The sequence below is a fragment of the Triticum urartu genome, chromosome 6, assembly GCF_003073215.2.
Source record: "Triticum urartu cultivar G1812 chromosome 6, Tu2.1, whole genome shotgun sequence".
NCBI classification, from domain to species: Eukaryota; Viridiplantae; Streptophyta; class Magnoliopsida; order Poales; family Poaceae; genus Triticum; species Triticum urartu.
This window is the reverse complement of record NC_053027.1, coordinates 493,514,599-493,586,687: the sequence shown is the minus strand read 5'-3', so window position 1 is coordinate 493,586,687 and position 72,089 is coordinate 493,514,599. Positions and strand designations below refer to the sequence as shown.

At 45.4% G+C, this 72,089-nt stretch overlaps 2 protein-coding genes across 2 annotated transcripts; one reads left to right on the top strand and one right to left on the bottom strand.

The window, feature by feature from the left end:
- Positions 1 to 28,424: 28,424 nt before the first annotated feature.
- LOC125512498 (GDSL esterase/lipase At5g37690-like) lies at positions 28,425 to 30,264 on the top strand. Its single transcript, XM_048677595.1, has 6 exons — positions 28,425 to 28,735; positions 28,813 to 28,940; positions 29,040 to 29,166; positions 29,266 to 29,378; positions 29,492 to 29,741; positions 29,839 to 30,264. Exons 1-6 carry the CDS (start codon positions 28,483 to 28,485, stop codon positions 30,093 to 30,095), a joined length of 1,128 nt encoding a protein of 375 aa, XP_048533552.1. The 5' UTR covers positions 28,425 to 28,482; the 3' UTR covers positions 30,096 to 30,264.
- Positions 30,265 to 33,205: 2,941 nt separating this feature from the next.
- Positions 33,206 to 39,417, bottom strand: LOC125514517 (probable potassium transporter 16). Its single transcript, XM_048679855.1, has 10 exons — positions 39,143 to 39,417; positions 37,691 to 37,913; positions 37,320 to 37,562; positions 37,171 to 37,221; positions 36,321 to 36,581; positions 36,071 to 36,123; positions 35,343 to 35,463; positions 34,992 to 35,246; positions 33,928 to 34,745; positions 33,206 to 33,804 (listed from the first exon to the last, which is right to left on the bottom strand). The coding sequence occupies exons 1-10, from the start codon at positions 39,281 to 39,283 to the stop codon at positions 33,550 to 33,552; spliced, it is 2,421 nt and encodes an 806-aa protein (XP_048535812.1). The 5' UTR covers positions 39,284 to 39,417; the 3' UTR covers positions 33,206 to 33,549.
- Between the last annotated feature and the right edge of the window lie 32,672 nt (positions 39,418 to 72,089).

The following is a 72,089-nucleotide window of genomic DNA, read 5'->3' as shown; positions in this document are numbered from 1 at the left end:
CTATAATGCTTTAACACTTTCACTTAGCCATAGGAGTTTGACAGTGGGGCTACTAGATAGCCCCTGGTGGCTTCGCACTCTCCCGATCGCGGGGTGCGTATATGCCTGGCCGGAAAACGGCCCTTCATTAAGGCGGAGGAATTCTAACATTCCGATATGTCATCAAGTGGTTGACCAATCTCATGCTATATGATGACAGTCAGTTTTCGGCTTTGTCTACTGAGGTGCTCGTCCTGATGAACCAGGGCACAATCGCAGTAGTTCTCCTGGTGCTACCTTAGCCGGTAAAGGGGAACGTAAGGCACCAAAACACAGGAGCCGGGCAAACCCAACATTTGACCAAAGACAATGATTCGGAGCTGATGCATATAAGGCCAAACTCGCGACGCCGAACACTCCCTAAGGTATTCAGTCTTTATGGTATAAACTGGGCCGAAATAGTGCCGCTTGTAAGAAGCCCCTTGTGTCCAGGTACATGCATTATTATGACGTGGCCACATGCCAAGACATCAGCATCCTTCTCAACTGTGCTGAGAATTCGGTGGATATGTATCAACAAGAGACAGTAAAAAAAGGTTTACGCAGGGTCTTAATCTAAAAAGAATCCTTGCAGCGGGTCCCTGCTGCACATCTGCGCCTGTGTCTCCGTTGTGCCGTATCCTATACGGGTGTAGCACGATGATTATCTATAAAAGAGAGGAGCTTAGGTGAAAAAGCTGTCGTGCAAAAAGATAGTTTTTAAAGAAACCATGTATAATTCAAGGTGAGTAAGAATTGCCACTTATTTGCGCACGTTGAGCCCCTTGTGTTTGTAATAGGGGTGTGATCATTGATCCGGTATAAATTGCATATAGCTGCGCCGGACTCGTCTAACCGTGTCCGAGGTCGTGACGACCTGCTAAATGCTTTAGTTGGTGAGGCCGTTTTTAGTGTGCGGCTGCCAGGGCAGCTGCACGCTCTTCGGCGCGCAAAGATCGCTTAATACTTCCGTTCACTATAATGATGCCATGTGGACCGGGCATCCTGAGTGTGAGGGAAGCGTAGTGTGGTATTGCATTAAAGCGAGCGAAAGCTTCGTGTCCGAGTAGTGCTTGATAGCCACTTTGGAACGGAGCGATGTGGAAGGTTAAATGTTTGCTACAGAAGGTACCGGGGAAGCCGAATATAACTTTTAGTAGCAGGGAGCCCGTGCAATGAGCCCCTGGGCCTGGCGTTACTCCTTTAAAGGTAATATTGCTATGGCAAATTTTTGTTGGGTCTATCCCCATTTTGCGGATTGTATCCTGGTATATCAGGTTTAGACTGCTGCCACCGTCCATCAGGACTCGTGTGAAGTGGTATCCGTCAATTATTGGGTCTAATACCAGGGCAGCCCATCCTACACGCCGGATACTTGCTGAGTAATCACAATGGTCAAAAGTGATCGGTTGAGACGACCAGTGGCAGGACTCCGCGGTGATAGGCCTTCGGGCGTATTTTTCTGGGGGTGCCGTTTTGTTTCTTCCATTGATCACGTGTAACATGTTCACTGTTTTGACTTCTGGTGGAAATTTCTTTTGTTCCCCAGTGTCTTCCTTGAGAGGCTCATCCTCATCTTCGCTTGGTGTATCCTCCCCCTTGTGTACGGCGTTGAGCTTGCCGGACTACTTGAAGACCCAACATTCTCTGTGGGTATGATTGGCTGGTTTGCCAGGGGTGCTATGGACTTGACATATTTGGTCCAGAATTTTGTTTAGGCTGGACAGTTCGTCTCTAGCGCCTTTAGAGGGCGGCTTTTGCTGACCTGGCCGAGAGCTTTTGAATCCGGTGTTACTGGCGTGCTCTTCGTGATGTCTCCTTTATTCCGACGTTTGTTATTGTTGTTGCGCCGTGATTTCCCGTTTTCATCTCTAACTTCAGATGTACTGGGGTGGCTGGTGCTGCATCGGGCTAGCCAGCTGTCCTCACCCGCGTAAAAGCGGGTCATGAGGCTTGTTAATGCTGCCATTGTTCTCGGTTTTTCTTGGCCGAGGTGTCGGGCAAGCCATTCGTCACGGACGCTGTGCTTAAAAGCTGCCAAGGCTTCGGCGTCCGGACAGTCGACAATTTGGTTCTTTTTAGTAAGAAACCTGTTCCAAAGCTTTCGGGCTGACTCTCCGGGCTGTTGAGTTATATGACTCAAATCATCCGCGTCCGGAGGTCGGACATAAGTCCCTTGTAAGTTTGCCCGAAAAGCGTCTTCGAGCTCTGCCCAGCTTCCAGTGGAGTTTTCGGGGAGGCCTTTAAGCCAGTGACGAGCTGGCCCTTTGATTTTGAGTGGTAAGTACTTGATGGCGTGGAGATCATCTCCTCGAGCCATATGGATGGGGATGATATAGTCCTCGATCCAGACCCCAGGGTCTGTTGTTCCGTCGTATGCCTCTATGTTTACAGGTTTGAATCCCTCTGGAAATTCATGATCCACCACCTCATCGGTGAAACATAGGGGGTGTGCGGCACCCCTGTATCTGGGTGTACCGCGTTGTTCGGATGTTTGTTGTGTTATATCGTATGCTGGGGCGCGCTTGCGTGGTCCATAGATGGATCTGGTTGCGCTGTCCTTTTGGTGCAAACCCTCGCGTGAATCGTGTATTGTCTTGTGAGTGGCATTGTTTGCCGCTCTATGTTGGCCGTGAGGTCGTCTATCTGGCCAGGTGGCTGTTTTGATTTTTGGTTGTGAGGGGTCTGAGGCCTCCTCATCGAATTCAGGTAGCAACTTCCGCTTTAGGTAGCTCTTGGTGGGGCGATTGTCGCCGTTCTTCGCTGCTGTGTTGAGTACTTTACTCCATTTGATTTGGAGTGTGTCCTGCGCAGCCTTGAGCCTTTGCTTCTGCTTTTTCAGACTCCTCGCGGTGGCAACAAGCCTTTGACGGGCATTCTGCTGCTCCGGGTGCCTGTCCGGCATTGTGTCGTCCGGACTATTACCTTTGACAGAATTGGTTTTTTCGGTTTGATTCTCCGTATTGCCGTGGTCCGTCAGTGGTTCGCCCTGCTCCAACGCTGGGTCTGTGTGATCATTATTTCTGGCGAGGCGGGATTTGGGGTGGCGCTTGCGCCGCCGCTTTGACTGCTTCTCGAGGGAACAAGCCTTCGGTGCGTCCTTCCGTTCCTCGTCGTCGTCTTTTGGTGTGTCCACCATGTATACGTCATATGATGAAGTGGACGTACAGCGCCCTGTGGGCGGTGGTTCCTCTTCGCCTCCCGCATCGTTGTCCATACTGTCCATGTCTGCGGAGTCGAAGTTGAGCATGTCGGTTGAGTCATCGACAGTGGCTATTAAGTGGGTGGTGGGTGGGCGTCGAATTTCTTCGTCGTCCGCATCCCAATCATGTTGGCCATAATACGGCCAGGGCTCCCCTGACAAAGAGAGAGACGTTAGTGAATTCAGAATGTCACCGAAGGGCGAGTGCTGAAAGATACTCGCGGCGGTGAATTCCATGATCGGCGCCCAATCGGATTCGATCGGCAGGGGCGCGGATGGTTCGGAGTCCAGAAAAGAGTCCGGCACCTTGGAGTCACGGGCTGCGCAGAGGATTATGCTGGTGTTTGGCTCGATCGCCGTCGAGACTGCAGCCCCTGAGGCGGTGTCTAGCCATCCGTCCTCGATTGGCACAGTTGGCTCTGAGCTAAGGGTTGGAGCCGGTACGGGCGCGGCTTCTGGGGTACCGTCCGGTGGCAGAGCTAGGTCATACCCATCGCGATAGTGCGGCGCGCCCGGCTGTGGCTCGAATCCGTTGGAGATCAAGTCCACATGGATGTTGGTCGTGTAATTCAAACTTCCAAATATGACCTGATGGCCAGGGATGTAGCTTTCAATCTGCTCCAGATGGCCAAGAGAATTAGCCCGCGGTGCAAAGCCGCCGAATACGAAGATCTGTCCGGGGAGAAAAGTCTCACCCTGGACCACATCACTATCAATGATAGTAGGAGCCATCAAGCCTAACGGCGACGACACAGAGGAACTCTCATTGAAAGCACCAATGTCGGTGTCAAAACCGGCGGATCTTGGGTAGGGGGTCCCGAACTGTGCGTCTAGGCCGGATGGTAACAAGAGGCAGGGGACACAATGTTTTACCCAGGTTCGGGCCCTCTTGATGGAGGTAAAAACATATGTCCTGCTTGATTAATATTGAAGATATGTGTAGTACAAGAGTAGATCTACCACGAGATCAGAGAGGCTAAACCCTAGAAGCTAGCCTATGGTATGATTGTATGTTGTGATTGTTGTCCTACGGACTAAAACCCTTCGGTTTATATAGACACCGGAGAGGGTTAGGGTTACACAAGGTCGGTTACAAAGGAGGAGATATCCATATACGTATTGCCTAGCTTGCCTTCCATGCCAAGTAGAGTCCCATCTGAACACGAGACGAAGTCTTCAATCTTGTATCTTCATAGTCTAACAGTCCGGCCAATGGAGATAGTCCGGCTGTCTGGAGACCCCGTAATCCCGGACTCCCACAACATCATTGGATAGTAATATGAAGCATAAAGCACCATGTTCAAGTAGAGGGTACAACGGGTTGCGGGAGAGTGGACCACTGTAGATAGAGGGGGGAAGGTGATGGAGATGTTGGTGAAAATGGCGGAGGTGTTGGTGTAGATTGCGGTGATGATGATGGCCCCCGGCGGCGTTCCGGCGCCACCAGAAGCGAGGGGAAAAAGCCCCCTCCTTCTTCTTCTTCCTTGACCTTCTCCCTAGATGGGAGAAGGGTTTCCCCTCTGGCCCATGGCCTCCATGGCATGGGAGGGGCGAGAGCCCCTCCGAGATTGGATCTGTCTCTCTGTCTCTCTCTGTTTTTGCGTTCTGGGATTCTGCCCTTTCACCATTTCTTATATTCTCGGAGATCCATAACTCCGATTTGGGCTGAAATTTTAACACGGTCTCTATCCATATATTAGCTTTCTTGCAGCGAAAGAAGGGCATCAACCGCCTTACGGGGTGGCCACGAGGGCCCAGGGCGCGCCCCCTACCTCGTGGCCCCCTCGGGCATCGTCTTGCGTTCATTTTTCTTCCCAAAAATCACATATATTCCAAAGAAAATCTCCGTCAGTTTTTATCCCGTTTGGACTCCGTTTGATATGGACTTACTGCGAAACAAAAAACATGCAACAAACAGGAACTGACACTGGGCACTGGATCAATATGTTAGTCCCAAAAATAGTATAAAAAGTTTCCAAAAGTATATGAAAGTTGTAGAATATTGGCATGGAACAATCAAAAAATATAGATACGAAGGAGACGTATCAGCATCCCCAAGCTTAATTCCTGCTCGTCCTCAAGTAGGTAAATGATAAAAAAGATAATTTTTGATGTGGAATACTACCTAGCATAATCTTGATCATGTAATCTAATCATGGCATGAATAGTAAGACACGAGTGATTCAAAGCAATAGTCTATCATTTGACATTAAGATAATAATACTTCAAGCATACTAATAAAGCAATCATGTATTTTCAAAATAACATGGCCAAAGAAAGTTATCCCTACAAAATCATATAGTCTGGCTATGCTCCATCTTCACCACACAAAATATTCAAATCATGCACAACCCCGATGACAATCCAAGCAATTGTTTCATACTTTTGATGTTCTCAAACCTTTTCAACTTTCACGCAATACATGAGCGTGAGCCATGGATATAGCACTATAGGTGGAATAGAATATGATGGTGGAGGTTGTGTGGAGAAGACAAAAGGGGAGAAAGTCTCACATCGACGCGGCTAATCAAAGGGCTATGGAGATGCCCATCAATTGATGTCAATGTGAGGAGTAGGGATTGCCATGCAACGGATGCACTAAGAGCTATAAGTGTATGAAAGCTCAAACTGGAAACTAAGTGGGTGTGCATCCAACTTGCTTGCTCATGATGACCTCATGCATTTGAGGAAGCCCGTCATCGGAATATACAAGCCAAGTTCTATAATGAAAATTCCCACTAGTATATGAAAGTGATAACTCAAGAGACTCTCTATATGAAGAACATGGTGCTATTCTGAAGCACAAGTGTGGTAAAATGATAGTAACATTGTCCCTTCTCTCTTCTCTCTCATTTTTTTAATTATTTTTTCACTTTTTTCGCTTTTTTGGTGGGCTTCTTTGGCCTCTTTTTTTGTGGGCTTCTTTGGCCTCTTTTATTTTTTTGTAAATTTCGGAGACTCATCCCAACTTGTGAGGGAATCATAGCTTCCATCATCCTTTCCTCACATGGGACAATGCTCTAATAATGATGATCATCACACTTTTATTTACTTACAACTCAATATTACAACTCGATACTAGAACAAAATATGACTCTACATGAATGCCTCTGACGGTGTACCGGGATGTGCAATGATCTAGCGTAGCAATGACATCAAAAAACGGACAAACCATGAAAACATCATGCTAGCTATCTTACGATCATGCAAAGCAATATGACAATGAATGCTCAAGTCATGTATATGATGATGATGATGGAAGTTGCATGGCAATATATCTCAGAATGGCTATGGAAATGCCATGATAGGTAGGTATGGTGGTTGTTTTGAGGAAGATATAAGGAGGCTTATGTGTGATAGAGCGTATCGTATCACAGGGTTTGGATGCACCGGCGAAGTTTGCACCAACTCTTGAGGTGAGAAAGGGCAATGCACGGTACCGAAGAGGCTAGCAATGATGGAAGGGTGAGAGTGCGTATAATCCATGGACTCAACATTAGTCATAAAGAACTCACATACTTATTGCAAAAATCTATTAGTCATTGAAACGAAGTACTATGCGCATGCTCCTGGGGGGATAGATTGGTAGGAAAAGACCATCGCTCGTCCCCGACCGCCACTCATAAGGAAGACAATCAGTAAATAAATCATGCTCCGACTTCATCACATAACGGTTCACCATACGTGCATGCTACGGGAATCACAAACTTCAACACAAATATTTCTACAATCCACAACTACCCACTAGCATGACTCTAATATCACCATCTTTATATCGCAAAACTATTGCAAGGAATCAAACATATCATATTCAGTGATCTACAAGTTTTATGTAGGATTTTATGACTAACCATGTGAATGACCAATTCTTGTCATCTCTCTAAATAGATATAAGTGAAGCAAGAGAGCTTAATTCTTTATACAAAAGATATGCCCACGCTCTAACAAATATAAGTGAAGCAAAAGAGCATTCTACAAATGGCGGTTTTCTATGTGAAGAGAAACAGGCAATCCAAACTTCAAAAGATATAAGTGAAGCACATGAAGCATTCTATAAAGCCGTACTCAAAAGGTATAAGTGAAGTGCAATGAGCATTCTATAAATCAATCATGGACTATATCATACCAGAATGGTGCATGAAAGACAAGTGCAAACTAAATGCAAAAGACGCTCCAAGATTTGCACATATCGCAGGAACGAAACAAATCCGAAAACATACCGATACTTGTTGAAGAAAGATGGGATGCCTTCCGGGGCATCCCCAATCTTAGACGCTTAAGTCTCCTTGAATATTTACTTGGGGTGCCTCGGGCATCCCCAAGCTTGAGCTCTTGCCTCTCTTCCTTTTTCTCACATCGAGACCTCTTTGATCTTCGAACACTTCATCCACACAAAACTCAACAGAAAGCTCGGTAAGATCCGTTAGTATAATAAAGCAAATCACTACTCTAACTACTGTTGCAAACCAATTCATATTTTGTTTTTGCATTGTATATACTGTAACATAACTTTACCATGGCTTAATCCACTGATATAAATTGATAGTTTCATCAAAACAAGCAAACTATGCATCAAAAACAGAATCTGTCTAAAACAGAACAGTCTGTAATAATATGAACATTCACCATACCTCTGGTACTCCAAAAATTCTATAAAAATTAGGAAAAATAAAAAATTTGTATAGGAATACAGTTCAAAATGTTTCAGAACCATTTGGCATTCCAGAAAAAAATGTAAAATCGCGCGCTACAGCCAAAGTATCTGTCCTGCACCATACAAACCAACAAGCATCTAAAACATCCTAAAGGCAAACCTTGGCACATTATTTTTATAGTACAATGGAATTGTACAAGGGGATAATTATTTTTGTTGAAAATTTTCTGTAATCAAGATTCACAAAGTTTCCGTGAGCATGAACAAAGTTCAAGGAGCTCCCCCACTTCAACCATGCTTGTCTCTCTCACTTTCACTTTCCTTTTTGAAAAAGTTTTGGGTTCCCCTCTTTATTTTTTTTGTTTTTAAACTTTATAAAAGCACACAACAGAAATAAATAACTCTCTAAAACTTCCGAGTTGTTTCCCTGGCAGCGCTTTCTTTAAAGCCATTAAGCTAGGCATATGGTGCTCAAGTAATGGATCCACCCGGATCCCAAGGTATATCAAAGCCAATTTTAATAACAATCATTTGTAATTTAATAGTGAGCACAAGGTAACATATATCATGTAATGACGAAGTCTAACTCTCTTCCTATGCACCAGCATGTCATAAAAGAACAATTCATGCACACAAAGTAAAGGCCAATGCATAGTAGAAACCGTTTCTTGCAATTTTTTCGTGTGTGAAACATAAAGACGTGGAGATGTAGTTCCTCTATCATAATAATTGCAAGTAGCAGCAGCAAGCACATGCATATTATATCTATCAAAATCATCATGTGTAATAGTAAAACGCAACCCATCAATATAATCCTTAATAAGGGTAAACTTCTCCGATATAGTGTAGTTGGGAGAATTCAAAAAGATAATAGGACTATCATGTGTGGGTGCAATAGCAACAATTTCATGTTTAACATAAGGAACTATAGCAAGTTCATCTCCATAAGCATAATTCATATTGGCATCTTGGTCACAAGCATAGCAAACATCATCAAAAAGGGATATTTCAAGAGAATCAACGGGATCATAACAGTGATCATAGCAATCATCCTTCGGTAAGCACGAAGGGAAATTAAACAATGTATGAGTTGAAGAGTTACTCTCATTAGAAGGTGGGCACGGGTGATCAATCCGCTCTTCCCCCTTTTGTTCTTCGCTCTCCTCCTCATCGTTTTCATCCAATGAGCTCACAATGTCATTAATTTCTTCTTCCATAGACTCCTGCAAAATATTAGTCTCTTCTTGGAAAGAGGAGACTTCCTCAATAAACGCATCAATATCAGCATTGTATTCATAATTCTCATAGCAATATTTAAGGATAGCTAAATTTTCAGGTCTATAAACTGAATCATCAAAATTTTCACACTCTTTAAACAAAGATTCAATTTCATAAGCACCCATAAAAGCAACAAATTCTTCTATTTGTTCCACATCATAGTAATCATATATACCATTAGCATAAGAAGCCAAGGTTTTATCATCATTAAGTTTGCATGAAAAGGGAAGGTGTGGAGCCTTCATCCTAGAGCAACAAGTATAGTCATATCTCAAGCATAGTTCCCGAGCATACCAATGCAACATATGAATTTGATTCCATAATAGTTTCCCTTTTTGAGTCAAGCGATAATCCCTAAAGTATTCATGTTGATCCAACATGTCTCCCATAACATAATTGAATGGGGTTTTCTCAGGCTTATCAGAGTAGTACATAATCTCTTTCACATAACCAGCATCGAGGGTTTTAGGAGGTTCCCCATCTCCATGTGTAGCGGGTACACCTAATTTTTTTGGTATTTCGTGTTCCATATCCATAACTAAAGATAGAGAACAACTTACAACAGCAAATAAAAATTACTTAGTGATAAAGCAAACAAGCACACACGAGAATATTCACCCCACGCCATGGCTCCCCGGCAACAGCGCCAGAAAATGGTCTTGATAACCCACAAGTATAGGGGATCAATTGTAGCCTCTTTCGATAAGTAAGAGTGTCGAACCCAACAAGGAGCTAAAGGTAGAACAAATATTCCCTCAAGTTCTATCGACCGCTAATACAACTCTACGCACGCTTAACGTTCGCTTTACCTAGAGCAAGTATGAAACTAGAAGTGCTTTGTAGGTGTTTTTGGATAGATTTTGTAACGCCCCGGACACACCCGCCGGTGGTCGTTACTCCTAGAGGGATCTAGACTGGCCCCATAGATCAATACTAGTATTTCCTGCGCACTTTGTCCTCACTCGTGCGCACCCGAGAGCAACTTCCCGGTCGGTCACCCATCCTGAAACTACTCCAAGCTGAGCACTCTTAACTTTGGAGCTCTTTCCGAATGGGCTCCCAGAAAAGAAGGAATTCCTTATTGATATGTGTCGGTGTCAAAACCAGCAGATCTCGGGTAGGGGGTCCCAAGCTGTGTATCATGGATCGATGGGTAACAAGAGACAGGGGACACAATGTTTACCCAGGTTCGGGCCCTCTTGATGGAGGTAAAACCCTACGTCTTGCTCTTGTTTATATTGATGGAGTATTGAGTACAGAGTTGATCTACCTCGAGATCATACGTTGTGGTCTAAAACCTAAGGGTATGATGAATAATGTCATAATCATCTATTGACTAGCCTGGCCTCGGCTTATATAACATACCAGAGGCCTAGGATAACAAGTGTCCTAGTCGAATACGTCGGTGGAGAGGAGTCCTTGTCTTTATCACCAAGTCTTGTGGAATCTTCCTCGTATATGTCCTCGGCTGTCCGAACTGGCCCATGAGTAACAGGCCATGGGGGTCCTCGGCCCAATCCAACTGATCAGGAGATGATGTGGTGAGTACCCCCTAGTCCAGGACACCGTCAGTACCCCTCTGAACCGGTCTTCAAGTTGGGGACGCTCCTCGGTTCTTCCGAACTGTTATTTGTCTTCGGTCGTCGGTCTTGAAAACTGGTTCAACAAATCTTCCCATCTTCTATCTTGAGGATTCCCAAGCTAAATCTAAAGATCTCACACGTCGGGTATCCGAGGAGCCCTTTAAGTCTTTGGCCTTTATCAATGCCTTATTATTTTTATGCCACACCTCGGGTTTGAAGTTGTTCCCGGGTGGCAGCGTCCTCTTGCGTCCGAGCTCGAACGCAGGACTGCATTCGAGGTATCTTTTGCAGCCGAGCACCAACGCCGGACCGCTTTCCGAGCTCCAACGTCGGAATGGATCCGAGCTCTAACGCCGGACCGCTTTCCGAGCTCCAACGCCGGAATGGATCCGAGCTCCAACGCCGGACTATGTCCAAACTCCAACGCCGGACTGTATCCTGGCTCCAACGCTGGACTATATTTGAGGTGTCATATCACCTTGGTTCAAAAAAGTCGAAGGAGTTTAGCCGAGCTTAATGCCGGAAATGCCCTCTATGGAGCCAGCCACTCGCGCCTGAGCTTTATGTCGGACTGCTTCCGAGGTGGTGCACCACCCCGACTGTGGGTCGATTTTTTGTCAATATTTTTATTGGTGCAATTTATTCTCTGCCGAGATATATAGCCAGTAGCCCTCAAGGTGTGTATCCCAGTAGAATGACGTAAGACTGCTGATCCCAGTAGCCGCTCAGACTCAGGTTGATTTGCAAAATCGGCCTGAGGATCAAGTCCTAGCTCGGCAAAATACTTCAGGACACAAAAAGCGGCGTGCTCAGTCCTCGAGACTCGGGTTGGGTACGGCCGACCAACCTGAGGATCAAAATCTCCTCGGAAACTATATTGCACATAAAATTTTCTGCATTGGACAGGCAATGCAGTAGCCCCCGAGACACCGGTCGGGTGGCAACACCAGATCAGGGGATCGATGTGCCCCTTTAATATTTGTAAATAATAAACCCGAAGCCCAGTAGCCCCCGAGCCTTAATGCGGGCACGGGTGACCGAATTAAGGATCGATATCCATAGTAAAATCACAAATTATGTGTAATGACTCTATGTATCCAAGTACTTTACGTCATTAATGCTCAGATCCGCATTGTACAAAACTTTGTTGACCGACCATCAGCTTCCACCTCCTCGGCCAGTAGCCGAGGAGTGTTTGTCCTACTTTATAAAGCCTTTATGAGGGCAAAGATTTACGACAAACAAGGCAATCTGGCCATACGGTTTTATAAACAAAGGTACGCAGAGAGATATGTTATATTACTGTTTAACATAAGAAATGTCTTCCAAAGAAAATAGTCCCGCCATCGGTTCCTTTCTTTGGGTTGTCATGCTAAGTATGATCATGAAACCTCAGCTCTAATGTAAGAGCAAAATATTGAGGATTTAGTTTGGGAGGCCAGTTACTAGCCCCCGGTAGTGTTCGGCGACAGTCGAGGTCAAGCCATAAACACTTCGGCCAATGTTATGAATGGCCCGTCATTTAACACAGTCATCGGATCGCTGACCAGTTTACGCTTATTGTGACAGTCAGTTTTCGGCTTTCTCCACTGAGGTGCTTAACCATATGAGCTGGAAGCACAATCGCAGTGGTTCTCCCTTTGCACACCTAGACGAACAAAGCGGAACGTAGGAGGCAAGCGCAGGAGCCGGGCAACCCAACAATTGACCGAAGACACAATTCGAAACCGATGCATATATAGCAATATCTGAGAATGTTTTTGCCGAACCTCTAAAGATGTCCAGCGTTGCACTGCGAGACTTGTGCTGAAAACACACAAATAGTTTGAAACTGCCATAAGCTTGCAAAACCAAAAAACGTCAGTAAAAACTTGATGTCCGAACAAGATCAAGTGTCCGGTGCCAATCCAAAAATTGGAAAAAAAATTGTGCTTCTGTCGTGCTTTAACATGACACATCCAATCTCAAGACTTCACGCGGGTCAGCCTACAGCTTCAAGCTCCTTATCCCAAAGGCGGAATACTTCTCTGAGGTCAGTTTAGAAAACTAAACTCAAGCGACTTTTAGAGAGAAGACAAGCTATCCGGCTATTGACCATACACTCAAGTCGAAAAAGGAGCGGTATAAAAAGACTTTGCAACGACCAAGAAGAAAACACATTTACTATTAAACAGCTCATATAAATTTTAAGAGCCCCTAAGTGACTTGGGTAAAAGAATTTTATGTATAATGATTGTATGTACTGAAGTACTTATATCATATATGTGTTCACCCGAACTTTAAACGCGTCTTAACCGACCGTCGGCTTCTCCCTCTTCGGCCAAGGGCCGAAAAGTGTCATGTACTCCACCTGTCGAGAGTATCGACGGTGTTTCCGATGACCAGGCAATCAGGCCATAAGGCTGTAACAGACAAAGCGCGCTCAGGGAACTTATGCTATATTACTGACGAAGTGTAAGAAGCATCTTCGAAGAAAATAGTACCCCCACCGATACCTTTCTTCGGTGCTCATTATTACTATGAGACTTGTGCAATAGATTTTTTGTACTCATGAGTTCCGTTGTGTGCCGACCATGATTGAAAACAATAAGAGCGCTAGCTTTCGGCTTCACCCAGTCTGAGGTCAGAGCTCGGATGACCCGGTCGTGACAATCGCAGAGGTGCTCCCTTTACTCCCTAGCCGAACAATCGGGAACGTAGGGATAAGCACAGGAGCCAGGAAACCCAGCTTGCAAATCGCTTAGGTCAATATGGTGCATATTGTGGCATAATACATGAACAAGGAACGAAGCCGTACAAGTATAATCATATGCAAGAGGAAAAGCTCCATCAAGGGAGCCCCCAAATAAACGGGGTATTTGAATATGCGCGTCACAAACAAAGTTCTGACAAGGAACTTTGTCACAAACAACTTTGTGCCGAAAAGTATAATGCTTGGTTGAACCGAACAAAATTTAAAACTGAAAGTTTTTGAGCATGAAAGCAACTTAGTTGGTTAATGTGCTCGGTGTTGATGACGCGATTCGGGCTTGTGGCGGGACGAAGACGCCCATTAATCTGTGATAGATCCGACAAGGTTCGCAGTCCTCGGCATGGCCGAGGTCCCAGCCCCCAGGCCCGAGGTGTCCGAGCAAGGAGTTCGGCACTCCGGAGTAGTGAACATCTAACGCAGTCAAAATCGATTACCTGCACACATAAAATAGTGCGGTCCAGGAAATAATAATATATATATATATATAATCATTGCATAATTGCTTTACACAAAAATAATTTATTTAAAGAAATGTGGCCTGGCGCCGAAGCCAATGTCGATGCAGGGCGTCAGCGTGACGCGGTGAAGGCGTGACAAAGCCTGAATTTGTAGAGCGGTCCGGGCTCCGGATGCGGCGTTCGCCGAACTATGTGCGGAAACTGACCGAACCATCACGCGACCATTTTTAATGTGGCCGCCATTTGATAGACCTGTGTACAGATGATGGAACAAACCAGAGTAATAATTCCTTAAGAAAAATAAACCCAACAAGCAAAAATTGTTAGGATTAATAGCACCTGGTTTATTTTTTGTAGCATTCCGAAGAAAAGAGACTCCCAAAATCGGGATCGATCCGCACACCCATTGCCTGATGGGCGATAAAGCGATGGCCTGGTGATGCTGGCAATGGTTGGCTTGCCGAGGTGAAGCCCTCGGTCCAGCTAACGTGACGAAGCTGGTCGGCTGGTGACGCCGAAGTCATCGGAGTATGTTGATGAAGAAATAGCCAAGTCCCCGGTCTAGCCGAGGTGACGGAGCAGGCCGGTGAAGAGTTGTTGTAGCTGCCATGTCAGCCAAGGTGTTGAAGTAGTTCGGCGTGATGGACATTGGCTCGAAGAAGCAACAGTGCGGCCATGCCGACCCAGGTCGTAACTTGTGACACTGTCAATGCTGGTATGATGAAGTGACCATGCGGCGATGCCGGTGTGCCTGCTCCGTGTAATCCGTATGGTGGCGATGTTGGCGATGATTTATCCTTGGCGATACCGAACTTTTATTCGGCTCGCCGAGGTGAGGATCCGAAGAAGCTGAGGTCCGCTAAAAAGCGATGACATGTCTAGCGTAGGTCGGTAGTCGTGGAGCTATATTGCCGGACTGGTTTGACACCAGCGTGATGGCGAAGATTACCTTAGAGGAGGATTAAAATTTTATGGGCACGTGTTAAAAACAACGCACAATACCTTAGAAGAAAATTCCTTTTAAAAAGGTTGTCAAATATCACGTTCATAAAGAAACATGAATTCGGGTCGGATCCATATTCGCGTAGAAAACAGATCTGAAAAGTGATGCACTAATCGGAAGGTTCCCGGAATTTGGACGGTCGGATTGAGCTGAAATTTTCAGGGGTGGTATATATGGGAATCCCGCAGCAGATGAACGGTTGGATCTTCTAAAGGACTTCCGAGCTGGGCTCTGGAGACCACGCCCTAAACTCGTCCAGATTCCCGTCTGGATTTGACAGGGCTCCGGTATATCGTAGATTGTCAGAGATTCCTCCATCGGAACTCGACGAAATTTTCCAGGATTGTTGTAGACTCGATTCCGCACAATTCCACTGAAGCGATCGTTAAAACAACACTCGAGGAGGCGGTGGCGGCAGATATGCGTTCGCTGTCCGGAAAAACAGCACGGTCGCCCGATGGCAATGTTGACGTTGAGCCCCCGAGCTCGATGGATGATTCCTCCATGATCTTGATAGAGATCGGAGTTGGTGTTGATGAAGGCCCTCGTCCAAACATGACGATCGGAGGCAAGGCAGAGTCCTCGGTCAAGCCAAGGTGACCAGTCGAGCCGTTGACGAAGATGTCGACGTCGCGGTCAATCTGCAGACGAGCCATCGATCCTTTTGCCGATCACACAGCGGAACTCTCAATGAAAGCACCATTGTCGGTGTCAAAACCGGCAGATCTCAGGTAGGGGGTCCCAAGCTGTGTATCATGGATCGATGGGTAACAAGAGACAGGGGACACGATGTTTATCCAGGTTCGGGCCCTCTTGATGGAGGTAAACCCTACGTCCTGCTCTTGTTTATATTGATGGAGTATCGAGTACAGAGTTGATCTACCTCGAGATCATATGTTGTGGTCTAAAACCTAAGGGTATGATGAATAATATCATAATCATCTATTGACTAGTCTGGCCTCGATTTATATAACATACCAGACGCCTAGGATAACAAGAGTCCTAGTCGAATATGTCGGTGGAGAGGAGTCCTTGTCTTGATCACCAAGTCTTGTGGAATCTTCCTCATATATGTCCTCCGCTGTCCGAACTAGCCCATGAGTAACCGGCCATGGGGGTCCTCGGCTCAATCCAACTGATCGGGAGACGATGTGGTGAGTACCCCCTAGTCCAAGACACCGTCAATATGAGTAGTCTATCATCCCTAATAAGCCAGACTATCACATACACCCCCACTCAGAGGAACCGACGTCCTCGTCGGGCCACAGGAACGTTCCCTCTTGGCACATACGTCTGTGCATCCAGTCTGGTACATGTGCCATGCCGGGTGCCATGACAGGTCACAAACATCATGAACAGCATGACCGCGCACCTGTCCGCAAACATCCGTGTAACCGCGAGGGTCGGCTCTGATACCAACTTGTAACGCCCCGGACACACCCATCGATGGTCGTCACTCCTAGCGGGATCTAGACTGGCCCCACAGATCAATACTAGTCTTTTCTGCGCACTTTGTCCTCACTCGTGCGCACCCGGGAGCAACTTCTTGGTCAGTCACCCATCCTGAAATTACTCCAAACTGAGCACGCTTAACTTTGGAGTTCTGTCCGAATGGGCTTCCGGAAAATAAGGAATTCCTTATTGATATGAGTAGTCTATCATCCCTAATAAGCCAGGCTATCACAGGTTTGCAAGTTAATAAGCAGCAAGTGAATAAAATCTAGGGGCTGTTTAGATAAAGAAGCAACAAAGTTAGTATAGCGAGTGTGGAAAAGTGGTGGTAGGAGTTGCGAAATTGTCCCTAAGCAATTGACTACGTTACTAGACCGATAGCAAGTTTTATATGGGAGAGGCCACTGCTAGCATGTCATCCCTGACTTGGAATTCTATGCACTTATGATTGGAACTATTAGCAAGCATCCACAACTACTAGCGTTCATTAAGGTAAAACCCAACCATAGCAATAAGATATATTGGTCCCCCTTCAATCCCATATGCATCAATTTCTATGCTAGGTTGAAGTTTCTGTCACTTGTGCCCTCCAATACATAGTCCTATCAACATACAACTAACCCTATGGTGTGATCCATGCGCGCGCTCATGTGATGGGCACCAAAGGACATAAACATAACCACAAGCAAATTAAATCAATCATAGTAATTCATCAACCACCGATAGGACAACAAAAATCTACTCAAACATCATAGGATGGCAACACATCATTGGATAATAATATGAAGCATAAAGCACCATCTTCAAGTAGAGGGTACAACGGGTTGCGGGAGAGTGGACTGATGTAGATAGAGGGGGAAGGTGATGGAGATGTTGGTGAAGATGGCGGAGGTGTTGGTGTATATTGCGGTGATGATGATGGCCCCGGGTGGCGTTCCGACGCCACCGGAAGCGAGGGGGGAGAGCCCCCCTCCTTCTTCTTCTTCCTTGACCTTCTCCCTAGATGGGAGAAGGGTTTACCCTCTGGTCCATGGCCTCCATGGCATGGGAGGGGGGCGAGCCCCTCCGACATTGGATCTGTCTCTCTCTGTTTCTGCATTCTGGGATTCTGCCCTTTCACCGTTTCTTATATTCCCGGAGATCCGTAACTACGATTGGGCTGAAATTTTAACACGATCTCTATCTGTATATTAGCCTTCTTGTGGCGAAATAAGGGCATCAACCACCTTACGAGGTGGCCACGAGGGCCTAGGGCGCGCCTCCCTGCCTCATGGCTGCCTCGTGCATCGTCTCGCGTTGATTTTTCTTCCAAAAAATCACATATATTCCAAAAAAAGTCTCCGTCAGTTTTTATCCCGTTTGGACTCCGTTTGATATGGATTTACTGCGAAATAAAAAACATGCAACAAACATGAACTAGCACTGGGCACTGGATCAATATGATAGTCCCAAAAATAGTATAAAAATTTGCCAAAAGTATATGAAAGTTGTAGAATATTGGCATGGAACAATCAAAAATTATAGATATGACGGAGACGTATCAGTGCCTACTACTACATGACGACCGCTGACGACCTGGATTAGTTAGGAGGCTCCCAGGCAGGAGGCCTTGCCTTTTCGATCAATGTTGCTTTTGTGCTAGCCTTCTTAAGGCAAAACTTGTCTAACTTATGTCTGTTCTCAGATATTGTTGCTTCCGCTGACTCTTGTGTATTCGAGCTTATGTATTCGAGCCCTCGAGGCCCCTAGCTTGTAATATAAAGATTGTCTTATTTTTGATTTGTGTCTAGAGTTGTATTGTGATATCTTCCCGTGAGTCCTTGATCTTGATCGTACACATTTGCGTGTATGATTAGTGTATGATTGAATCGAGGGCGTCACAAGTTGGTATCAGAGCCGACTGCCTGTAGGTAGCCCCCTTTCCAACTCCTTGGCCAAAGTTGAGTCTAGTCACTGAATTTTTTTTACTAACATTGGTTATGTGTCTTACGGGCCCACGTCGCCATTGGGTGGTATTAGGATCTTTTACTCCTCGTCTATACTCTGGGATTCCGATCTCTCTTCCATTCGGGTTAAACGAATTTACTAACTCTAACATTAGGATCCCGTGACCACATTCACCCCGAAGTTGGATAAGCCATAATTATTCCTTAGATAGTTTTCTAAATAGTACACACACTATCATGTTGACTAATATGTGGTATCCATCGTACCTCTTTCATTATGCTTGTTTCATCATGTATGATCCTTTGTCTCTACAAATGCTCGATGCTGAACTACCCCTGTTACATGTTAGCAGGATGGTTAGACCCGCTGGTCGTGGCTGTGGTGGCAACGCTCCACCACCGCCTGAATTCATGGCCGGAATGATGCAACAGTTTGAGCTGAATCGCCAGTTCATGGAAGGAATGATGGCTCAGTTTCCTCGTCCGAACATGAATCAACAGCCAACCCCATTAACTCTTCAGAACTTCATGCGCCTCAACCCAACTATTTACCGCAGCTCAACTCAGCCCCTTGATGCTGATGACTGGCTCCACGACATCACGTATGAAATGGAGTCTGCTAGTGTGGCCCCTGCTAGCTATGTCACCTTTGCATCATTCTTTCTGAAGGGTCCCGCTGCTCAATGGTGGGACAGCCATAGGCGTACCCTACCTACTGGAATGGTCGTCACTTGGCCGAATTTCCAAGCTGCCTTCCGTGCGCGCTTCATTCCTCAGGGAATCATGGACAGGAAGAAGCAAGATTTCCGCAACCTCACTGAAGGCAACAAGACTATAGATGCTTATCAGTGGGAATTTCTGGATTTGTCCCGTTACACTAAAGAAGACATTGCTACTGATGCTCGTAAGCAAGAGAAATTTCGTGATGGACTTCACCCGGATATCAAGCTAGCACTGCTCGTTCATGACTTTGCTGATTTCGCCACTTTGGTGAACAAGGCTATTCAGGTTGAGACTGGTCTTCAGGAACACCAGGGATCCCTCAGGCGCAGCCGTGACGCTGGCTCATCTTCGGGCCCGTCAGCGTAGAAGCGTCGGATATGGATTCCCCACAGCATGTATCTTCCAACTGCACCTACACCAAGACAGTCCTATGCTGCACCTTGTCTGCCTCCACCGCAGAGGCAGCCTCTTCGAATTGTACCACCCCAAGCTCCTGCTCCCAATCTCAATGATGGTATGTGCTTCAGATGTGGCCGTCCAGGTCACCTTGCCAAAGAGTGCAATTAGAAAAGGAGTCAGCTGGCTCTGCCTTCAACGGGCCGTAACAATCAGCCCCATAATAACAATGCCAGGCCTTATAGTCGTGGTCAGGCTAATCATATTGATCTGAATGAAGCTCAAGACCAGCCTGCCACTATGATGGGTACTCTTCTCATTAATTTAGTACCGGCTTCTGTTTTATTCGATTCAGGAGCCTCACATTCTTTCATATCAGAAGATTTTGCATTCATGCATGGCATTAAATACGAAGAGATGCACACTCCACTAGTGGTAAAAACCCTTGCGGGCCAATGCCAAACCTCCATGATTAGCCACAATGTTTTAGTTGAAATCGAAGGGTTGGAATTTTTTGCCTCCCCCATTATTCTGAAGTCTTCCAATATTGACCTCATTCTGGAAATGGATTGGTTGAAAGCACATACGGCTTCTATCATTGCGCCACTAAAACCGTCCATCTTCTACACCCTTCAAATGAGATAGTAAGCTACAATGATCGTTTGGTTCAAAACGCTGAAGCACGACTTTATGTCTTGAATGTGTTGAACGCAGAACCTCTTGAGGAAATTGAAAAGATTCCAGTTGTTCGCGACTTCCTAGATGTCTTTCCAAAAGAACTTCCAGGAATACCCCCTGCCCGGGCTGTTGAGTTTGTCATCGACTTGAAACCAGGCACCGTTCCTATTGCCAAACGACCCTACAAGATGCCACCTCATGAACTCCTTGAACTTAAGGAGGAAATCGAAAAATCTCTTCGTAGTGGTTTCATTCGTCCAAGTTCCGCTGCTTGGGGAGCACCTTCTCTCTTTGTGAAGAAGAAGGATGGAACGAACCGTTTGGTCCAAGACTACCGTCCTATCAACCAAGCTACAATTCAGAACAAATATCCCCTTCCTCGGATCAATGATCTCTGTGATCAACTAGCTGGTTCATCGATATTCTATAAACTCGACTTGAGGTTGGGTTACCACCAGATCCGTGTTCGTGAAGAGGATATTCCAAAGACCGCATTCGTCACTCCCTATGGTTCATACGAGTACACCATCATGTCTTTTGGCTTGACCAATGCTCCAGCCACATTCTCCCGTCTGATGAACTACATATTCATGGATTACCTCGACAAGTTCGTCGTAGTCTATCTGGATGATATCCTGGTATATTCGAAGAACAGAGAAGAACATGCTGAACATCTTCGACTTGTTCTAGAGAAGCTTTGAGAACATCAACTTTATGCCAAGTATTCCAAGTGCGAATCCTGGCTTCCCGAAGTAACCTACCTTGGGCATGTCATCTCCAAGGATGGTATTGCCGTCAACCCAGAGCAAGTGCAAGCTATTCTTGACTGGACCCCTCCGAAGACTGTCAAGCAAGTCAAAAGCGTTCTCGGACTAGCCAACTATTGTCGCCGCCTTGTCGAGAACTTCTCCAAGATCGCCAAGCCACTGACCAATCTGCTACACAAAGGCGTTAAGTTTGATTGGACTGAAAAGTGTCTAGAGAGTTTCCAGGCACTCAAGGACAAGCTGACTTCTGCCCCAGTGCTTGCTCCCCCTGATTCTCGCAAGGACTTCGTATCTATTGCGACGCTTCACGACAAGGATTAGGTTGTGTCCTAATGCAAGAGCGTAGAGTGATTGCTTATGCCTCCTGTCAAGTGTGTCCTCATGAAGAGAACTACCCAGTTCACGACCTCGAGCTTGCTGCGGTTATCTATGCACTGAAGCTATGGCGACAGTACCTTCTTGGTAATCGTTGCGAGATCTTCACCGATCATCAGAGTCTGAAGTACCTGTTTACTCAGCCAGATCTGAACCTACGTCAGCAACGATGGATGGAAGCTATTGCTGACTACAACTACGGTATATCCTATACCCCTGGTAAGGCTAATGTAATGGCCGATGCCCTGAGCCATAAGTCTTATTGCAATAATCACATGGTCTACAAAGCTCAACCCCGCCTTTATGAAGAGCTATGCAAGCTGAACCTTCAACTAGTTCCACAGGGTTCTCCGAATAACCTTGTCTTGGAACCAACTCTTCTGCAAGCAATCAAGTCTGCTCAAGCTAAAGATGCTCATGTTGATCTGATGAAAAAGGATCTTGCCTTAGAGAAATCAAGAGATTTCTCACTTGGTGAAGACGGAACCTTGTACTTCAGAGATCGCATTGTAGTACCCCAGTTCGAGCTTATGACAGAGAAGGTGATGAAAGAAGTGCATGACACACGTCTCTCTATTCATCCGGGAAGTACCAAGATGTACTTAGACATTCGTCAGAAGTATTGGTGGTCCAAGATGAAGCAAGACATTGCTCGATATATTGAAGAATGTGATGTTTGTAGTCGTGTCAAAGCAGAACATCAGAAACCGGCTGGACTTCTACAACCGCTTCCGATTCCTGAATGGTAGTGGGATAAGATCCAAATGGACTTTGTCACTGGCCTTCCCAAGTCTCAGAAAGGTAACGATTCTATCTTCGCCGTTATCGACCAATTCTCGAAGGTTGCTCACTTTCTGCCAGTCAAGGAGACAATCACTGCTAGTCAATTAGCAAACTTGTATATCTCCCGAATTGTGTCACTCCACGGCATTCCGAAGGAGATCAGTTCATACTGTGGCAGTATATTCACTTCAAAGTTCTGGGATAGTTTCCAAGAGGCAATGTGAACTCATATTACCTGGAGCACCGCTTATCATCCCCAATCCCAAGGCCAAGTCGAGCGAGTCAATCAAATTCTTGAAGACATGCTTCGGGCTTGTGTTATTTCTTTCGGCAAAAAGTGGGAAGAATCTCTCCCTTATGCGGAGTTCTCTTATAACAACAGTTATCAAGCTAGTTTGAAGATGGCACCCTTCGAAGTGCTTTATGGACGTAAGTGCCGAACCCCTCTGAATTGGTCAGAAACTGGGGAACGGACGCTCATTGATCCAGACATTATTCAACAAGCTGAAGAGCAGGTTTGCATTGTCTGGGATAATCTCAAGGCGGCCCAGTCCCGCCAGAAGAGCAACTATGACCGAAAACACTGGGGTTTAACTTATCAACCTGGTGAACAAGCTTATCTGCGTGTCACTCCTTTGAGAGGCACTCATCGGTTCGGAGTCAAGTGCAAGCTAGCTCCGCGCTACATTGGTCCCTTCCGCATCCTCGCCCGTCGTGGACTGGTGGCTTATCAATTGGAGTTTCCACCTCAGTTCTCTCACGAGCATGACGTCTTCCACGTGTCGCAACTTCGTCGATGCTTCAAGGATCCGGAACATGAAGTGGATCCAGAATTGATTGAAGTTCAAGATGATCTCACATACAAAGAGCATCCGATCCGCATTCTTGAAGAAGATGAACGTCGAACCCACCAGAAGGTTACCAAGTTTCTCAAGGTGCAATGGTCGAATCATACTAAAGATGAAGCCACTTGGGAACGCGAAGATAACCTCCGGGATGAATACCCCGATCTTTTCCCTTCTACCTCTTAATTCTCGGGACGAGAATTTCTTTTAGAGCAGGAGATTTGTAACACCCGTGTGTAATGATGCTACAGTAACCCCTGGGGTTAAGTTAATCATTTTGCTAAACAAGTGTTTGATCATCCTTGGTTCTCTCTCATTTCAAATTCCATTTGAATTCAATTTCAAAATCTGAGTGAAATAAAAAATTTCTCAAACATGAAAACTAAAATGTTCATCATGTGCCAAATAATCCACAACTAATATTGGTGGTGAACCAACATTTTTGCAAAGGGTTTAAGTGGCCTAAGCTGCTTAAAATAGTGACCTAAGCAATAAGTTAAATGCCTTTTTAATTTATAAAATTGGCAAACTATTTCAAAAGTCTCACAATCTTTTTGTGGCAGTGCACTTTCATTCTTTGAAATTGTTTTGGCCAGTGACATAATTTTGCAAGTCATTATTGGCTAAAAAGAAAAAGAAAAAGCTATTGAAAAAAAGAGAAAAAGAAAAAGGAAAAGTCTCCCCCTGCCCCCTCGGGCCAAGCCCACCTGGGCCGGCCCAACGCCCCCTCACCCAGGCCGGCCCACTCGTCCTCCTCGGTCAACCCCCTCCTCTCTCTGTTCGTCCGACACGGCGCGTCCCACTCGTCCTCGCCGGACTGGGCGCGCCGCCCCGTACTCCATGACGCCGGAGAGGGGATAAGGCCCCAACGCCTCGCTCCCCTCCTCTCCTGTCTTTCCCACCCCCTCGTCCTCTCCACCTCTCTCCTCTCCTCTCGCTCAATCCCGAGCGCGCCCGCCGCCATGGCTCCGGCCTAGCCACGGCCACCGTGCCCACCTCGCGGCCCCACTGCGTCTCCAAGGGCCGCCGTCGTTCACTGCTTCGACTGGTGCGCCTCATTGGAGCTCGGAGCCACCGCAACACCCACGACGCCGTCGTCTTCCTCCTCTGCTCCGACGAGCTTCGCCGCTGAAGCCGCGGCACCAAGCCCTCCCCGAGCCCACTTGAGCACACCTGCAGGAGCACCGTGAGCATGCGCTCCTTTCCCCTCTCTTTCCCAAACCTTTCCGCCGCCATAGCTCCTCCTCCACGTCGTGCTCGAATGCGGCTCCGCCCGAGCTCGTCGCCGGCGTGGCTCTGGCGACCAAGTGGTCACAAGCCCGTGCGCGTCGTGTTCCCCGCAATGCGTAGCACCTCCCGCACCCGTTAGTTCATGCTTTAGTGCGCTGCTGCTCCGTTGTGTCGTGCGCTCGAAAACCACCGCCGCCTCCACTCGTCGTCGGTGCAGTTCCGGTCACCCCCGAGTCCAACCGACCACACCACGCGACGCGGCATCGAGACCGCGTTCGAACGCGACCAGCCGCGGTCGTTTTGGAGCCCCGTAGGGAGATCCCCGTCCACGTCGAACTGTTGTCCGCCACGCTCATCACCGGCATTGTTTCCGGCCATCCCCGCGCGTTCCGACGACGTAGATAGACGGTGGGCACTCTTCTCGTCCGAAAGCAAGAAACAACACTCGATTTGGTGTCCCGTAGACGAATCCCAACGCTCGCCGGCGTTCAGCCGCTGCGCGCGAGCTCGCCGGAGCTACTCCGGCGGCTTCGCTGAGCTGGCACACCTGGGGCCACCCCCTGGGTCACTGCCAGTGGGCCATGGGGCCCCATTGACTATGTTGGCCTAGCCAACGTGCTGATTGGGCAGCCTAGTGGCACTGACATGGGGGCCCCACCACGTAATTAAACTAATTATAACGTTTTTATAAATGAAACTAATTAATTAGCCTAATCAGTCACTGACATGTGGGGCCCTACTGCTAATTAACTCTGTCTAATTAAAATAAACCCCTGTTAGCCCCACTCTCTATGACAGGTGGGACCCACTGGTCAGTTTGACCTGGTCAGCCGTCCTGTTTACTGCTGACGTCACAGTGATGTCATGCTGACATAGTAATTCTTTTCTGTTAATTTAATTAATCCTAGAAAATGGTTTAGTCTTTGAAAATTCGTAGAAAATAAACCGTAACTCAGATGAAAATGTTTTCTACATGAAAGTTGCTCAGAAAAACGAGACGAACCCGAATACGCTACCCACATACCTGTCAGATGCCTCTAACTATCTGAACATGGAACATTCCCCCTCCGGTCATCTGTCTTACACAGGTCCGGAACCGGGAAAACATTCCCGGTTGAATTCCCCCTTTACATATATCATGTAGCCATATGTTTGGTCACACCCGGCACAGCATATTGCCATGTTATGCTTTGTGATGCTTTGTTTGCTTTATATTTATTGTTTCTTCCCCCTCTTCTCTCCAGTAGGCCCCGACATCGATGCTGATGACCTTGTGATCGACTACGTCGACGACACTTCTTCCTTTTCCGCAGAGCTTCCAGGCAAGCAAACCCCCCTTGAGCATTCCGGTATCGCCCATTTCTTTCCCTCTCATGCTTGCATTAGAACTGCTATTGCTTTCTGTATGATCCTACTCTGATGCATAGCCTGTTTTTTGTTACCTGCTTATTGTTACCTTACCTGCTTATCCTAAACTGCTTAGTATAGGTTGGTTAGTGATCCATCAGTGACCCCCACCTTGTCCCAGTTGCCCCGCTTTATGTTCGATGACTCGATAAACGTGATCGATGTCCAGGCCCCGAGACCGCACATCACCCCCCCTAGTTGTACGACTCTGCAGAGTTACCATCGAGTGCTGAGGGTTGAACCTCTTACATCACTGCTGATGAGACCTCTGTATTGTAGCTATTCGGTCGTGGTCATCGAGGGTGATTTCTTCCTTAACCACTTCCGATACGTCTCTGTCATGAAACCCCTCAAGTGTGAACTTTGAGGGTGGATCCTCTTACGTTCACCTTGATGATTACATCGAGTGGAATTCACCAGGCTTGATTCCTCTGGTTTTCCCCTTGATGTTTGGACACACGGATACTTGGACTTTACAACTGTTACTTGGAAAGGCGGGTCGACCCTGAGGGGTACCCGCGAGTGATGTGGAGACGGGTTGACCTGGAAGGTGCCCGCGAGATACTTATGAGGCGTGGTCGGGCATTCTTAGCCCTTGCCGCAAGTACTCGAGACGGGGCGACGGGGTCACATCTTTCGTGAGTCTCTGCTCGTGGCCGCACTACCAACACACTAACGGTTTGGATATTTGATCTGAGGGGCCTCTAGCCTGATAGCACTAACCATCACGTGGGCATTGTATGGGCATTCTGCGTCGTATGCATCAGCCGAAGCTTATTAGACGTCAGCGACTAAGTGGCGCGCGCTAGGTTGGACTAGTAAGCTCCTGCCTTTTTAAGGAGGTAGCTAGGTCTGCTCACCGACCGCGTCCGCAACGTGCAGGAGTTCCCGGGGCGATGGCCTATGACCCCTGGGGGCATAGGTTTAGTCTGGCGTGCTGACCTCTCTATTAAGCGTAGGTCGGGTTGCGGCGTATTGTTTGGCCAAGGCCGGGCATGACCCAGGAAAGTGTGTCCGGCCGGAGTTAATCGAGCGTGGTGGGTAAGTTGGTGCACCCTTGCAGGGAAGAAAACATCTATCGATAGCCTGTCCTACGGTAACGGGCGCTCGGAGTTGTATCCCGATTGATACAACTAGAACTGGATACTTGAGGTGATAACTGGATAGTATGGCTCTGGGATTGCTTTCTCGCATGGAGTCGAGAAAGGATCTATGGCCGAGGTTGATAGCACTACTACTACTTTACATTAAGTTGATCTGTACTCTTCTATATGCTGCAAGATGCTTGAAGATGCTTGAAGATGCTAGTCTTCGATAGGCTAGGATTTCCCCTTCTCTTCTGGCATTCTGCAGTTTAGTCCACAGATATAGCCCATTTTCTTTGATACAGATGCATACTTAGTTTAGATCTGATGTAAGTCTTGCGAGTACTTTGGATGAGTACTGATCACGGTTGCTTTGCTACCTCTTTTTTCCCTATACCCGATTGTTGCGACCAGATGACGGATCCCAGGAGCTAGACGACACCACTGATGACTACAACTACCCCCAGGGTGCCTACTACTACATGACAGCCGCTGACGACCTGGATTAGTTAGCAGGCTCTCAGGCAGGAGGCCTTGCCTTTTCGATCAATGTTGCTTTTGTGCTAGCCTTCTTAAGGCAAAACTTGTCTAACTTATGTCTGTTCTCAGATATTGTTGCTTCCACTGACTCTTGTGTATTCGAGCCCTCGAGGCCCCTGGCTTGTAATATAAATCTTGTATTATATTTAATTTGCGTCTAGAGTTGTGTTGTGATATCTTCCTATGAGTCCTTGATCTTGATCGTACACATTTGCGTGTATGATTAATGTATTGAATCGAGGGCGTCACAAGACATAAATAATATCCATACCTATGTAACTTCCAAAAACTAAAAACTTACCACCTGACAAAGCATTTACGTATCCCCGTAAAAAACAAAGCACTTATCTATGCTTACTGTGTAGAAACCGTGACAAAATAAAACCTAGCAGCAAACTTTCTGTTGTTTCAGCACAACAACTCACAGACTTACAAACTTAACATGGTAAAGGCAATCCTTGGCACTTCATTAAGAAAAAAAACATAAAAACAAAATGGTTACAAAGATCAACACCCTTTTCTTCTTCTTCTTTTTTTTTGACAGGAAGAGCAACATCCTCATTGACAAACAAAGGAAACAAAAGGATAACATGGGTTGCCTCTCACATGCTCTTGTCTTCTTCTTTTTTGTGATGACACATGCTCCTGTCTTTAATGTCTCTTAGCTAGGCAAGACAATTTCCCGAGAGTTTTAAGTCTCCTGCTCAACATTTTCCAAGGAATCCTTACGTTCAATTAGGAGGGGATTAATGGTTTTCATCCTTATCTACCTTCTCATAGATAGAGTGCACAGTCTCAATTGAAGGATTGACAAGTCCCTTTTTCCCGGCCGTATCTTACTCCTCCCTAAGAGGAAAAAAAAACCCGGAAATTTCTCGTTTGTCCGGTTGCAGCAGGTTTGCAACGTTCGCACCCACCAGGGAGCTGTTTTTCACGTTCTCGATTCAAGCAAAGCAAAATTGCTTCTAGCAACAACACAGTGCAGTGCGTCATTCTTCTTCAACCACCTCAGCTACCACGTCTGCTCGCACGGCCAACTCCTCTGTTTTCTCGTTTGCCCGCGCGGCCGCCACACCGGGCTAGCCGTGAGCTCGCAGTATTGCCGTTCATCGCACTACACTCAACTCAAGCTGGCCGGAAAACTATAGACCCGTTTTTCACAATAATAACCCGACCTTCTAGACGAGCCACGGTTTTGTGCCGCACTATATATAAATCGGCGCCGCCCCGCCATGCAAATCAGCACCAACACACAGACGCTTGTGTGTGTTCTTCGGTCAGGGAGTACTGTACCAAAGCAACAAGCAATGGCAGCTCTCCGCGCGCTCGTCGTCGGCATTGCCATCGTCGCCGCAGCCGCACATTGTTGGGTCGCCGGTGGCACGGCGACCAAGGGCCCGGTGACGTACGTGTTCGGCGACTCGATGTCGGACGTGGGGAACAACAACTACTTCCAGCTCTCCCTCGCCAGGTCCAACTACCCCTGGTACGGCATCGACTACCCCAACGGCGTCGCCACCGGGAGGTTCACCAATGGAAGAACCATCGGAGACTACATGGGTAAGTCACCAGCTAAGTGTCAATGTTAATTAACTCCTGAATCGTATGGACTGATGCTTTGGGTACGACTGATGCAGCTGCCAAGTTTGGCATCCCGCCCCCGCCGCCGTTCCTCTCCTTGTCGTTGGCCGACGACGACTTCCTCGCCGGCGTCAACTTCGCGTCTGGTGGCGCCGGCATTCTGAACGAGACCGGCGTCTACTTTGTGAGCCGCATCGCTAATCACTTTTCCTCTGCAGAAACTGATCGGTAACTCCCGTGGAGAGTTTTCTGACACGGTTAAATGAGGCATTGCAATTTGCAGGTCGAGTACTTCTCGTTCGACGAGCAGATATCGTGCTTCGAGACTGTCAAGAGGGCGATGATCGCCAAGATCGGCAAGGAGGCCGCCGAGGAGACTGTCAACGCAGCGATGTTCCAAATTGGTCTCGGTACGTCGTTTGCCTTCGTCTCACTCCGTGAAAAAGTAGTACGCACGAGCTTATGGATTAATCACGCGCATCATAAATTAATCTGGTCGTCTGCATCAGGGAGCAACGACTACATCAACAACTTCCTGCAGCCGTTCATGGCGGACGGCACGACGTACACGCACGACCAGTTCATCCGCCTCCTCGTCGCCACTCTAGACCGGCAGCTCAAGGCAAGAAACACATCTGATCACTGTCCCAGGCTAGAGACATGCACAAAGCTAGAGTCGATTATCAAGTCGGGAATGCATCCATTTGACAGACAGTCCGCTGATTAACTATGCAGAGGCTGTACGGGCTCGGCGCGCGGAAGGTGGCGTTCAACGGGCTGCCCCCGCTGGGCTGCATCCCGTCGCAGCGCGTCAAGTCGGCCACCGGGGAGTGCATAGCCCAGGTGAACAGCTACGCCGTGCAGTTCAACGCCGCCGCCAAGAAGCTGCTCGACGGCATGAACGCCAGGCTGCCCGGCGCGCAGATGGCGCTCGCCGACTGCTACTCCGTCGTCAAGGAGCTCATCGACCACCCGCAGAGAAACGGTACGGTAACATCGACGGCGCCGGCCAAGCCGTTCCGGTGCGTCGTGGTCCGTGCCTGACCTCCTCTTCTTTTCTTCTGCGCTGCTGTTTGTTGCAGGGTTCACGACGTCCGACACGTCGTGCTGCGGCGTGGACACCAAGGTCGGCGGCCTCTGCCTGCCGGACTCGACGCCCTGCCGCGACCGCAAGGCGTACGTGTTCTGGGACGCGTACCACACCTCTGACGCCGCCAACCGGGTCATCGCCGACCGCCTCTGGGCCGGCATGACGACCGCCAGCGCTCCGGCTCCGGCCCCTCGCTCCGGCGCGCCCGGACCAGCCGCGGTGCCGGCGCCTTCTCCTCGTCGGGCTTAAAAGATTTAAACCCACATTGATGTTGATCGATTTCACGTCTTTACTCCGGACATTGTTTCAGTTTTAACTGTGAGATGTAGGTGAAATACCGTAATTTATACGAGTTGTTGTTTCATAGCCAAGGGGACGAAATCAATGTATACGTGTTCAAAAAAAACAGTTTGTCTAATTCATATCTGGATGTTTTTTTAAAGATATCACATCTAAACTCCCACAAATATATAATGCAACAATAAGAAATAAAAAAAACTAGAATAAAAAAATAGACCATAAACAGAGTGATCATAAGATTAGATGTGACATAATTATGTCACATCTAGATGTGTCCTGCACAGACCAAAAAGAAAAAGAAATCAATGTATATGAGAATCACTTACATGCGGCCTTTTTTAATGCGTGGTTCATTTTGAGAATCGGTCCTACATGTGGAAATCCAATTTGGCTTTCAGGAGCGCACAAAAATGATAGTTGAAATGTCAAAAAAATACCAAGTTTTATTTTATGTATTTATAGTAACATTCAAATGCTATCTGCAAATTTCTAAGAAAAGGTTAAACATTTTGGACTATGCAAAAAACAAATTGAACACTAAATGTTACCTTAAAATGTCATCCTAAATGCTACCTGCAAATTTGTAAGAAAAGGTTACATTACTGTTCATGCAGGAGAAAATGCTCCTGAAAAGCAAAACGCTTCCTCGTCCTACACGTGTCTACAAATATTAAAATTTGTGCCACGGTCATGTATAGTGCCGCAGTGCTTGTGTGCCTGCCAAATCTTACTTCCTCCTTTATGAGAAACAAAGTTTAAATGTCGAAGCACATAGTTTAGGTAGAGTTGCTACTGCTCTGAATTTTGGTCGGCATGTTTGGCCGATAGAAAGACCAGATATTACTATAAGTTCTGGTGCTCGTATTTATCCTTGATTTATTTTAGAATTTCTGACGATACATGTTTAGCGGGAGGAGATGTTCTCATCGACTACGAGATGTTTACGATGACTTCATAAAATCTTAAGATGATATATCGGCTCAGTCTTTCGGAGGTGCTCTTAGAGATAGGGTGTGCATGTATGCGTTCATAAGGATAAGTGCATGCGCGTATATATGAGCATTTGTGTCTATACTGTGTTAAAAAACAAAAGTTTTTCCAACCCCTCAAAAAAGAACCGCCGTAGCCTTTTGCTCAAAAGAAAAAAAATACCCTGATAAATCTCGAACGTTTGGATTTTATGCATGTTATCTCGAATGCTTTTTCATGGCAAATTTTGTTGATGCGATGTGGCAATTTTAGTTGTTAAAACAAGCCAACTTTGTCCTTTTTTGTCAGAAATTTTTTATGTATACCAATATCGTGTGAACTAAAATTTTCACTAAAAAAATGTTCGAATTGTCATGCTAAAATCCAAACATTTCGGGATTTATCAATTAAAAAAAAACCGTCTCCCTGATTCCCCTCGACTGCTCTGCACTCCCACCGATCTCGCCGCCCTAATTCGCCGGCGACCCGCCCCTGCCCGGCGTCAGCGCGCCCAGCCGGAGCCCGCGGCCGCCCAGTCCACGCTCGGCAGTGGGTGCCCCGTGCCCGGCACCCGGCCTTGTGTAGCTGCAGCAGGCCAGCAGTCAACCGCCCGGCCCGATCTGAGGTACGTTTGATGAGATTTCTGCATGTTCCCCTATTTTTGTTTACTCGTCACTCATTGCTCTGCCACTGCCAGTACTTCTCATTACGAATTTAGGTGTAATAGCCTGCTCCCTATGCGTGGAGAGGAAGAAGAAAGACATTAGGAACAGAGAAAGAGATCGAGTATTAGTGGTGCTATTTTGCATGGTTTTTATTCTTGCTTTGGTAGGAGCACGCTGTGAAGAAGATGGACCAGTAGCTGCAGCACTCGGAGGAAGAGCCCTTGTAACATGAACGCTGCTACGCGGACGACGGTTTCAGCCGATCCCTGCACGATGCAGCACATCCAGCCACCCATTCACAGGATTAAGTGCAGCCCATCCATCAGATAAGGTTGCAGTTTTTTTTTTCTGGAAAGATAAGGTTGCAGCTGTAGGAGCAGATGATGAATTTCATTGCTCCTTTGTGTTTCTTCTATTTTGTTGAAACGCAAGAATAAAATGGATGCATTAGAGGAACACATTGACAGTAAAACAAAAAATAAACATGCTTAATACCTTGTGTTTATGTTTCCTCAACTGCAGTCCCCACTATGGAACTTCATAACTGGTGTACATATGGCTTTGTCTCTTGTTGTTACTGCTTCCTCCGGTTCATATTACTTGTCGCTCAAATGGATGTGAATATAAATTATTGTTCCTAGTATAGATGTATCTCTGGGTTTTGGGACTTCAAATTGTCCCTTCCTTCATTTGGTTCGCTCTATGCCCTTTTCCTCTTTGAAAATAGGAGGGTCAATGTCTCTCGTATCAGTCTTCGTCCATGCATCTGGGCTAGGTACATGGTATATCAGTGGCTTGTATGCTTTCAAGTATGTACATTGGCATTTTGAATAACTCATGGACAAAGTCTTGAGGGTGTTGGTTTGATTTATATATGGGTTAACCAACATGGTGATAAGGTGTTGCTTTTTCCCCCACTGAACATGTTCAATCTACCAGATTCACAAAATATGGCTTTTTTCCCCACTGTTTACTTGCCACGCATTAGGACCAACACGCAAATACTTGTAGTTCCTAGTCCCCTTGGCCTCTTATGTTTTTTCTATGTATAAGTAGAGGTTATCTACCATCTAGATTTTCTCCACCAATTTTCCTCCCATTGTACTTAACCATCATCTTTGCCCTAATGCATGCGGCATGCGACCATTATCTTAATTGGTCTCCCCCTAACATCCAAGGTCATCTTCTTGAACAACTCATTTAGGTTGTTGGAAACTACTCGCTCTATAAAGAAAATAAAAATATAAGGGTGTTTATATCACTACTTCAGTGATCTATAAACGCTCTTATATTTCTTTACCAAGGGAGTATATCAACTGAAGGTTGGTAGACTTAGCAACAACATGTGGTACATAGTGTGCAATAATAATACCTGACGCAATTCCTTACTAGACAGCTCTCTGTCTAGCCCCATAGATATACGTCTTTCACTTGGTAAAAGGGCGCTTTTATGAACTTATAAAGTCACATCAAGGGGATACAAGCACAATGAGTTCACATCTAGCCTTTGCATACTTAGGATGCACACAACCGACATCACGCATACATGACAAGAGGTGGAAAAATACATAGCCGACATGACTAATAAGATGCCTACTCCGCAGACATACGTTCTTGTACATATGAAATACATTCATTCTGCTGCCCCACAGACGTATGTTCGCACGCCCATCAATTCCATGAACCAACACATGAAGTCTTCGGCATGCATGGTGCACATATCTACACGGCCCCTTTGTGCACATAATCCGTCTGCTTGCTCTGTAAATTTATATTTCATATGTGATACCAACCTTGAGAAGTTGCCCGCGTGGAATGGACAACATCTTCTCCCCTTTTCGAGAGTTCTTCCGTAGGAAGTCGAAGATGTAGTTTACGGCAATCTTCTTAAGGAGGTTGGAGTGGGGCTTGGCCACCACTTCGGTCTCCCCAAGTATGTACACCACACCATTATCCACCTCCCGTTGGATCACCTTTTGGTCCTCCTCAATTCTCAACATCTCCTCTAGGTTCATCTTGGCCGTCTAGTTCAATGTGAGAACAAGTACCAAAAATCAGATCCAGCCAATAATGTAGAGTATAGATGAGAAATGCAACTAATTCTTGATAAGAGAATATAGCTTGTAGTTGGCGTGTAGATTGTTCACCTGAAATTGCGGCAGCCGGTTGCTCATACCAACTTGATGCATCGTGAGCTCAGAGAAGGACTGGATTGGTGTAAGCATCTCCTCGGCATGGATGCCATGGCCATGCCCCGAGCGCCCTGAGCGCCCCGAGGGCTTCTTCTCCCATCTGAAGCTATCGATCCGAATGCTAGGGTAGCTTGTTCTGAGCGGCTCGGCCGTGCAGTAGAGGCTGAGGTCCCGGACATAGTACTGGAGGTACTCGACGAGGGTGGCCACGAAGTCGCCGGCCATCTCGAGGGTGTCCCGGTAGCCGTACCGAGCGACGCACCGGAACACCATGCTCTCCTTGGGCTCCACCTGCCGGAAGAGGAAGCGCTCCTGAACGTCAACGTGCGGGATGGGCAGGTGCTTGACGGAGATGAAGACGATGACGGAGTGGACGGTGGGGATCTTCTCGATGAGGTGGGGGAAGATGGGCGGGATGCCCTGCACTAGCTCCGTGTAGAAAAGGCCGAGCCCCGGGACCCGCTTGAGGTCGTGGCGCTCGAGGAGGTGCTTCACCTCGTCGGGCGACACCGTGTGCTGGAGCTCGTACTTGTACCGCTTCACGTGCACGTAGTGCCACACGATCATGATCACCATGAGCACCGCCGACATGGCCAGCGGGAAGTACGGGCCCTGTGTGAACTTGTACAGCACCGCCGACAGGTAGACGGTCTCCGTGGACATGAAGACGACGAAGAAAGCGGCGATCCACCAGATATTCACCTTCCACACCAGGAGCATCACGATCGTCATCAACAGCGTCGTGATCACCATCACAAGCGCCACGCAGATCTCTGTTCAAGCACGCGTCATGTCCATTAGGCCACAGAGATAAGCATGCATAGATTTCTGTCATGGTTTTAAATAGCACGCTATAGCGTTTAGAAGAGATCCTGGGCTAAGAGACTTTGGTCCAAACACATGAACACACATTTTAAATAGCACACTGTTACGTTTAGAAGGGATCCACCGCTAAGAGGCATGACCCGCTATTTGAAACTATATTTTCTGTTCAATCATGTGTTGGATGCATTTCTTACCATGTGCCTTGGCGATGAAACCGGTTGTCCTGAAGCTTATGGTGACGACACAAGAAGCCACGCAAAGGAAGAAGTTGACTTCAGGGATGTAGAGTTGGCCCGAGTAACGCCTTGACGTGCGCAGTATCTTCACCCTCGGGAAGCAGCTAAGTGTTTGCAGATGTGACATGGTTGCGAAGGCGCACGAGACCATGGCTTGGCTTCCGATGACTGAAGCTAGAAGCGCGAGAACGAACGTCGGCCAGAACAAAGTGCCTGGAATTGCACATGAAATTTTAATTAGTTTCTGATGCACGGCTTACAGAATAGTAGTACTGTATACACTAGTAAGGTATCTTGTCGATTACATACTTGGAATGGATTCGAAGAAAGCGTTGGATATTATCATGTCGTCCATGTGCGTCCTGAGGTAAGCTGCTTGCCCAATATAAGTGAGCAACACGGAGGGGAGTAAGCCAAAGCTAAAGCTCAGCTGAAACAGGGGAAAAAATGTTAGTTCAGTCTTCATATAGTATATTCTTGGAAAGTACTAGAATTTCCTACATACAGTTCACCATGTACAGGTCAGTAAAAGAAACTACACTAATCATATTGAAAAGGTGATGGTCATATTAAGGAAATAAACAACACAGTGTATGGTATACAAAGTCATAATAGTTCTACTACCCCAATCTAAAATAGATGGCATTCTAGAAAGTTGTAGTCAAGCTTCTTTAATTTTCACTGTCGCTATTGAAAAGCTTATTGTGATTTCCAAACAAATATAATTTTTGAATTTTTTTCAAAGAAGTATTTTCTAGTTATGCAAGTTTACATGTTTGGGTTAAAAACAATAGCCAAAGTTCCATCTGATAAACTCTGTCCATACCAAAAACCTCGTGGAATGGTGGGAGTATCTTCAGAACCTTGGCAGTCAAAGGAAATCTTCCTAATCATCTTTTTTACAGTTATAAGAAGAGAGCTTCAAACTTTGAAGTGGTCAAGGAATCTTCTGTCTAAATATATATCATTATCCCTCAATATTGTGTAATGCATCATGTAGTGTAATTGTGGCAGTCAAAGAGGATGTTCATTTATACCTGAATTGACTTTATGCTGAAGTATCCTAGATCAGCAAAGAGGGCTTCCGTGCCTGTCACAAAAGAACAACTCTGTCAAGTTCAGTAAATGCTCCCCAGTCCCCACAGAAAGAAAGTTCACTGTGTGCAAATTGTGCTTTCATAAGATTTTTTGCTAATAGTACAGCACCCCCTGAAACTGACCAGTGTGGAATATTGTGAATGCAGTACCATATATGCTATCATCAGAATGATAGGGGCCTTTTTTTACCTGTAAAGCAAAGGAGGATTTCACCGAGCGAAACCCATCCCTTCTTCTTGTTCCTTCGGAAATAGTCGAAGATGTACTTGGGGTTGAACGCCTTCAGGGTGCCGATATCGTACTTGATCAGGTTATAAAGCCCGATACCGGCGATGAGGAGAAGCCACACGACAACGAGCGGCGCAAACGTGTAACCGATCTTGTCGGTCCCGAGGTGTTGCACCGCGAAGAACAATATCAGAATACCCACTGTGATCCACACTATCTGATCTGTTCAGAGCAACCAAATCATATCATCAGGAATCAAATTATGTAAAGAAAAAAGCTGTAGTCTGTAGAAATGTAGGTGAAAGTCGGTCAAGGTCGTTTCCTTCCCCAGATCTTTGGGGATTCACTTGCTTGTTTTTTACACTACCAAGGGGGGTCAGCAGCAACAGGCTGGCGCTCAAAGTCCCAAGTCCTATGTCAAACTTGATCCTGATCTGGTAATTTATTTATATTTCTTGACAGCTCGGTCTAGATCTGGTTATTAATAACATGAAGACTAGTTTGCGAGCTAAACGTGGAGAGGAATTAATAGCCAGTTGAAACGGTCAGAAATTGCAACTAGTTGGTTTAAACTGAACTGTCGTGGTTTGCAGTTTTGCTCTCATGGGAAACGTGATCTGAGACTGTACGTGTCATGTGCAAGCAGTCTCCATACAGGGCAGGCTATGGCTGACAGTAGCCATGAGCTGGGCACATTTTCCATTTGACTTCCCAGGTTTAACTGATGGATTACGTACACTCACATATAAATCGATTGAAAAGTGGAGAGAATGCGTGTTAGTACACATCTCGGTACTGTATTTCTATGTACCTGTTGTCAGGTGAGGCGCTCTCAGTCTCAGGCCGTTGACTGCCGATAGTACTGAAACATTTGCACAAGCAATTCATTCATTAGAAAAACATATAATTAAGGTTATTAGGCCCCTGTCATTCTGATGGTAAGAAAGAGAGGAGGAGTACCGGAGATGGGAGGGGTTAGCATGCAGTCGCTGATGGCGAGCGCCGTGGCGAAGATGGTGAGGAAGAAGAGCGTGAGCTTGGCCGGCTTGCTCGTCTCCAGCAGGTTCTTCATCCACTGCGCCCTCCTCCTCGTCGCCGACAGATGCCGGTGGCTGGAGACGAGGTCGTCCTCCGCCTGCTGGTTCGGGATCAGCGCCACCCTCGCGTACCTCGAGATCAGCGAGTAGAGCGCGAACGTTCCACCTGAACAATCGAGTTCATGGCATGGAGACAATTAGCAGCATGCGTAGGTGTTCAGACTTCAGACTGATATATGATGGTCTCAGATGACACATGGATCTGTATGGTGAGAGACGATCGTTGGCACGCACCATCGCCGTCGTCGTTGGCGTAGAGCGCGATGAAGATGATCTTGACCATGGCGAAGAGCAGGAAGCTGTAGATGATGAGGGAGAGGACGCCCAGCACGTCGTCCTTGTGCTCGACGCCGTATTTGAAGGTGTTGGAGAAGACGTAGAGCGGCGATGTGCCGAGGTCGGCGTAGAGGATCCCCACGCACTGGAAGCCCAGCCGCAGCGTCCTCACCCAGTTGTCCTGTTGGTGCGCAGGAGTAACGTTTACAGTATGAAAGCTTGGACTTGGATCAAGATACTATTAACAATTCTTCCATGCATGTGCATATACTACAGTAAAACACCAACTTGACACCCCGAGCAGTCCAACTTGATAGGTAGGAGTAACATTTACAGTATCTAGCTTGGACTTGGATCCCACATGTCAATTCTTGTACTACCTAGAAGCTAGAGCATGCATATGCAGGTGGCATAACATAAAGAACAAACAACAACTTGATGAGTCTGCCCGATCGAATAGTCTAAGTCGTGGAAAACAACGTACGGCAACTCTGAGAAATCTCCTTGCTTGCTCAACAACGTCGAACAGCAGTAGGAACGCGCTATATGCTTCCTCTCCACGTACGTACCACCGCACGTACCATGCTCGGTCACACGCTCGATCGTCGTTCCTCCTCCACCCAGCAGCAGACACAGGATAGGAACATTTACAGTATATATCAAGCTTGGACTTGGATCGACATATTAATTCTCCTAGCGGAGTACGTCCTAGAAGGTAGAGCATGCATGCATATGCAGGTGGCATGACATAAAGAACAACTAAGTCTGCCCGAGTAGTCCAAGTGGTGGAAAACAACGTGCGGCAGGTCTGACAAATCTCGTTACTTACTTCTTCAACAACGTCGAACAGCCGTAGGAACGTGCTACCTATGTCTACGTGCCACCATGCTGGGTCACACGCTATCTCCTTCCTCCTCCTCCCAGCAGCTTCAGCTTGGGCGCGGAGGGGCCTTCGGCTTTTGATGTTAGGCTTAGGTGAAAAGTCTGTATATTCGGCTCAGCATTTCTGCACCCCTTTATCAAGTGGATAAGAGTAGCGAGAGATGTTGCCAAGATGACGGATTTAAACTTATTAATGTACTATTTTATAAGGTCTTCGTGGATAAGAGTGCCGTTCATCGGTGGCACTGTACGTGGTGGGTTCAGTTACGTTCTACACAACCGCGCGACGGGCGGCGGCGGCCAGTCGGAACGGCGGGCGACGGGGAGAAGGAGGAGAGAATGCTAGCTTAATTTGACGGAGCAGCGCATGCGGCATGCGGCAGAGGAGGAAGAAGCCACGGCCGATCTGATGGGCATGCACCATGGCACCATGCAGATTTGCAGTCCGACTGGCCGAGGCGATGAACACAGACACTAGGATAACAACGCGCTAGCAGGTTCACCAACGGCGTTGCCATGCATGCATACCTGGCCATGGTGGCCGCCGTGCGCGGGCCTGGTGGCGTCGCGGTAGAGCGAGTCCTGCCGCGGCACGTCCGCCGGCGGCACCTCGAGGTCGCCGCTGTGGGGCACGATCTCCAGGCTGCTCCTCGCGCTGGCCATCGCCATCTCCCCTTTCCCGCCGCTGCGTACTACCTTCCCTGCTCGCGCGCGCGTGCGCCACCACTTATAATGGCCTTTTATCTGCTTGCTGCTTCGCTTAGCTTACGTCCCTGCGGAGCTCATCCCATCTCGAGCTGCTTATACCGCCCTTTATAAGCGCAGGCAGCCGGCCGGGAGGCTGTGCACTGACCTCTCGTTACTGACTTGTCTCGCTTCGCTGGCTGCTTTTGGGTTGCTTGCTTGCCGCAACAGTTTACCTTACCAGCCGATCGATCGATCGATCACGCACGTCGGTCCAGCGTCAATGTTGACTTGCTCCACGACTCATTAATTTTGGACGGAAAGTCGCCAATGGCGATGTATCGGCCGACGCCAGCGCGTGGGCGACGTGGCGCTCCGTCGCTCGACTGACTCGCCCGGGGGCGTCGTCTGCGGCCAGAATGGTAGCCAGCTCTAGAGACTGAGATCACGCGTGCCCGTGCGCTCCCGTTGGATCAGAAAATCTGCGGTTCACATGTGTTAAAAATTTTATTTTTATTTTGAGGATCACATGTGTTAAATTTTTACTAGTAATATCAGAAGGAAGCGTGGATAAGGGTCCAAAACTAAAATTCGTCCTGCCTTCCGTTTCGAGGAAAAGACGATCGTCCTGCGTGTACCATGGGCTGCTAAGCCTAAGCCGCCGCTTATCTGTGTGGCAAGTCAAGATAAACTGTTGCGACCTGCGGCTTGACAGGACTTCTAAAAGTGACAATTGTATATGTTTATGCTTTTCTGTGATTCTGTTAAAGGTTTGCAAAAAAACTCTTTTTTTTACTAAAAATGACTTCAAACAAAACTTATATACTTTATAATAATAATATGATAAGGAGGGAGTGCATAGTCTAATCAGAAAGAAGCGTGGCATAAGTTTATTTCTTTTAGTAGAGCCGAATGAAATCAATTTTTAATTAACAAAGTCATCCACCGACCAAGATTACAACTAATAACAAAAGGTAAGAAATGGCAAAAAAAATATACAAAGTGCTTGAACAGCTTATAGCCTAGCGTGTTGTAGGCAAACAGAAACATAAAGAAAGAGAAGAAACCCAAACTCCACCACCAGAAGGGGGGCGAAGATCAATGTAGGAGACACTGACACTAGAAGAAAACGCATCCTCGCGTACTAAGATTGAGATTACATGTGCCCATGTGCTCCCGTTGGATCAGAAATCTGCAGTTCACATGTGTTTTATATATATATATATATATATATATATATATATATATATATATATATTACCACATATAACCTGGAAAAAGGTCCACAACTTCACTTTAGTCCTACCTTCCGTGTTGAGAGAAAAAAAATCATCCTGTGACCATGGGCTAAGCCGCCACTTACATATGTGATAAGTCAAATATATATCTAGAAATGTTCCAGACACCGTTGCAACTTGCGGCTTGATACGACTTCTAACGGTGATAATTTTTTACGTTAGCTGGGGTTGGTCATATTACTGCGGCTCATATTAGGATTAAAATATGTGCGCTTATATGGGCTATATGAAATTGCAGGAATATATGATTTTTAACAGACATTATATTTTTAACTTTCTTGCAGGTCATTTTTAGAGCTACCGCATGGATCCGTACGTGGTCCTTACTCACTCCTACGGACTTCAGGGAGCCATTGGTTACTAGGTGCAACCAGTGGGAGATGGTAGCACGGACTATATTCAACCGATTTGGATGACGGTCACATAACAAGATAGGAGTCTAGGGAGCTTGTCCTTTACATTGTCATACCGGTTGTGATATTGAGCATTCACATTTCTTTTCCTTTTTGTTCCGCTTGCGAGCTGTAATACTTTTATGACTTTGTGCTACTTCAAGACTTTTTAATAAGATGGCTGCATGCATCGTTCCGATGCAGAGGCCGGGGGCAAGCCTCCTTTTCCAAAAAAACAATACCATTAGATTCACACTGAAATAAATTTTCGTATGATATACATTTGTATCATAAATACTCATATATTTCTTTCAACAAGATTGACCAAGTTCGACTTCGGATAAGACTTATATGCACTGAAAATTTTACATAGAGGAAAAACACAGTCCAATCAGAGGCGTGGCAAGAGTGTTAACCATGTACCGGTGGGATATAGTATGTGCCGGGACATATAAATGAAATGAAGTGCTCACACACAGTGACGAATCAACTGGGCAGGCTTTAATAGGCTTGAGCCTACCCTCCAGCGATGCAAAAGAATATTTTAGTAGTTAATAGTACATGTTTCTGCTAGTATTCTAGCAAATTTTAGCCTTGTTTGCACAACAGAGCTGGGGGTTGGTGACTTTTTTTTTTCACATAATTAACTTTGAGCCTGTCCTTGATTTTCTTACAAGATTCGCCACTGCTCACACAGAACAATAAATTGACAGAAAATGACATGATGCAAAAATTTCAAGTCTTGTGTGCGAATAGAGACGAGTTCTTCTTGCGGCGCAGACCAAGAGAAAAAAAAGGTCTAGTAAGCAATAGGTCGACCTACTCGGTATAGACAGACAACATATGAACCTCAGAATAGTATGTGGAGTAGCTATTGAACTTTCCTGTGGAGTAACTCTTATTCCTTGTGCATGCCTAAATTTGAGTTCTTGATGGTTATATAAGAAGATTCACTCTTTAAAGTGCCAAACCGCGTGCTGGTGGGAAGACTCCAGAAGTGTGGTGCGTACAGGGACATACGTACAAAGGAAACGAAGTGCTGAGACAGAACCAAAAATTGACAGAAAATGACATGATGCAGATTTTCAGGTCTCGTGCGCGTACAGAGAAGAGTTCTTCCTTCAGCGTGGACCTAGAGAAAAAGAGGTCAAGTAAGCAAGCCTGTCTGCTAGGTACAGAGACCGGATATCAAAGTCAGAATAGTACGCGGTGTGAATTTTTGAGACATGGGTCTAGACGCAGCACCCGATTTAGCAAACAAAATTTAAAGAAAGCATTAGAAAAATGTCGAATATTTCTGAAACTTTTTGCAGGAAATCTAGCGTTATACATGTGCGTAAAGTTTCGCGGCAAAATGCATTATGTGGAAATTCTGGCAAAAAGACAAAATTATGGGTATGAAAAAAATGTAAATAGTAACTTCACTACTAGAATCCACAAATAGCCCTAGAGCTAAATTGGTTCCCTGAAGCCCTTTGTGAAGCTGGTGGTGGAGGGTAGAGAGACTTTTAGGGAGGTGCAGACCAATGTGCATCACTAGGGATCAGATTAGTGGGCAGCCGTTAGATTGATTACACTTGCAGGGCGTGATTAGGTGCCCAGCGTGCAGCCGACTTTCCTCTAGTTAGTTTCTAAATTATACTCCTGTGATTACGATGCTTCCATATTTATTCCTATTTGCTTCCTTGAATTAACTTCTTCAGAAAATAACACAGTGATATAATTTAAAGTCCATCTAAATTCTTATATTTTCATACTTTATTCCACATTTTTTAGAAAACTTTTTTTTTGCTTCTAGTGCATAGCAAATTTGCTCGATGAAAAATGCATCCCATGTACATTTTATTCTGTTTTTAATGCAGCAAAAGCTTGCTTCCACCGATGAGATAATTTGCTTCGATCTCAGCCAAACTTTTTTGGACGTAACAATTTGTTTCCAAATACTTTGCTCCCATGTATCTTTTTAATCAAGTTTCCAACAAGAAACTTTGCTTCCATCTAATAATAAAAGTGCTTCCATGGTAAAATTAATTTGCTTCTACTCGAACATAAGTTTGTTTCCCTGCTTCATTCGTTCTTACAATAAGTTTCAGACATGGTACAAATTTATTTAGTTCAAGTCACCAACAGTGTGTACTATGTTTCCGTAAGCCAATAATTGTGTGTTCCCTATAAACCGTAGACATGATTCCCTTCGCTTGCGGTCGACCTCATTGTAGGGCAGATCCAAGTGTCATGAGTCATCACACTTCCTAGTGCATGCATCAGTCGCCTCCATATATGTCACCGGCTGCGCCCATCAGTTCCAAAGCCAACACGCAACTGCTTGAAATATACTCCCTCGGTTCCACAATGTAAGACATTTTTGCAAGCTATGTAACATCTTATATTATGGGACGGAGGGAGTACATCCGTAATCAGTTAGACACGATGCATAAGTATAGAAGGTATATAAGTATGAAGCAACAACGAGTATTACATATATGGTACGGTAGTGATGAAGTAGAGATTCTCACATTCCCATGTAAGGAAGCATGTATGCTTCGTGCATGCTATGTCACACTGTCTTTGATTTTTTGGATTTGATTTGGCGTTATTCAACAAGAAAAAACAAAAAAAAAATTGGCTTGCCACTGTCAGCATGTATATGAAATATAGGAAACATGATGGTTGTGTTTAAACACAAAGAATTCTCTTGGCAACACAAATAATAGAACTGTGTTTCTATTGCCCCAAACTATCTGGACTGAAGAAAACATACAACAAAATTAGGAAGCATGGATATTAAGAAGCATCAATTTGTTGTTATCTCAACATAATTCATACCTATCGGGAGCATATAATTTTGTAACTAGAAACTAGCAATGAATGTTGCCAACATGTATGTGCATCAATCAATTTGTGATATACGAACCAATTTCATCCGAGATGCAAACAAAATGGGAAAGTGCGTATCCGATGTTTACAAAGCATGGTTACTGGAAATATCATAATGATAAGAATCTGTGCCTGGGACAGATGATGATGATGGGATGAAAGTTGGTTCAGGCAATGCAATACCTTTTGATTCACAAGAAGGACTTCGAAAAGGGTATGAGCCATGTAACGTCTCCTCACTCTCATATTGTTCTAGTAGTATCATGCTCATCATTAATAATCGACCTATAAATGCCATGCTATTTGCTACCTCTTGAACACTGCGTTGGTTTTCCCTTGAAGATGAAAGAGTGATGCAGTAGAGCAGCGTAAGTACTTCCCCTAGTTTTTGAGAACCAAGGTATCAATCCAGTAGGAGGCCACGCACGAGTCCCTCGCAGCTACACAAATAAATAAACTCCTCGCAACCAACGCGATAAAGGGGTTGTCAATCCCTTCACGGTCACCTACGAGAGTGAGATCTGATAGATATGATAAGATAATATTTTTGGTATTTTTTATGATAAAGAGAAATAAAGATGCAAGTAAAATAAATGCCAAAGGAAATAACTAAGTATTGGAAGATTAATATGATGGAAAATAGACCCGGGGGCCATAGGTTTCACTAGAGGCTTCTCTCGATAGCATAAGCATTACAGTGGGTAAACAAATTATTGTTGAGCAATTAACATAATTGAGCATAGTTATGAGAATATCTAGGTATGATCATATATATAGGCATCACGTCCAAAACAAGTAGACCGACTCCTGCCTGCATCTACTACTATTACTCCACACATCGACCGCTATCCAGCATGCATCTAGAGTATTAAGTTCAAGAGAACAGAGTAACGCTTTAAGCAAGATGACATGATGTAGAGGGATAAACTCATGCAATATGATACAAACCCCATCTTGTTATCCTCGATGGCAACAATACAATACGTGCCTTACTGCCCCTACTGTCACTGGGAAAGTACACCGCAAGATTGAACCCAAAGTTAAGCACTTCTCCCATTGAAAGAAAGATCAATCTAGTAGGCCAAACCAAACTGATAATTCGAATAGACTTGCAAAGATAACCAATCATACATAAAAGAATTCAGAGAAGATTCAAATATTGCTCATAGATAAACTTGATCATAAACCCACAATTCATCGATCTCAACAAACACACCGCAAAAGAAGATTACATCGAATAGATCTCCACAAGAGAGGGGGGAGAACTTTGTATCGAGATCCAAAAAGAGAGAAGAAGCCATCTAGCTAATAACTATGGACCCGTAGGTCTGAAGTAAACTACTCACACTTCATCGGAGAGGCTATGGTGTTGATGTAGAAGCCCTCCGTGATCGATGCCCCCTCCGGCGGAGCTCCGGAAAAGGCCCCAAGATGGGATCTCGTGGATACAGAAAGTTACGGCGGTGGAATTAGGGTTTTGGCTCTGTATCTGGTAGTTTGGGGGTACGTAGGTATATATAGGAGGAAGGAGTACGTCGGTGGAGCAACGTGAGCCCCACGAGGGTGGAGGGCGCACCTGGGGGGTAGGCGTGCCCCCTACCTCGTGCCATCTTGGTTGATTGCTTGACGTAGGGTCCAAGTCCTCTGGATCATGTTTGTTCCAAAAATCATGTTTCCGAAGGTTTCATTCCGTTTGGACTCCGTTTGATATTCTTTTTCTGCAAAACCCTAAAATAGGCAAAAAAACAGTAATTCTGGGATGGGCCTCCGGTTAATAGGTTAGTCCAAAAAATAATATAAAAGTGTATAATAAAGCCCAATAATTTCCAAAACAGGATATAATATAGCATGGAACAATAAAAAATTATAGATACGTTGGAGACATATCAAGCATCCCCAAGCTTAATTCCTCCTCGTCCTCGAGTAGGTAAATGATAAAACAGAATTTTTGATGTGGAATGCTACTTGGCATAATTTCAATGTAATTCTCTTAATTGTGGTATGAATATTCAGATCCGAAAGATTCAAGACAAAAGTTTAATATTGACATAGAAATAATAATACTTCAAGCATACTAACTAAGCAATTATGTCTCTTCAAAATAACATGGCCAAAGAAAGTTATCCCTACAAAATCATATAGTCTGGCTATGCTCCATCTTCACCACAGAAAGTATTCAAATCATGCACAACCACGATGACAAGCCAAACAATTGTTTCATACTTTTGGTGTTCTCAAACTTTTTCAATCTTCACGCAATACATGAGCGTGAACCATGGACATAGCACTATAGGTGGAATAGAATGGTGGTTGTGGAGAATACAAAAAGGGAGAAGATAGTCTCACATCAACTAGGCGTATCAACGGGCTATGGAGATGCCCATCAATAGATATTAATGTGAGCGAGTAGGGATTGCCATGCAACGGATGCACTAGAGCTATAAGTATATGAAAGCTCAACAAAAAAGAAACTAAGTGGGTGTGCATCCAACTTGCTTTCTCACGAATGTAAGTGCATCTAGTTCCCCTTAGTGATTTTGGTGTATTGAAGACTTATAGGTTAAGGGACTAATGTGTTTTTGAGTGTACACAGGTTTATAAGTCTATGAGGAGTTTGATATTTACAGAGAAAGTCGACCCCTAAAAATGAAGTTCTTCGACTGAAGACTTTGGATTTTTGAAGACTTTGAAAATGAAGAAATTGGTGCAATCCTGAAGACTTGGTATTCATTCGAGGAACATGAAGCATGAAGACTCTTGTTTTCGTAGTTTCATTTTCTCTTTCTTGAGTCATAGGAAACACCGTACTTTTAAAGGGAGTCGAGGAAATACTAAGGAAAAATTTCCATGTGATGCTCAACTCAAAATCCTACACCTACCAATCCCTTCGAGTGAAGCCATTGGAAATCTCATATAGTTCAGTCATATTCTTCAGTGACAGAGACGAAGTTCTTTTGGTCTCTGAGGAATTTGTTCTGACCGAGGAGTTAGGAATTCGCCAGTGCGGATTGCCTACACAGTGAGGAACATGATAACTCTGAGGAATTTGATACTCAAATTCCCGACCGTTGCTGTGCTATGCGCCAGCTGTCCCAAAATATCTATCCACCTAACGGTCATATCATTGAAGGGCATTTATGTCTTATCATGTCGGGCTGCTCCCTAGGCTATAAATAGCCGTCCCCTACAACCACTAGCTGGTTGGCTGCTCTGAGAGAAACTGACACTTGTCATTTGAGAGCATCCCATCCTCCGAGGACTTTGAGCAAAAATCATCAAGTGAGGAAAACCCAAGCCCAAACACCTACAAACCCCAAGTGATTGAGCATCACTGAAGAGATTGATCCTGCGTGGATCCGGCACTTGTTACCTTTGAAGACTGTGTTTCTTCCAGACGGTTAGGCGTCATGGTCTAGAGCATCCAAGAGGAATTGTGGATCGCCGAGTGACCAAGTTTGTGAAGGTTCGAAAGTCACCTGAAGACTTACCACGAGTGATTGGGCGAGGTCTGTGTGACCTTAGCTCAAGGAGAATACGGTGAGGACTGTGTGTCCTCAGGTTTAAATACCTAGCCGCTCCAACCAGATGTACAACTGAGACAACAGTTGGAACTGGTCTACCAAATCATTGTCTTCACCAAGCTCACTGGTTCTATTTCCTCAACTCTTTCATTTCCTCATATCTGTGTTGAGTGCTTGTTCGTATCTGTGTTTGAAGACTTAGACTGAAGACTTTCTCAATTTCCTCAGTTCAATTTCTTCAGTCTGTTTGTCTTCATCTTGTGTTATCCTGTGTTTACGCTTTCTGTACTCTGTGCTTGTCTTCATTTCATCATGATGACTATGCTTGTGTTCTGTTATGTTTACTTTTGAGTACTTATTCCGCTGCTAGTAGATCTTCGCTAAGGAATTTCCTCACCTGCAAATTCCTTAGTGAAGAATTCATAAAAATCGCCTATTGACCCCCCTCTAGTCGATATAACGCACTTTCAATTGGTATCAGAGCAAGGTACTCCCTTGTTCTGTGTGATTTTGGTTTAACCGCCTGGAGTTTTAGTTATGTCGACCGTAGGTATGATCAAGGTCTCTGCTGGGTGTCCTTCTTTCGATGGGACAGACTACCCCTACTGGAAAAATAAGATGCGAATGCATCTTGAGGCAATTGATAACGATCTCTGTTATGTTGTGGAAAATGGTGTTCCCTCAGTCACACCTTCTCTGAATGCTGCTGATGTGAAGAGATTTAAGCAACTCGACTCTCAAGCGAAGAATATCATATGTGGCCATCTGAGCAAAGGATAGTATGGAAGAGTGAATGCTTTGGAAACTGCTAAGCTTATCTGGGATAGGCTGTCCAAAGTCAATGAAGGAGTCTCAGCACAGCGTGACTCTAGAGTTGATGTTCTTCGCAATCTCTTCAACCGCTTCAAAAGACTTGACAATGAAAATGTTCAACAGACCTTCGATTGCCTCACTGACATCTCAAATGAGCTTCAAGCACTTGGTGCCACTGACATCACCGACCATGAGGTGGTGAAGAAATTGCTGAGATTGCTTGATTCCTCATTTGATACTCTGGCATTGATGATACAAGAACGTGCTGATTACAAGTCACTTGATCCCGCTGATATCCTCGAGAGGCTAAATACTCATGAGTTCCAGCTTGCTGAGAAGAGAGATCTCTATGGTTCGAGCTATGGCAGATCATGTTCCCTGAAGGCCAAGGCAGTGTCTGAGTCTGAAGATGAAGATTCTGGTAGCAGCCTTGGTGATCCTGAAGAACCGAGCCATGAGCTAGCACTGCTCGTGAAGAAATTCCAGAGGTTCTCAAGACGTGGTCGCTTTGGAAAATCCTCAAGGAGCATTGATTCCTCATCCAGTGACTACAAGAAGAGGCTTTGTCACAAATGCAAGAAACCTGGACACTATATTCAAGATTGTCCTTAGTGGGAAAAGGAATCAAAGAAGAAGAAATACAAGGATTACAGTTCTGATGATGCGAAGAAAAAGAAGAAATACTCAAAATCTTAATCATCAAAATCCTCGAAGTCTTCGTCTTACAAGAAGAGCAGCTCCAAGAAGGCTCGGGCGTTCATTGGCAAGGAAATGGACTCTAAGGCTGAATCTGACGAACATGAGGGAGAGGAGGCATCTGAGGAGTCTAAGTCTGGTGTGGCGAGCCTGGCTCTCGCTACTTCTTTCGTCAGCAAGTCCATCTTCAACTCTGAAGAAAATGGCTTCACCAACACGGCTGATGGAAACAATGATGACTACGCTCCCACCTATTGCTTCATGGCAAAAGGTGCCAAGGTACTCAAATACCCCTCCTCTGAATCAAGTGAAAATGAATATGATGAAAACCTCAAACCCAGCTACTCCAAACTTGCTAAGATTGCTGTAAAACAATAAAAGGCTTTTGAAAAGGTTCAAAACATGCTAGACAAAAGTGATGATATGTTGGGTGAAGAAATGGATTGCACTAAAACCTTGACTGAAAATCTTCAAAGACTTCGGTCTAGGTTTGACAACCTTCATGGTCATCATAACACTCTCTTATCTGATCATGAGAAAGCTTTCATATGAATTTCTTCAAAGAAAGCAAGATCTTGAAAAGCTAAGAGTGAGTTATGAAGATCTTCAGAAGGAGCGTGATTCATTACTTGCTCAACAAATCAGCGCTTCTCAGGAAGAATTTGTTCCTCCATGCTTGAAGTGCATTGAACGTGAATCTGCTAATTCTTCACCTGAATGTTCAAATGCTGCTAATGTTTCAAATTCTTCACCTGCCTCTGCTATCACTAATTTCTCATCTGAGGACATTGCTAGTATCACTGACGATGCAGGGCTGAAGGAATTGTACATGACATGCATGTACAAAAGCCTCAAAGGGCATCCGACTCTTTGTGATGTGCTTAAAAAGCAGATCCTCAACAGGAACCCTAGGAAAGAGGGTATTGCCTTTGAGAGGAAACTCAATGCTGATGGTACATATTGGAAGCCTGAGCAGTACCCCCAAACCTCATGGGTTGCTGCAAAGGGACCTCCGGTTGATCCATCTAACTTATCTGGCTTTGCATGTGAATCTCCTCGTTCTGATGATGAGTCATTTGACTCCAACTATAAACTGTTCAAAAATCAGAATGGTGAAATATTTGCTAGATATGTTGGCACTAACTGCAGGAATGGTCCTCCTATGAAGAAAATCTGGGTTCCCAAAAGGTGCCTTGAAAGTCTTCAGGTGAATGTCCTCAGGACACCACCTGTGAAGAATAGGAACCCCAGATCAAATTCTTCATATGGACCAAATTCCTCAAAAGGATCAAAGTCCTCATATGAATATCATCGTGCTAACAACTCTGTTTTGCAGGGAAGAGCTAAGGGCTATGAATATGAGCATTATTCTTCTAATCATTATGTTCATAAGTCCTCGAAGAATTTCTCTGCTTATTCATATGCTTATCCTAACCCCTCTTATGTGAAACGAAATGGACTGACTTCTATGCCACCTTTCTCGTATGGAGCTCGTAGAGTGATGAACTCTTTGCCACCCCTTCAGATGTGGGTGGTGAAGAAAAAGAACTAATCTCTTCTGCAGGGTCAGGTCTCCAGACGTACGTAATCATCTGAAGAATTTGCTGGAGACCTGAATGTGCCTGAAAGGACGCAAGCTAATCATGAAGAAATGAACTTTCATGTCTCTCGTCCTCATACTGCTTTATCTGTTCTGTTGCTTGTTGAAATTGATCTGATGAATTGATGTCATATTCTTCACTAGTGAAGTATATGAGTTCGTAAGTTGCACTAATTCATCTGCAGGATTATCAACCCAAAGCCACTGAGTGGGTCCTTGATAGTGGATGTACAAATCACATGACTGGTGACAAGAATCTATTGATGGATGCTCCCTTATCACCATCGCATCTGAAGCATATCATCTTCGCTGACAAAGGCAAAATTCTGGTATTGGGTCTAGGTAAGGTTGCGATCACAAAGGATCGACACATGGATAAAGTCATGCTTGTCGAGTCCTTAGGATACAACCTCATGTCTGTCTCAATGCTTTGCGATCTTGATATGGTAGTTGTCTTTGGCAAGTACCGTTGTGTTGTGATTATGGAAGTTGACAATTCCAAAGTCTTCGAAAGCTGTAGGAGAGGAGACCTGTATATTGTTGATTTCTCTACAGGACCGCAACCAGCCGTGTGCCTACTTGCAAAAGCTTCAGAAGGCTGGCTCTGGCATCGACGACTTGGTCATGTAGGCATGAGGAATTTGCACACTCTTGCGAAGAAGAAGCATGTTATTGGCATCAAGAATGTCAAATTCCTCAAGGATCACTTATGCGGAGCCTGTGAAGCTGGGAAGATGACAAAGGCTAAGCATCCAGCGAAGACTATCATGACCACCACTCGTCCATTTGAATTGCTTCACATGGATCTCTTCGGTCCTAAGAATTATTCTGCAGTCTCAAATGATGCATCTCAATATGGCTTTGTTATTGTTGATGATTACTCTCGATACACATGGGTACACATTGTTACTTACAAACATGAAGTGCAGGAAGTCTTCAAACGATTTTCCTCGAGGGCTTCAACCAACTTTGGTGTGAAGATCAAGCACATCAGAAGTGACAATGGAACTGAGTTCAAGAATTCTGGTCTTCATGACTATCTTGATGAACTTGGTATTACTCATGAGTTATCTGCTCCTTATACTCCTCAGCAGAATGGCATCATGGAGCGCAAGAACAAGACTCTTGCTGCGATGGCTTGCACTATGCTTGATGAATACAAAACGCCTCATCGTTTCTGGATTGAGGCAATTGATACTGCGTGCCACATCATCAACAGAGTATATCTTCACAAATTCTTTAAGAAGACTGCTTCTGAACTCCTCACTGATAAGAAACCCAATGTAAGTTATTTCAAAGTCTTCGGTGCTAAATGTTGGATTAGAGATCCTCATCACAACTCAAAATTTGCACCGAAAGCACATGAAGGTTTTATGCTTGGTTACGGAAAGGACTCGCACACCTACAAAGTTTTCAACAACGTTCCTCACAAGGTTGTTGAAACTGTAGATGTGCGGTTCGATGAAACTAATGGCTCGCAAAGAGAGCACCTACCTTCTGTGATAGATGAACCAGCACCTGAGGAAACTATCAAGTTCAAGGCTACTGAGGATGTCATTCCCACCGAAGAATCTGCTAAAGAATTCATTCCAGAACATGAAGAACGTCGAGCTAATGCACCTGAAGAAAATACTGAAGAAAATGGTGCTGAAGAGAATGCTGATCAAATTCCTCAACGACAACCAGCTCATCCTCGCGTTGCAAAAGAAGTGCAAGTTGAAAAGATCATCGATGACATTAACGCGCCAGGTCCTCTCACACGCTCAAAAGCTTCACATTTATCTAACTTTTGTGGGCACTATGCTTTTATCTCTATCATAGAGCCCACTAAGGTAGATGAAGCATTTCTGGAGCCTGAATGGATTCAGGCCATGCAAGAAGAATTACATCAGTTCGAGCTCAACAACGTCTGGGAACTGGTCAAATGTCCAGATCCTCGCAAGCACAATATCATTGGCACAAAGTGGATCTATCGCAACAAGCAAGGCGAAAATGGCCTTGTGGTAAGGAATAAGGCACGGCTTGTAGCTCAAGGCTACACACAGGTTGAAGGAATTGATTTTGATGAAACTTTTGCACCTGTTGCTAGACTTGAGGCTATTCGCATATTACTTGCTTATGCTAACCATCATGATATCACCCTATATCAAATGGATGTGAAAAGTGCATTCCTCAATGGTAAGCTTGAGGAAGAAGTATATGTTACTCAACCCCCAGGTTTTGAAGATCCAAAGCATCCCGACAAAGTCTTCAGACTCAATAAGGCCCTCTATGGCCTCAAGCAGGCCCCGCAGGCGTGGTATGATACTTTGAAGGAATTCCTTATGAAGAAAGGCTTCAAACCCGGTTCACTCGACCCTACTCTTGTCACTAAATCTTATGATGGTGAATTTTTTGTGTGCCAAATATATGTTGATGATATTATCTTTGGCTATACTGACCAACGTTATAGTGATGAGTTTGCCTATATGATGAGTGAAGAATATCAAATGTCTATGATGGGAGAATTAAAATTCTTCTTAGGTCTTCAAATTCATCAACAACGCAATGGCATATTCATATCGCAGGAGAAATACCTCAAGGATGTACTGAGGAAATTCGGCATGCAAGATTGCAAAGGCGTCAAAATTCCTATGCCCACAAATGGCCATCTGTGCACTGATGAAAATGGTATTGAGTTCGATCATAAGGTATACCGCTCCATGATTGGTTCTTTATTGTACTTATGTGCATCTAGGCCAGATATAATGCTTAGTGTTTGCATGTGTGCCCGATTTCAAGCTACACCGAAGGAATCACACCATAAGGCTGTGAAGCATATTCTTCGATATCTAGCTCACACACCAACACTTGGATTATGGTACCCCAAGGGCTCGGCTTTTGATCTCATTGGATATTCTGACAATGACTATGCTGGTGATCGTGTGGAGCGCAAGTCAACATCTGGTACATGTCATTTCCTCGGACGATCTTTGGTCTGTTGGTCCTCGAAGAAACAGAACTGCGTATCACTATCTACTGCTGAAGCTGAGTACATTCCCGCTGGTTCTTGCTGTGCTCAATTGCTATGGATGAAGCAAACTCTCAAGGACTACGACGTCAACATGAAGAATGTGAAGGAAATATGCCCTAGAGGCAATAATAAAGTTATTATTTATTTCCTTATAATCATGATAAAAGGTTTATTATTCATGCTAGAATTGTATTAACCGGAAACATAATACATGTGTGAATACATAGACAAACAAAGTGTCACTAGTATGCCTCTACTTGACTAGCTCGTTAATCAAAGATGGTTATGTTTCCTAACCATGAACAATGAGTTGTTATTTGATTAACGGGATCACATCATTAAGAGAATGATCTGATTGACATGACCCATTCCATTAGCTTAGCACCCGATCGTTTAGTATGTTGCTATTGCTTTCTTCATGACTTATACATGTTCCTGTAACTATGAGATTATGCAACTCCCGTTTACCGGAGGAACACTTTGGGTACTACCAAACGTCACAACGTAACTGGGTGATTATAAAGGAGTACTACAGGTGTCTCCAAAGGTACATGTTGGGTTGGCGTATTTCGAGATTATAGGTTTGTTTCACTCCGATTGTCGGAGAGGTATCTCTGGGCCCTCTCGTTAATGCACATCACATAAAGCTTGCAAGCATTGCAACTAATGAGTTAGTTGCGGGATGATGTATTACAGAACGAGTAAAGAGACTTGCCGGTAACGAGATTGAACTAGGTATTGGATACCGACGATCGAATCTCGGGCAAGTAACATACCGATGACAAAGGGAACAACGTATGTTGTTATGCGGTCTGACTGATAAAGATCTTCGTAGAATATGTAGGAGCCAATATGGGCATCCAGGTCCCGCTATTGGTTATTGACCGGAGACGTGTCTCGGTCATGTCTACATTGTTCTCGAACCCGTAGGGTCCGCACGCTTAAGGTTACGATGACAGTTATATTATGAGTTTATGCATTTTGATGTACCGAAGGTTGTTCGGAGTCCCGGATGTGATCACGGACATGACGAGGAGTCTCGAAATGGTCGAGAAATAAAGATTGATATATTGGAAGCCTATGTTTGGATATCGGAAGTGTTCCAGGTGAAATCGGGATTTTACCGGAGTACCGAGAAGGTTACCGGAACCCCCCGGGAGCTAAATGGGCCTTGATGGGCCTTAGTGGAAAGGAGAAAGGGGCAGCCCAAGGTGGCCGCACGCCTCCCCCCTTCCCCTAGTCCTATTAGGACTAGGAGAGGTGGCCGGCCCCCCTCTCTCTCTTTCCCCCCTCAAGGAATCCTATTCCAACTAGGATTGGGGGGAGAATCCTACTCCCAGAGGGAGTAGGACTCTCCTGGCGCGCCTCCTATGGCCGTCCAGCCTCCCCCCTCTAGTCCTTTATATACTGAGGCAGAGGCACCCCAGAAACACACAAGTTGATCCACGTGATCTATTCCTTAGCCGTGTGCGGTGCCCCCTGCCACCATAGTCCTTGATAATACTGTAGCGGAGTTTAGGCGAAGCCCTGCTGCTGTAGTGCATCAAGATCGTCCCCACGCCGTCGTGCTGACGGAACTCTTCCCCGACACTTTGCTGGATCGGAGTCCGGGGATCGTCATCGAGCTGAACGTGTGCTCGAACTCGGAGGTGCCGGAGTTTCGGTGCTTGATCGGTTGGATCGTGAAGACGAATGACTACTTCCTCTACGTTGCGTCAACGCTTCTGCAGTCGGTCTACGTGGGTACGTAGACAACACTCTCCCCTCTCGTTCCTATGCATGACATGATCTCGCATGTGCGTAGGAAATTTTTTGAAATTACTACGAAACCCTACAGTGGTATCAGAGCCTAGGTTATTTATGTTGATGTTATATGCACGAGTAGAACACAAGTGAGTTGTGGGCGATATAAGTCATACTACCTACCAGCATGTCATACTTTGGTTCGGCGGGATTGTTGGACGAGATGACTCGGACCAACCTTACGCGTATGCTTACGCGAGACCGGTTCCCTCGACGTGCTTTGCACACAGATGGCTTGCGGGCGACTGTCTCTCCAACTTTAGTTGAACCAAGTATGGCTACACCCGGTCCTTGCGAAGGTTAAAACGGAGTCTATTTGACAAACTATCGTTGTGGTTTTGATGCGTAGGTGAGATTGGTTCTTGCTTAAGCCCGTAGCAGCCACGTAAAACTTGCAACAACAAAGTAGAGGACGTCTAACTTGTTTTTGCAGGGCATGTTGTGATGTGATATGGTCAAGACATGATGCTGAATTTTATTGTATGAGATGATCATGTTTTGTAACCGAGTTATCGGCAACTAGCAGGAGCCATATGGTTGTCGCTTTATTGTATGCAATGCAATCGCGATGTAATGCTTTACTTTATTACTAAACGGTAGTGATAGTCGTGGAAGCATAAGATTGGTGAGACGACAACGATGCTACGATGGAGATCAAGTGTCACGCCGGTGACGATGGTGATCACGACGGTGCTTCGGAGATGGAGATCACAAGCACAAGATGATGATGGCCATATCATATCACTTATATTGATTGCATGTGATGTTTATCCTTTTATGCATCTTATCTTGCTTTGATTGACGGTAGCATTATAAGATGATCTCTCACTAAATTATCAAGAAGTGTTCTCCCTGAGTATGCACCGTTGCGAAAGTTCTTCGTGCTGAGACACCACGTGATGATCGGGTGTGATAGGTTCTACGTTCAAATACAACGGGTGCAAAACAGTTGCACACGCGGAATACTCAGGTTATACTTGACGAGCCAAGCATATACAGATATGGCCTCGGAACACGGAGACCGAAAGGTCGAGCGTGAATCATATAGTAGATATGATCAACATAGTGATGTTCACCAATGAAACTACTCCATCTCACGTGATGATCGGTTATGGTTTAGTTGATTTGGATCACGTAATCACTTAGAGGATTAGAGGGATGTCTATCTAAGTGGGAGTTCTTTAATTAATTTGATTAACTGAACTTAAATTTATCATGAAACTTAGTACCTGATTAGTATCTTGCTTGTTTATGTTTGATTGTAGATAGATGGCTCGTGCTGTTGTTCCGTTGAATTTTAATGCGTTCCTTGAGAAAGCAAAGTTGAAAGATGATGGTAGCAATTACACGGACTGGGTCCGTAACTTGAGGATTATCCTCATTGCTGCACAGAAGAATTACGTCCTGGAAGCACCGCTGGGTGCCAGGCCTGCTGCAGGAGCAACGCCGGATGTTATGAACGTCTGGCAGAGCAAAGCTGATGACTACTCGATAGTTCAGTGTGCCATGCTTTACGGCTTAGAATCGGGACTTCAACGACGTTTTGAACGTCATGGAGCATATGAGATGTTCCAGGAGTTGAAGTTAATATTTCAAGCAAATGCCCGGATTGAGAGATATGAAGTCTCCAATAAGTTCTATAGCTGCAAGATGGAAGAGAACAGTTCTGTCAGTGAACATATACTCAAAATGTCTGCGTATAATAATCACTTGATTCAATTGGGAGTTAATCTTCCAGATGATTGCGTCATTGATAGAATTCTTCAATCACTGCCACCAAGCTACAAGAGCTTCGTGATGAACTATAATATGCAAGGGATGAACAAGACTATTCCCGAGCTCTTCACGATGCTGAAAGCTGCGGAGGTAGAAATCAAGAAGGAGCATCAAGTGTTGATGGTCAACAAGACCACTAGTTTCAAGAAAAAGGGCAAAGGGAAGAAGAAGGGGAACTTCAAAAAGAACGGCAAACAAGTTGCTACTCAAGAGAAGAAACCCAAACCTGGACCTAAGCCTGAAACTGAGTGCTTCTATTGCAAGCAGACTGGTCACTGGAAGCGGAACTGCCCCAAGTATTTGGCGGATAAGAAGGATGGCAAGGTGAACAAAGGTATATGTGATATACATGTTATTGATGTGTACCTTACTAATGCTCGCAGTAGCACCTGGGTATTTGATACTGGTTCTGTTGCTAATATTTGCAACTCGAAACAGGGACTACGGATTAAGCGAAGATTGGTTAAGGATGAGGTGACGATGCGCATGGGAAACGGTTCCAAAGTCGATGTGATCGCAGTCGGCACGCTACCTCTACATCTACCTTCGGGATTAGTATTAGACCTAAATAATTGTTATTTGGTGCCAGCGTTAAGCATGAACATTATATCTGGATCTTGTTTGATGCGAGACGGTTATTCATTTAAATCAGAGAATAATGGTTGTTCTATTTATATGAGTAATATCTTTTATGGTCATGCACCCTTGAAGAGTGGTCTATTCTTGTTGGATCTCGATAGTAGTAACACACATATTCATAATGTTGAAGCCAAAAGATGCAGAGTTGATAATGAGAGTGCAACTTATTTGTGGCACTGCCGTTTAGGTCATATCGGTGTAAAGCGCATGAAGAAACTCCATTCTGATGGACTTTTGGAACCACTTGATTATGAATCACTTGGTACTTGCGAACCGTGCCTCATGGGCAAGATGACCAAAACACCGTTCTCCGGTACTATGGAGAGAGCAACAGATTTGTTGGAAATCATACATACAGATGTATGTGGTCCGATGAATATTGAGGCTCGTGGCGGATATCGTTATTTTCTCACCTTCACAGATGATTTAAGCAGATATGGGTATATCTACTTAATGAAACATAAGTCTGAAACATTTGAAAAGTTCAAGGAATTTCAGAGTGAAGTTGAAAATCATCGTAACAAGAAAATAAAGTTTCTACGATCTGATCGTGGAGGAGAATATTTGAGTTACGAGTTTGGTGTACATTTGAAAAATTGTGGAATAGTTTCGCAACTCACGCCACCCGGAACACCACGGCGTAATGGTGTGTCCGAACGTCGTAATCGTACTTTACTAGATATGGTGCGATCTATGATGTCTCTTACTGATTTACCGCTATCGTTGTTGGGATATGCTCTAGAGACGGCCGCATTCACGTTAAATAGGGCACCATCAAAATCCGTTGAGACGACGCCTTATGAACTGTGGTTTGGCAAGAAACCAAAGTTGTCATTTCTGAAAGTTTGGGGCTGCGATGCTTATGTGAAAAAGCTTCAACCTGATAAGCTCGAACCCAAATCGGAGAAATGTGTCTTCATAGAATATCCAAAGGAAACTATTGGATACACCTTCTATCACAGATCCGAAGGCAAGACTTTTGTTGCTAAATTCGGAAACTTTCTAGAGAAGGAGTTTCTCTCGAAAGAAGTGAGTGGGAGGAAAGTAGAACTTGACGAGGTAACTGTACCTGCTCCCTTACTGGAAAGTAGTACATCACAGAAAACTGTTTCAGTGACAACTACACCAGTTAGTGAGGAAGCTAATGATAATGATCATGAAACTTCAGATCAAGATACTACTGAACCTCGTAGATCAACCAGAGTGAGATCCGCACCAGAGTGGTACGGTAATCCTATTCTGGAAGTCATGCTACTAGATCATGATGAACCTACGAACTATGAAGAAGCGATGGTGAGCCCAGATTCCGCAAAATGGCTTGAAGCCATGAAATCTGAGATGGGATCCATGTATGAGAACAAAGTATGGACTTTTGGTTGACTTGCCCGATGATCGGCAAGCAATTGAGAATAAATGGATCTTCAAGAAGAAGACTGACGTTGATGGTAATGTTACTGTCTACAAAGCTCGACTTGTCGCAAAAGGTTTTCGACAAGTTCAAGGGGTTGACTACGATGAGACCTTCTCACCCGTATCAATGCTTAAGTCTGTCCGTATCATGTTAGCAATTGCCGCATTTTATGATTATGAAATTTGGCAAATGGATGTCAAAACTGCATTCCTGAATGGATTTCTGGAAGAATAATTGTATATGATGCAACCAGAAGGTTTTGTCGATCCAAAGGGAGCTAACAAAGTGTGCAAGCTCCAGCGATCCATTTATGGACTGGTGCAAGCCTCTCGGAGTTGGAATAAACGCTTTGATAGTGTGATCAAAGCATTTGGTTTTATACAGACTTTCGGAGAAGCCTGTATTTACAAGAAAGTGAGTGGGAGCTCTGTAGCATTTCTGATATTATATGTGGATGACATATTACTGATTGGAAATGATATAGAATTTCTGGATAGCATAAAGGGATACTTGAATAAGAGTTTTTCAATGAAAGACCTCGGTGAAGCTGCTTACATATTAGGCATTAAGATCTATAGAGATAGATCAAAACGCTTAATTGGACTTTCACAAACAACATACCTTGACAAAATTTTGAAGAAGTTCAAAATGGATCAAGCAAAGAAAGGATTCTTGCCTGTGTTACAAGGTGTGAAATTGAGTAAGACTCAATGCCCGACCACTGCAGAAGATAGAGAGAATATGAAAGATGTTCCCTATGCATCAGTGATAGGATCTATCATGTATGCAATGCTGTGTACCAGACCTGATGTGTGCCTTGCTATAAGTCTAGCAGGGAGGTACCAAAGTAATCCAGGAGTGGATCACTGGACAGCGGTCAAGAACATCCTGAAATACCTGAAAAGGACTAAGGATATGTTTCTCGTATATGGAGGTGACAAAGAGCTCTTCGTAAATGGTTACGTTGATGCAAGCTTTGACACTGATCCGGACGATTCTAAATCGCAAACCGGATACGTGTTTACATTAAACGATGGAGCTGTTAGTTGGTGCAGTTCTAAACAAAGCGTCGTAGCGGGATCTACATGTGAAGCGGAGTACATAGCTGCTTTGGAAGCAGCGAACGAAGGAGTCTGGATGAAGGAGTTCATATCCGATCTAGGTGTCATACCTAGTGCATCGGTTCCAATGAAAATCTTTTGTGACAATACTGGTGCAATTGCCTTAGCAAAGGAATCCAGATTTCACAAGAGAACCAAGCACATCAAGAGATGCTTCAATTCCATCCGGGATCTAGTCCAGGTGGGAGACATAGAGATTTGCAAGATACATACCGATCTGAATGTTGCAGACCCGTTGACTAAGCCTCTACCACGAGCAAAACATGATCAGCACCAAGGCTCCATGGGTGTTAGAATCATTACAGTGTAATCTAGATTATTGACTCTAGTGCAAGTGGGAGACTGAAGGAAATATGCCCTAGAGGCAATAATAAAGTTATTATTTATTTCCTTATAATCATGATAAAAGGTTTATTATTCATGCTAGAATTGTATTAACCAGAAACATAATACATGTGTGAATACATAGACAAACAAAGTGTCACTAGTATGCCTCTACTTGACTAGCTCGTTAATCAAAGATGGTTATGTTTCCTAACCATGAACAATGAGTTGTTATTTGATTAACGGGATCACATCATTAAGAGAATGATCTGATTGACATGACCCATTCCATTAGCTTAGCACCCGATCGTTTAGTATGTTGCTATTGCTTTCTTCATGACTTATACATGTTCCTGTAACTATGAGATTATGCAACTCCCGTTTACCGGAGGAACACTTTGGGTACTACCAAACGTCACAACGTAACTGGGTGATTATAAAGGAGTACTACAGGTGTCTCCAAAGGTACATGTTGGGTTGGCGTATTTCGAGATTAAGTTTTGTCACTCCGATTGTCGAAGAGGTATCTCTGGGCCCTCTCGGTAATGCCCATCACATAAGCCTTGCAAGCATTGCAACTAATGAGTTAGTTGCGGGATGATGTATTACAGAACGAGTAAAGAGACTTGCCGGTAACGAGATTGCACTATGTATTGGATACCGACGATCGAATCTCGGGCAAGTAACATACCGATGACAAAGGGAACAACGTATGTTGTTATGCGGTCTGACCGATAAAGATCTTCGTAGAATATGTAGGAGCCAATATGGGCATCCAGGTCCCGCTATTGGTTATTGACCGGAGACGTGTCTTAGTCATGTCTACATTGTTCTCGAACCCGTAGGGTCCGCACGCTTAAGGTTACGATGACAGTTATATTATGAGTTTATGCATTTTGATGTACCGAAGGTTGTTCGGAGTCCCGGATGTGATCACGGACATGACGAGGAGTCTCGAAATGGTCAAGACGTAAAGATTGATATATTGGAAGCCTATGTTTGGATATCGGAAGTGTTCCGGGTGAAATCGGGATTTTACCGGAGTACCGGGAAGGTTACCGGAACCCCCCGGGAGCTAAATGGGCCATGATGGGCCTTAGTGGAAAAGAGAAGAGGCAGCCCTACATGGGCTGCGCGCCTCCCCCTTCCCCCTAGTCCTATTAGGACTAGGAGAGGTGGCCGGCCCCCTCTCTCTCTATTTTCCCCCTCCACGAATCCTATTCCAACTAGGATTGGGGGGGGGAATCCTACTCCCAGAGGGAGTAGGACTCTCCTGGCGCGCCACACCTTGGCCGGCCAGCCTCCCCCCTCTAGTCCTTTATATACTGAGGCAGAGGCACCCTAGAACACACAAGTTGATCCACGTGATCTATTCCTTAGCCGTGTGCGGTGCCCCAACCACCATAGTCCTCGATAATACTGTAGCGGAGTTTAGGCGAAGCCCTGCTGCTGTAGTACATCAAGATCGTCACCACGCCGTCGTGCTGACGGAACTCTTCCCCAACACTTTGTTGGATCGGAGTCCGGGGATCGTCATCAAGCTGAACGTGTGCTCGAACACGGAGGTGCCGTAGTTTCGGTGCTTGATCGGTTGGATCGTGAAGACGTACGACTACTTCCTCTACGTTGTGTCAACGCTTCCGCAGTCGGTCTGCGTGGGTACGTAGACAACACTCTCCCCTCTCGTTGCTATGCATCACATGATCTTGCGTGTGCGTAGGAAATTTTTTGAAATTACTATGAAACCCAACAGAATGTGCCTCTCTTCTGTGACAATGAGAGTGCCATCAAGATTGCTCACAACCCAGTTCAGCACTCGAAGACAAAGCACATTCAGATTCGTCATCATTTTCATCGTGATCATGTGTTGAAGGGCGATATTTCTATTGAGCATGTGAAGACTGAAGAATAGCTAGCCGATATCTTCACAAAGCCCTTGGATGAGAAGAGATTTAGCAAGTTGCGGTGTGAGCTAAATATCTTAGAATCTTCGAATGTTCTTTGAAAAGGACACTCATCCTAACATTTATGCAAAATTCATGACTTAGATGTGCAACACATAAAGAAATCGTTTTTCTTCAATCAGTGAAGAATAACACTCTAAGTGTGAAGAAATCAACAAAGAATTTGATTCTCAGAACCCTACGACAATTGTACGCGGTGTTTGAAATCATCATTCTTATACGGTGGGTCACGCCACCACCAAAAGTTGAAAATCTTCAATTTGAGTTTTTCCTCAGTTTTGATATTCCTCAGTTGTTCAAATTCTTCAACTTTGCATTGTCTTCACTGTTTCCGTCGTTTTTCTTCATTGGCTATATATATGAGTTTATGTCCTCTACAACATTCACTTATGGCTATCTTTTCAAGTTGGCTTTTCTGCTAAGTGAATGTGATCGGACCCTTCCCCCTCTATGCTATACTCAACCCAATCTGCTCACAAATTCTTCATGTGCGTTCTATTTGGAACTCGTTCAAAATCTTCATTGTGTCCTTGTCAGCTGAAGAATTGCGAATGCACCGCTAAAACCTATCTTATCCAAATTTCGGGCTTTGCCGCTCAAACTGTTCCGCATCCCACGATATACTTATCTATTCACCCACGATCGCACACGATCTCCACTTCTCAGTACGTGGGTGACACATGTCAAGCAAATGAGAAGGGTCAGGGGCACATTCGTCCAAATTCTTTGGGCGAACCATTTTTCACCGTGGCTATAAATACCTCCTTTCCCTTCCTCACTTCCTTTACTCCGCTCGACCTCTCTCCAGCTCGAGCTTCTCAAACCCTAGCACCGCCGCTACTTCATCGTCGCCGGTGAGGAAAAGCTTCACTGCCTCGACCTCGTCGCCGTCGTACTCGCGCCGGCCGCGGAAATCTTTACTCCGCCGCCGCCGTAGCTGTCTTCCTCCGCCAAGTTAGGGCATGAAAGATCTGCACCGACGAACTTCACATCTCCACATACCAGTTCATCGTGTTCTTCGTCCAGGGTAATTAAAAGTTACTTTTACTACCCTCTTTGATTCAAATGATTTCTACAAAATCCTCAAAGGTGTTTTTCTTCATATCTTCACACACTAAAACACCTCACATGTCATCTGTTCTTGATTCGTTTCTCTAAGCTATGTTTTTTTCTTCAAGATACCTCAAATGTGTGGATTTTCGATCTATACATCTCTAGAACCTTAGACAAAGAACACTTAGTGAAATTCTTCAAGACTCATCTGGTCAAATTCCTCAAACTTGTTCTTTTTGAAAAACCTCCGAGAATGCATATGACCTCTCCAAATTCCTCGCAACTATACTCTATTCACAGGTACTCATGTCAGCTATTGAATCACTAGGTTCTCATCAACTTAACTCATTTACAGCGTTCCTCGAAGAAAAGTTGCATACTTCTTCAGAGAATTCAATTTTCAAATTCCTCAACTGAAGAAAATGGCTGATGGTAAGAAGCCACAAAAAGGAGGAAAGAGGCCTGAGGTCAACACTGCCTTTGAAATACCTAAGGACATCTATGCTGGGTACTGCACACCCCCTAAGGAAGATAAAAATCAGCGCAAGGTGCGCATTCAAAAGATTGAGAGGAGATGGGCAAGAGAGTGGAGGGAGTACAGATATGTCACTCCCAAATATATGAAGAAATTTGCACTAAATCCTCCATGCCCAAGACCTCCGTTGGCACATGGTCAAATAGCTAATCCCACCAGCCTCAAGCGTGGTGAGGATTATATCTTGATGAATGGGCCAAGCACCAGGCCAAGTTGGCCAAACAAGCAAAAGATGCAGTGAGGAAATTCAACGAAGACTCTGCTGCCGCTACTACTGTTGAGGCCTCTATAAAGCCGAAGAAGGCCATGCCAAAGAAGCCTGCTCACAAGCCAGTGCTTCACCAGCAATGCCCTCACGGCCGAGTTCCTCAGCTATGCCCTCACGGCCAGATTCCTCAAAGCCATCACGGCCAATTCCTCACGCTGCTCCTGCTCCTACAAAATCTTCAGCTCCTCCACCAAAGTCTTCAGATGCTCCGACCAAATCCTCAGCACCTGTGGATCTCGCCACGTGCCAAAGGACCACATGCATATCTATTGTCTCAGGAGCCTCTGCAAGTTCCTCAGCTGCTCCCACTCTTCTGAAGAAGAAGACCACTGCTGGACGAGGTCCTCGGCCAAGTCCTCACAAGAAAAAAGTTGCTTTCCAAGTGCCCTCTGATGATGATGATGAGGCTAATGATGAAGAACTAGCATAAATCATCAGAGACAGGCAAGTCAGGGACGCTAGAGCCAAGGGCACAAGTGTGCCTCTGCCTTTGGATCCAAAGTTGATCCTTGAGTACATTGACTTATGGCACAAGGACCCAAATACTCACATGCCTGATTTCAAGCTGACACCTGGCCAAAGTCATATGCTGACTCATTTCATAGAAGAAGAAAAATGGAAGTTTGAGAAGGCCAGGCAGATCAAGAAAGCGCAGTACAAAAAGGAACACTACCTGCAGAAAAATGTTGTCTCTATGACAACCGAAGAACTCGTCAATATACAGTCTGAGATCAAGAAACTCAGTGATGAATTTGATGCATACCATGCTGATTGGCTGGGAGCCAAGGTTCGTTTTGTAAGACTTGCTGACAACTTCACCTCAAATGTTGCAGCCCCAACGCAACCGGAAATTCCTCAGGCTGAAGCATCTGCTCAGCCAACTGAAGAAAATGCCAGCACCGCTGATGACAATCAGGCTGCTGAAGAAAATGTGAGTTCCAGGGCTGATGACTGCATTCCAGCCGCTGAAGAAATTGCCAGGGCATCCACTGGTGGTGCGCCTGAAGAAAACGAAGAAGTTAGGGCAATTGCATCAGTTGCGCTTGAAGAAATTCAACCCAAATCCTCTGCTCCTGCGCCTACACCAACTCCGATCCTTCCATCTGCATCAGATGTGAAGAAAACTAAGGCTGTAGAGCGTGCAGCGGTAAAGAAAAGGAAGGCATCAACTGCATCAGATTCTTCAGCTCAGAAGAAGATGAAGCCACTGACTAGCTCGTTTGCAAATCCAATTGATGCTGTTCCTATCTCAACCATGCCATCAAAGGACCTTGTTCCTTTTGATGAATAATATGTGATTCCAAGTGAATTCGATGATGAGAATCCCTTTGCTGCTTCGTCGGAGCAGATGGATGAAGAAATTGAAGTGGATACAATCCCTTCAACACCAGTTGTCTCCTCGCCAATGCCTCAGTTTACTGCTGAAGAGGCCGGCGTTGAAGAAATGGGAGATGAAGATGTGGACATTGGCTGTACCACACCCGTGCTAAGTGATGAATTTTGGGAAAGTCAGCACCCCAACTCTCCACTCTTCACACCATTGCAACAAATTCCTCAGTCCCTAGTAACTACTATACAAATGGGATCTGATGAACCACATGCCACACCGTCTGTCCATGAAGAAATTCCAGCCACTAGTGCTGAAGATCATGTAAATGAAGAATTGAAGTCCCAGGCTGCCACTGAAGCAGCACCTGAAATTCCTCAGCGTGTGGAACCTGAGATCGAGATTCCGGAGGTTGTGATGCAATTGACGGACACTCCTCACCCCAAGCCAAAGGATCCATTCTCAAAGAAGTAGAAATTCAAGACTGATGATTTCTTCAGCGAGCACGTGTTCTTCACTGACTACAATCCTTATGACTCTGCTCGTCTAAGGAGGAAGCGTTTCTGGACTGCAAGCCAGGCCAACTTCTATTCTTCACTGCTTTTCAACAAAGACAAAATCTTCTACCATGAGCATATTCCTCACGTGGACACGGACTCATTACCTTGCTTCTCTCCTGTGCTCAGTGTTCTTCATGATGCAGGCCTCCTCAACTTTTGCTCTAACATTGTTGATTGGAATGAAGAGCTTATTCTTCAGTTCTACGCTACATTGCATATCACAGGTGATCCTAAAGATATCAACACCTGGGTCTTGGACTGGATGACCGAAAATACTCACTATAAGGCACTGGCCTCTGAATTTCTTCACGCCCTGCCCATCAGTCCACCCAGTGAAGGAGCTCGCTGCCTGTATCATGAACCAGAACTCACAGCTCATTACATGCAAGTGTTAATGAAGCCTTTGAAGCCCGGTCAAGCCCCAAGGACCAAATTCCTCGTGAAGGATTTACTCTATGTGCCCAGAACCGTCTATCGCATTCTGACGAGGACAATGAGTCCCATCAAAGGCCACGACTCATCTGATGAGGAAATAGTTGGGATCATGAAGAATCTGCTATTCAACATCATTCATAGCATTCCTATCAACTATCACGATTTCTTCATGAGGACTCTGGCAAATGCTGCACTTTCTCCGTTTGAGCTGAAACCTTATCCACCTTGGATTATGAGATTCCTCAGGACAAGGTCTTCACTCAACTACAAGGCTGATTTTCAAAATCACCTTAGCTATCTGCCCCCGATTAAAGTCCTCAAGCAGGCTTTTACTTCAACTGATGAAAAGGGCAAGGCTCCTGCTGGCATTGATGAAGGCATTAATGCCGTGAAGAAAAACCATTACTACCTCCATGAAGTCTTCGGTCGCACCTGAGTTATTCTATCACATCTGTATGGTGAAGAAGATCTCAAGAAAATGGGTCTCAAGGAAGATTTTGACTGGTCTGCACCTCCACCGAAGAAATTCAAGAAGGTCAAGGTTCCTTCTTTGGTGTCCAGCTCATATTCTTCATCACGCGATACTGACGAGTATGAAGACTTGGACAACACTGCGGCAGGCCCTTCAACAACAAACGACCCCAACAACGCTGGCGCTCCTTCATCAACTTGATATTCTTCAGGGGCGTTAGTCCTCATTTTCGATCCTTTTGGTCATTCAATGACAAAGGGGGAGAATTTTGAGTTAGTCTACAAGCGGGTCTGTCTATATGGGCGTTTTTTTTGCTAAGTTACAACTCCCGTTCTTCTGAAACTTTATTGGATCGAGTTGTAAACTTAAACCCGATGGTGCTCTGATACTCTTGATGCATTTTTCTGCATGCTTATTCCTCATATATGTTAATGCATGCATGTTGAATCACATCAGTCACCATATTTCATCATGCATTTCAAATTCTTCATTATGATATGTCAAATGTGTGTATGAATTACAAGATATAGGGGGAGATCTCCATGATTCTATTCTTCAAAGTGTGCAATGCTTCAAAAGAAAATTCCTCACTATGCACATCTTCAGGGGAAGTTCTTCTATATCTTGCAATCAAATTCCTCAATATCAGTATTTACACTTCATATGTTTATCCCCGTTGAAAACTTAACCTATATTGTCATCAATCACCAAAAAGGGGGAGATTTTAAGTGCATCTAGTGCCCCTTAGTGATTTTGGTGTATTAAAGACTTATAGGTTAAGGGACTAATGTGTTTTTGAGTGTACATAGGTCTATAAGTCTATGAGGAGTTTGACATTTACAGAGAAAGTTGACCCCTAAAAATGAAGTTCTTCGACTGAAGACTTTGGATTTCTGAAGACTTTGAAAGTGAAGAAATTGGTGCAATCCTGAAGACTTGGTATTCATTCGAGGAACATGAAGCATGAAGACTCTTGTTTTCGTAGTTTCATTTTCTCTTTCTTGAGTCATAGGAAACACCGTACTATTAAAGGGAGTCGAGGAAATACTAAGGAAAAATTTCCATGTGATGCTCAACTCAAAATCCTACACCTACCAATCCCTTCGAGTGAAGCCATTGGAAATCTCATACAGTTTAGTCATATTCTTCAGTGACATAGATGAAGTTCTTCTGGTCTCTGAGGAATTTGTTCTGACCGAGGAGTTAGGAATTCGCCGGTGCGGATTGCCTACACAGTGAGGAACATGATAGCTCTGAGGAATTTGATACTCAAATTCCCGACCGTTGCTGTGCTATGCGCCAGCTGTCCCAAAATATCTATCCACCAAACGGTCATATCATTGAAGGGCATTTATGTCTTATCGTGTCGGGCTGCTCCCTAGGCTATAAATAGCCGCCCCCTACAACCACTAGCTGGTTGGCTGCTCTGAGAGAAACTGACACTTGTCATTTGAGAGCATCCCATCCTCCGAGGACTTTGAGCGAAAATCATCAAGTGAGGAAAACCCAAGCCCAAACACCTACAAACCCCAAGTGATTGAGCATCACTGAAGAGATTGATCCTGCGTGGATCCGGCACTTGTTACCTTTGAAGACTGTGTTTCTTCCAGACGTTTAGGCGTCATAGTCTAGAGCATCCAAGAGGAATTGTGGATCGCCGAGTGACCAAGTTTGTGAAGGTTCGAAAGTCACCTGAAGACTTACCACGAGTGATTGGGCGAGGTCTGTGTGACCTTAGCTCAAGGAGAATACGGTGAGGACTGTGTGTCCCTCAGGTTTAAATACCTAGCCGCTCCAACCAGATGTACAACTGAGACAGCAGTTGGAACTGGTCTACCAAATCATTGTCTTCACCAAGCTCACTGGTTCTATTTCCTCAACTCTTTCATTTCCTCATAACTGTGTTGAGTGCTTGTTCGTATCTGTGTTTGAAGACTTAGACTGAAGACTTTCTCAATTTCCTCAGTTCAATTTCTTCAGTCTGTTTGTCTTCATCCTGTGTTATCCTGTGTTTACGCTTTCTGTACTCTGTGCTTGTCTTCATTTCATCATGATGACTATGCTTGTGTTCTGTTATGTTTACTTTTGAGTACTTATTCCGCTGCTAGTAGATCTTCGCTAAGGAATTTCCTCACCTGCAAATTCCTTAGTGAAGAATTCATAAAAATCGCCTATTGACCCCCCTCTAGTCGATATAACGCACTTTCAATTGGTATCAGAGCAAGGTACTCCCTTGTTCTATGTGATTTTGGTTTAACCGCCTGGAGTTTTAGTTATGTCGACCGTAGGTATGATCAAGGTCTCTGCTGGGTGTCCTTCCTTCGATGGGACAGACTACCCCTACTGGAAAAATAAGATGCGAATGCATCTTGAGGCAATTGATAACGATCTCTGTTATGTTGTGGAAAATGGTGTTCCCTCAGTCACACCTTCTCTGAATGCTGCTGATGTGAAGAGATTTAAGCAACTCGACTCTCAAGCGAAGAATATCATATGTGGCCATCTGAGCAAAGGATAGTATGGAAGAGTGAATGCTTTGGAAACTGCTAAGCTTATCTGGGATAGGCTGTAGGGTTTGGAAACTGCTAAGCTTATCTGGGATAGGCTGTACTACCCATATTATCAATATTAATCAAGCAGGACGTAGGATTTTACCTCCATCAAGAGGGCCCGAACCTGGGTAAAACATCGTGTCCCCTGCCTCCTGTTACCATCCGGCCAAGACGCATAGTTCGGGACCCCCTACCGGGCGGGCGCGCCGCACTGTCGCGATGGGTATGACCTAGCTCTGCCGCTGAACAGTACCCCAGAGGCTGCGCCCGCATCAGCTCCAACCCTTAGCTCGGAGCCAACTGCGCCAGTCGAGGACGGGTGGTTAGACACCGCCTCAGGGGCTGCAGTCTCAATGGCGATCGAGCCGAACACCAGCCTAAACCTCTGCGCAGCCCGTGACTCCAAGGTGTCGGACTCTTTTCCAGACTCCGAACCATCCGCGCCCCTGTCAATCGAATCCGATTGGGCGCCGATCATGGAATTCACCGCCGCGGATATCTTTCAGCACTCGCCCTTCGGCGACATTCTGAATTCACTAAGGTCTCTCTCTCTGTCAGGAGAGCCCTGGCCGGATTATGGCCACAGGATTGGGATGCGGACGACGAAGAAATTCGACGCCCACCCACCACCCATTTAATAGCCACTGTCAATGACTCAACTGACATGCTCGACTTCGACTCCGAAGACATCGACGGTATGGACGACGATGCGGGAGGCAAAGGGGAACCACCGCCCACAGAGCGCTGGATGACCACCTCATCATATGACGTATACATGGTGGACACACCAAAAGAAGATGACAACGAGGAACGGAAGGACGCACCGAAGGCTTGTTCCCTCGAGAAGCAGTCAAAGCGGCGGCGCAAGCGCTGCCCCAAACCCCGCCTCAGCAGAAATAACGATCATACAGACCCAGCGTTGGAGCAGGGTGAAACACTGCCGGACCATGGAAATACGGAGACTCAAGCCGAACGAACCAATTCTATCGAAGATAATAGTCCGGACGACATAACACCGGACAAGCACCCGGAGCAGCAGAATGCCCGTCAAAGGCTTGTTGCCACTGCAAGGAGTCTAAAAAAGCAGAAGCAAAGGCTCAAGGCTGCGCAAGACACACTCCAAATCAGATGGAGCAAAGTACTCAACACAGCTGCGAAGTACGGCGGCAATCGCCCCACCAAGAGCTACCCAAAGAGGAAGTTGCTGCCTGAATTCGATGAGGAGGCCTTAGACCCCCCACAACCAAAAATTAAAACAGCCATCTGGCCAGATAGACGACCTCACGGCCAACATAAAGCGGCAAGCAACGCCGCACATAAGCCAATACGTGGTCTACGCGAGGGCTCGCATCAAAAGGACGGCGCAAGCGTGCTCCACCATACGATGCAACACAACAAACACTCAAACAACACGATACACCCAGATATAGGGGTGCCGCACACTCCCTATGTTTCACCGATGAGGTGCTGGACCATGAATTTCCAGAGGGATTCAAACTTGTAAACATAGAGGCATACGACGGAACGACAGACCCTGGGGTCTGGATTGAGGACTATATCCTCCATATCCATATGGCTCGGGGAGATGATCTCCACGCCATAAAGTATTTACCCCTCAAACTCAAAGGGCCAGCTCAGCACTGGCTTAAAAACCTCCCCGAAAACTCCATTGGGAGCTGGGAAGAGCTCGAAGACGCTTTTCGGGAAAAATTTCAAGGGACTTATGTCCAACCTTCGGACGCGGACGATTTGAGTCATATCACTCAACAGCCCGGAGAGTCAGCACGAAAACTTTGGAACAAGTTTCTTACTAAAAAGAACCAAATCGTCGACTGTCCGGACGCCGAAGCCTTGGCAGCTTTTAAGCATAGCGTCCGTGACGAATGGCTTGCCAGACACCTCGGCCAAGAAAAGCCGAGAACAATGGCAGCGTTAACAAGCCTCATGACCCACTTTTGCGCGGGTGAGGACAGCTGGCTAGCCAGATGCATCACCAACGACCCCAGTACATCTGAAGTTAGAGATGGAAATGGGAAATCACAGCGCAACAGCAATAACAAACGTCGGAATAAAGAAGACAACACGAAGAGCACGTCAGTAAACGCCAGATTCAAAAGCTCTCGGCCAGGTCAGCAAAAGCCGCCCTCTAAAGGCGCCAGAGACGAACTGTCCAGCCTAAACAAAATTTTGGACAAAATATGTCAGATCCATAGCACCCCTGGCAAACCCGCTAATCATACCCACAGAGAATGTTGGGTCTTCAAGCAATCCGGCAAGCTCAACGCCGTACACAAGGGGGAGGATACACCAAGCGAAGACGAGGATGAGCCTCTCAAGCAAG

Coding starts and splice junctions, on each gene's coding strand:
- LOC125512498 (XM_048677595.1), top strand. CDS start 28,483: ATGGCAGCTCTCCGCGCGCTCGTCGTCGGCATTGCCATCGTCGCCGCA. Junction 28,941..29,039: donor ACGAGACCGGCGTCTACTTT/GTGAGCCGCATC, acceptor TGCAATTTGCAG/GTCGAGTACTTCTCGTTCGA. Junction 29,742..29,838: donor CGACCACCCGCAGAGAAACG/GTACGGTAACAT, acceptor TGTTTGTTGCAG/GGTTCACGACGTCCGACACG.
- LOC125514517 (XM_048679855.1), bottom strand. CDS start 39,283: ATGGCGATGGCCAGCGCGAGGAGCAGCCTGGAGATCGTGCCCCACAGC. Junction 37,222..37,319: donor GCTAACCCCTCCCATCTCCG/GTACTCCTCCTC, acceptor CAAATGTTTCAG/TACTATCGGCAGTCAACGGC. Junction 36,582..37,170: donor AGCGCCTCACCTGACAACAG/GTACATAGAAAT, acceptor TGCTCTGAACAG/ATCAGATAGTGTGGATCACA.